At 41.1% G+C, this 60,948-nt stretch overlaps 2 protein-coding genes across 6 annotated transcripts; both read right to left on the bottom strand.

The window, feature by feature from the left end:
• Positions 1-289: 289 nt before the first annotated feature.
• Positions 290-35,129, bottom strand: SLC9A4 (solute carrier family 9 member A4). Its single transcript, XM_009666458.2, has 12 exons — positions 34,352-35,129; positions 31,523-31,986; positions 25,682-25,941; positions 22,515-22,732; positions 19,882-20,084; positions 18,645-18,731; positions 17,141-17,211; positions 15,312-15,473; positions 10,478-10,574; positions 7,745-7,876; positions 6,675-6,762; positions 290-2,548 (listed from the first exon to the last, which is right to left on the bottom strand). Exons 1-12 carry the CDS (start codon positions 34,611-34,613, stop codon positions 2,262-2,264), a joined length of 2,331 nt encoding a protein of 776 aa, XP_009664753.2. The 5' UTR covers positions 34,614-35,129; the 3' UTR covers positions 290-2,261.
• A 5,265-nt stretch (positions 35,130-40,394) lies between these two features.
• Positions 40,395-59,321, bottom strand: IL18RAP (interleukin 18 receptor accessory protein). Of its 5 annotated transcripts, none has more exons than XM_009666459.2 (11): positions 59,225-59,321; positions 54,770-54,901; positions 53,373-53,643; positions 53,068-53,242; positions 51,596-51,770; positions 49,064-49,132; positions 48,698-48,818; positions 46,757-46,911; positions 45,770-45,907; positions 41,711-41,881; positions 40,395-41,102 (listed from the first exon to the last, which is right to left on the bottom strand). In XM_009666459.2, the coding sequence occupies exons 2-11, from the start codon at positions 54,891-54,893 to the stop codon at positions 40,729-40,731; spliced, it is 1,773 nt and encodes a 590-aa protein (XP_009664754.2). In that variant the 5' UTR covers positions 54,894-54,901; positions 59,225-59,321; the 3' UTR covers positions 40,395-40,728. The 5 variants fall into 5 exon arrangements, with proteins under 5 accessions (XP_009664754.2, XP_068781047.1, XP_068781031.1 ...); XM_068924946.1 differs by having other exon boundaries at positions 59,147-59,237; XM_068924930.1 differs by lacking the exon at positions 59,225-59,321 and adding an exon at positions 55,914-56,012.
• Positions 59,322-60,948: the final 1,627 nt, after the last annotated feature.

Genomic DNA, 60,948 nt, shown 5'->3' with positions numbered 1-60,948 from the left:
TGTCTTGTGTAATCATACTTTTTCTTTCTTAGAATTATGTTTTCATTGAGATTTGATGATATTTTGATATAATTTACTATAAGATTTAGACCTGCAACAAGGATTTTGTTTAAAAGCTATTTGGGGAGGTTCCTTTTGTTTTGGGGGTTTTTTTTGGTTGTTGTTGTTTTTCATTTCATATAATATGTGTAATCTGGGTTTACTTGTTGATTTTCAGGTACAGAACTGTATTTCACTGTTTATTCGCAGTCAGTACAAAAGAGAAAACCTGCATTCTTTATGCTTTCTTTATTAATAGGGTGCCACTGCTTTCATGAAAGGAAAAGGGAAGACCTTCTGTTGGGACAAAATGAGAAAAAGTAAGCAGGACTTAAGTTCAGAATGCTTTGTATAATTTCAGTACAGGTGATTCACCATGACCTACTGAACGTTACAAACTATGAACACAAGAAAAAGGGGAAAAAGGACTTTATTTTTTTTTTCTCTAGTAGTGCCTCCCAAATTTATTGGTTTGGATGCTACCTGTACGGAGTCTGAAATCCATTGTAAGAAATGTGATACAGTCATAACGTACACATAAACGCTTTTCTGGACCAGAACTTACAAGAGCTTAACAGTAAGAATCAAAAAAGAAAGCATGGAGGCAGCATTGCTGTCTGTAATTCTCCCTGATTTTCAGAGCGAAACCTTGAGTGGGGCAGCTAAGCAAGCTCTGAGTTTAGAAGAAAAGGAAATGTGAAGAAAGCAGGACTGAACTTGCTTTCTTTCTCAGCTGCAGATCTGAGTTTAGTGCAGCTCTAAGCCTGGATTTCTGGGTTTCTAGACCCAAATCATCCCTTTGGGTACAATTAACTCACCTGTGTTTTTAAAACATGGCTGACAGTGGCAACGCTGCTTCCATTTAGCAGAACAGAGCTCAGTCAGAGAAACTAGGTGACTGGCATTTTAGACTTTATCCAGAATGACTCAAGTCCATAGCTTCTTGCTTCCTAAGGGAAGTGTCCTTACCACTACGCACAACCACCATGGAGGCTGGAGCACAGACTCACTCCACTAGTTGGAAGGGAGCTCGGTGGGAGGGCTGGGAGGTCTTGAGCTCCAGTCCAGGTACTCCCCTCACCCCCAGCTATTTCTGCCTTTTTATAAAATGTAACATGTAGGCAAACCCCCTAAAAAAAGCTGGGATTAAAACACAGGGCCTCTCTTTAAAATTAACCTATATGCTAGAGTTAAGCTCCCTTTTCCTTTAGTCCCAGTCTCTTGCTTCCCAACTTCTGGGTTGGTCCAGCTTCAGTGTGAAGAGTAGCCTTGGGATTTGGGCATCCCTGAGCAAGGTGGGAGAGGAGGTGGAGGTTAGACTCTTCTCTACAGTGGAAGCACCCTGCTTGCTGGACTAGTGCTGTTAACCACAGGATTACTGTGCACGTTCTTGCGGGCCCACGTTCACAAATAAAAGCGTTGAGCTTCGTGTTAGAGTTCTTACAGCATCCCTGCCTGAAGAAGCCTCTCTAGAGTTGCAAGTACCAGGGTGCCTGCTTTATTCAACCGAAACAGCTGCAGGTGCATGATAAGTGTCTACATGCTGAAACTGGTTGAAGCAGCAGGAATTGTGGACCACCATAGCAACCAACTGTAGGCACTTTGTGGAACCAAAACCTGAGATGCCAATGGATTGCCATTGCAAATGTGCACACTAAACAATTCTTTTGACTTAAGTACCCTTTTAGGCACCTTCAATGGCATTTAGGTGCCCTAAAAATGCCTTTCTTTTTAAACTTTCCCAGAATACCTTGACTATTTTGAGGTCAATAGCTCTTGGTAAGTTGAAGTCAGTAGTCCCAAACTACCACTCATATGCCCAAACTTAAGCATGTCCTTAAGTGTTTCTTTCTTCTAGATTAAGGCCATAGTACAGAATGCAGAGGAAAGAAATACCAGCTTTCACCAACAGCATTACACGTAACTAACTTTTGTCATTTAAATCCACGTCCAAACCTCTACAAAGATCATGTTGCCCTGTTCTCATGTGATTTTTGAAAAGCAAGTTTAATACAAACATATAAGAATTTGTCTTCTCAGAGCCACAGTGTACCTTGATACAGTGCTTGAAAGTGATATGAGAACGAGTGCACTGGTCCCAAAAGGAAAATTATGGTTTCATTCGAATTATGAAACAACTCACATTCGTAAGAGCTTTGTTACTTTCTCTGGAGCAGTGCACAGAGGGCCCAAGAGATGCAAACATTTCTCTTTGCTGCTTTTCATCTGGCTAATGGCCTGGCTGGTGCCATCCTTTCTGTCTCTCCTTCTGACTCACACCCTTCTACTTCTCCCACGGTGAATCGAGGCTTTGGCATTAGAGCTAGAGTGTCTACCCTGGTGATTGAATTTCCTCTTCGACCTGACATGGTGGATGGGCCAGCACTTCTATCTAAGCGTGCCATTGGAATTAGCTCTTCGTGGCGGTGCTTTGCTTCAAGTGGCCGTAGTCGGGGCTTGGGTCTGAATGTTACTGGGAACATAGATTCAGAGTCAGTGCTATAATTATCTGAAGGAAAAAAGACAAAGGATTCATATTAGGAACAAGAGAAAGAGAAACACTGTGTGTGGTATTAGCAATGACAAATTAAAGGGTATTCAGTATAATACAGCTGGAACTGAAACATTTTAAATAATTACTATAGAATAAGATATCACTCAAGGAAAACTAAAAAAAAAAAACCCTAAATTTTTATTTTATTCCCAAAGATGATGTATAAATGACTTTATTAATCTTGCCTTTACCCTGAAATACCAGTGAGAGAGCACAATCAGCTATTTGTTAGCACCTTGCAGAGCTGCTGTTGCCTTCATGGGGCAGTCTCCCTTATGTAGCTTTCAGTTTTCTACAAGTTTCACAAGCGTACCTAACAGATAGCTCAAAGGGATTGTAAAACCTACAGCAGAAGGCAAAAAGTGACCAAGGGGCGATTCTAGCACCACTGAAAATCAGGTTTACCAGTCACACATAATTAACAAGGCGAAGCAAAAAAAAAAAAAAAAAAGAAAGAAAAAAAACCAGTTCCACCTGAAACCAGAAGTTCACACTGGGGTGCTTTGATTAAATTGGGTGTGTTAGACCTGCTCCTGCTGGTTTCCTGAGCTCCATGTACACCATAGCTGGCTCTTTTATTCCATTTTAGCTTATAGAATATACTTTTTTTACTTTTCTTAATTACAGCCCACTTGCCGTCTGATTATGCATTAATAAATTAGTTATATAATATAAGAAACAACTCACAATAAGCTGGAAAGTTTCAGGAGTTAAAATCGAAGGTCCATGAACAATAAAACTAGTTAAAACATACATGTATTGGGTACAGACACACAGACAAGGCCTATTACAGCTTAATCTCAATTAAGTTATTTTAAGCTAATGTTTACTTAGTTGGCACAGAGTAAGAACATGTGCACCACCACTTACCTCAGCTGAACGGGCACTGATTTCATTAACAGTTGAGCCCTGCTCCTGCTCCTATTAGACCATACGAGCAAACCACAGTTGCCCCAGGAGGAACAAAATAGGATAGGAGTTCTCAGATTTGAAAGGGAAATGGTTATGATAAGGATTGTCCTCTGCTTAGCTCTTTGGAGACATCACTGCTTCAGAGCATGATACCTACCGGTAGTGAACTCATTCATTTTTATGAACGGCAAGAAAAGCTGATGGGCAGTTTAACGAACTATTCACAGCCGCTTCTGACTTCTTAGTTACTAAACTTTTTGCATATACATATTTTTGCACAGCCAAATCAAGCTTACCCAGAGGGTGCTTGCTTTAGAAGGGCTTCCAGGCATAGGCAGAAGAAGTGGCATTTAGCTCTCCAGATGTGTATAAACGAGGCTGTCATTCTAATCTCCTACCTATGGAGTATTTCTCTTCTCAATTCCCCAGTGCAAGTCATCTCATCCAAACACAGATTATGAAAGGGATTTCAGGTGACTTCCTCTGACTGTAGACATACAAAGTGATGTGAATGCTACCCAGGGGACCTAACTTGATGCCAGAAACAGAGCCAGGAAGTCTAATTATTTCTATAGAGCACAACACAAGGCTTAAATCCAGAGCCAGCTACTAGTGTAAGTGTACCCACATTCACTGCTTCAGGATTTACTCTTCTCCCCACTGAAATAATGGACCTATTTCTGAGAACAGGATTTGGTCCCTGAAAGTGTCTGAAATGTTTTTAAGTCTAAGGCTGCTGCGCAGAACAATTTGAATCTTTTAGAAAGACACATACACCACCATGACAGCCTGATGAACAGAACAGAATAGAGTCACCTCGTCAGAAAAAAAAATAAAAACTCCCCTTGAATAACTTTGACTTTCGTTTCTGAATAGAGCCCATAGATTTCTGTTCTGCCTCCTTCACATGTGCGTGTGCCAAGCCCTAGGGGACGGCTTTCCTACGCAGATTGCTTTTGCTTTCATCTCTTTCAGCAATGAAACAGAAAAGGAAGAAAGAAAATAATTTTGCACCCACAGGAAACAAACTTAGATGTCGAAATTTTGATACAAAGATAGTGATTAAAAATACAGTTTCACTTCACTGAAAACTTGCTAATTTTGCAAGAAATTAAAAGTAATTTTCAAAGCAACCCAAAAGCATTTCAGGATCACATAAATAAAGTCAGAAAAGAGTAGGGGAGTCTACAGATGGAAACAATGACTGACACTCAAGAGCCTTAAGTTCCACGTTTTCTCTGATACTGTCCTGTATTTACCTTAGGCAATTCAGTGTTACTCCACTTTTTGCTTCTGTCCCTAAACTCCCTCTCCTTATTTAGACTGTAAGTGAGGAAAGGACCGTATTTGATTGCATACCTATGATAACTTGTACAGTGTTGACACTGGCTGATAAGTTGTTCCAGTAAGACTGATACTATTACAGAAATGCTCACTGACAGCAAGCTGGAAAAAGGAGAGAAAGGATCAGCTATTTAGGGACAGACAGTGCCATGCTTTCATCTTAAATTATTTGATTAAAGGCTCATGTACATAAACACAAAGGAGCCCAGAGGCCCAAGGGCAGGTGGAGGACCCCCAGTACTCTGATCAGAGAAAGGAGATTCCTGTCTCGGCCCTCCTGGGTCCACAGGGGACCAAACAGTCCCACAGGCCAGAGTGAGACCCATCACGATGCTTCGGGGTGAGAGGATCTCCCCCATCACCTTGCAGACCAAGGTTGCTGCTTATGTGCTGTGGGGCTCATTTTGGGATGCAGGGGAAGAGTTTCAAGGAGGAACCAAAGGTGGTGAAAAGGAAGGATCAGGGCACTTTGGGAAGGAACAAGTGAGGGAAAACAAGGGGATAAAGGGCACCAGTCCCATACGCTGGTCAGTATGCTTATCTGGTCATGTCCTGTGCCTGACCAGCACAGTGTGTCCTATCTTTGTACTAAACTCCATTTCTGACTGTTTTCCCGAATGAGGGGGCTCTAGTCTGTGTGCAGGCAGGTGTGAAAGTCTGAGCGCTGGCCTCTGGGGTGGGAGCATGGGTCAGAGGGGCTGCATGCCCAAGGTGGCAGCACTAGGAGAGACCAGAGTGCATGTGCTATGTGTAGGTGCAGGTGTCAGTGTGCGATCCCTAGCAAATATCTAGCTGGACCAACCAGCACTCAAGATAAGAGGCTTGGGAGCTGGGTGTTGGGATGGCCATGAGAATAGTAGAGATTTGCAATTTGCAAGTTGCCTACTGCAGGGACCAGGAGGTCCAGGCCAGCAACTGGGGACACCATGGGGTCTAGGGGTCGGCTCCTGGCAAGGTCAAAGGACCAGCTACCAGAAACACTCAGATGCATGTGTGTGAAGCAACTGCGAGACCAGGGTTTTCAGGGGCCAGCTACTGGGAAGCCTGGGTGTCTGAGGACAGCTACTGGGGGATCTGCAATGTATGTGTTCATGTGTGTGTGTGTGGCGAGTGTGAGCGTATACCAGCAACTCAAGAGGGGCTCGCATGTGCAGGTGCAAGCAGCTAGGGAGACCAGGGATCCAGAGGCAGCTACTGAGAGAACTGAGCGTCCAAGGCCAGTTATTGGAGGGTTCCACATTGTATACATCTGTATGTATTTTCCAGTAATGGACTTTTGTCTTGATCAGCCAGAGAAGGGAACAGGATGAAGCCACTGGTGCTGTTTGTGTTTATGTGACTTCTGTGCTTTCTGCTGTTGATCTGTGTTGCTGACCATGTATATGTGTATATATGTATATGTGCATTGTGTGTGCATGTGAGCCTGTTAGGAATACCTTACTCTGCCTTGCTACTGGGGACATGGAGCAGCGGCAGTCTTGGATTTGGCAATTGCTAACACTTTTACATGCTGTTGTGTCTGTGGGGCTGCAGGAAACAAGCAATTTACTTTCTTGGGCTTACAGGGTGCCCTCATGGGCAGGCCAAATCGCAGTGATCACAGGAATATTTGTGCAAGAGTTAAAAAGAGAAAAGAGGGTGGTGCTGGAACAAGTTAGAAACTGCAGCAGCCACGTTCACATAAACAGAAAACATCAGTGTAACTCATTTAAACAGATCATGGACTTCCACAGGAGTATTCACTCATTACTTTAAAATCCACTGAACAACTGACCCGGTTTCTCTCGCTACCAGGGTAGGATACAGAGGAAAGCATTTACATTACCTGTAAAAGTCACGTGCCTGGCTTTTCGTCTAGAAGGCTGATGGTAGCCATGTGGCAAGGAGAGGTAGCGTACGCCCACGGTGCTAGCCTGTGTACAAAGACAGAAATGCGTTCAGTGCCTGTGATTTCTTCTCACACCTGAAACAGGACCTGTTCTCATGGCAGCAAAGTGCAGCTTTCCACTGCCACTGGTGAGCAAGCGGTCCTCCCACTGCTGGCACTGTGCTTATTCAGCAGAACGTAAGTAAAAGAATAAGTATATAACGATGCACCATGCCAGAGTAATTTACACATTCATGGCAAAAAGGAGAGGTGTTAGGATAATTTCCGTTTGATAGGATAGTGTAATTAACGGGTAAAGAGGAACGGTTATATCCTTTTTCTACTGTGCCTGCAACCTTAGAGCCAAATTTAGAGAGCTGTGAGTAAGATCAACACCTAGCTTAGCGGGGTTGGACCCAGCCTCATCCCCGGTGAAAATGCCCACGCCTAATACAATTGCCCTAGGTTTTCTTTCCGGTCGGTGGAGAGAAATATGTTCTTCTAAAATCCACCTTTCCTACTTTAGATGACAACCTTAAATAAAATGAATTGTACCCAGCAAGAGCTTATTTCTCTTCCTTAGCTATGATTAGCTCAGCTATAAATGTCTATGCTATCCAATGCCTACATTTGGTCAGGTATATCTTACTGTTTCTCTCTGATCCAGAGCCCAAACAGTCAGTGCAAGGGGTCAAGGGCACTGGATCAGGCCATTTGTCAATCCACAGATTCACAAAGGTGTGATTATACTTTGTTTTAAACATGCCAGATCAATGCAAGCTACCTTATTACTTACAGCTATAGTAGCTGTTTTCCGACCAACGTGTCCAGAGGCAGGACATAACAAATGTTGCTGCCCTCATGCTAAGTAAAACTCTTCCTTCCTAGGTGCTGCATGAGGACATTGCGAAAAATACCCATTTTAACTATTGCAAAAAGCAAATAAAAATGGGTGTTTTTATTTACAGACATATGGAGGCATTTTTATATGTCTTGATTGAATGGATAATAGTTTGCGTAACAGGTACCGGTCTACTCCAAGGTAAGCTGTTTCCTTTCCTGCAACTCTGCCTCAAGCTATGCTGCCGACGGATGAGGATTTCTTGGGCTTGTTTCTTATTTGTATCCGTAGACAGGTTGTGTCGGCTGTATGAGGGTGCCTGAAACAGAAAATGCACTCAGTTGATTCTCTTCGCATTGGAAATATTAATAAATTGAAGCTGCACAGCCTATTCCATCACATAGCCAAACGCACACCTTTCCTGGCTAAGCCACCAATGCGCCACGACTCTGTTTGGTATCTTGTAGGGAAATGCAGTTTCACACTGACCTTGTCCCTGGACAGCAAGACATGAGGAAGTGTGGACACAGCTGTAAGCCTCAGGCAACACATTCCCACCTCAGCTGACTGTCCTACCTAGGACCTGTAGTTTGGTGCCATTTTGATAGACTTGGAGCCTGCTCAAAATGCACCATAAAAATATGCTAATCTGCACAAGTCTCTTAACATCTCTTAGCTTTTCCTCCCTTTCTCAGCCCTCTTCTAATCATGCAACTGGCAGTTACAGATGTGAGGGAAGTCCCAGGTGATAGATAGCTAGTTAAGCCACCTCTGAGTCTTTGATACAAATATTACTCAGCCAGAAGTGACTTGCAGACATGCTCAGGAGCAAAAGACTATATCGAGTAGAATACATCTCCACAATGACATACATATCTCTCTTATCCTCCTTACCCTTTTTAGCTGCCTGCTGGAAGTTCCCAGCCACATACAAGGTGCTCTTCACACATGTTGCCCTGGGGATATTTGGCTGTGGATATTTGGATATTTGGCAGCCGGAAGTGACTTGCAGACATGCTCAGGAGCAAAAGACTATGTCGAGTAGAATACATCTCTACAATGACATACATATCTAAGCTTCCTTTCCGTACCTGGACAAACCACACCTTAATATTACCTTAAAATTGAGCATTTTTAGGGCAAGCTTATTTATTTGTTATTTATTTGTTGATTTATTGTGTACCTCTTCCAAAATGAGGGAAGTAATAGTTATCCACCTCAAAGAGAAAAGTTCATTTAAGTTTATAAAACTCTCCTAAAATGCAGAATCTGATCTTAACCTCACTTGTCTTTATGAAGTTAGTCTGCTGAATCAGAGCATCAGCAGGCCTTCAAAGTTTAACGTGAGGTATTAGAAGCAGTACTATTTGACTTCCTATCTTTTGTTTCCAAAAGCACACAGTTCTCAACACCACACAGGAAGCGACTGCACAAATGGACATTACTGTAATCGATTTTGAAGAGAGAGAGTTCATTTCAGTAATCTAGGAGGCAACTGTATATGCAAACTGTTGCTAGCAAGATAAGAAATTAATATCTTAGGGATAATTGGCCATGTCAAATCAAATATTAGGAAAGAATATCATATTAATAATGACATATTTAAATGAGCAAGGCCTAGCATTTTCTAGCAAATGTGCATTACATGAGTTATCTCAGTTTATCTGCATAATGTCAAGGTTACTACAGTATATCCTCTACCACACATTGCTGTATGAGAGCACTCAGCTATATACTCTGGGCACAGGATGGTATTAAATAGATATTACACCTTCAAGTGCATCAAAATGAGTACAAATTTGTGCAAAACACATCCTTGCTAAGACATTATCATCCCCATTTTATGGAAAAAAAGCCTTTAAAATGAAGCTCTAGAGGAGGGGGATTTTTTTTTTTCCTTTCACCTCCTGTGGTGAGGATAAACTGTAACTCCCACACAGAATGAGAATTCACCAGCCTGACTCTGACTTTCGGCTATGCAGTGTTTACCACCGCCAGGCCTCCCACTTCCACAGAAAAGTTTCACTGCTAGTGGCAATCTGCCAGGCTACTGTCTCCAACGACAATCTGCCCATCCCTGGATGCTCAGTAGCATGCTCAGTAGTCTGCCAAGTGTCCGTCCGTCTCAACGAAATCAGAGCCCGTATGCACCGTGAATGTTACGCATATGTGACCCATGCAGCTTCCTACACTTTTCAGGTCATGTCCCTCAGACTCTGGGTCCCCAAGAGGCCAGGTCACACTGGCCCATTGCCATGCCAGCAGGTCTCACTGTCCAAAGCCAGCCTTGCCTCCCAGCCACCCTGCTTCCAGCCAGCCCTTTCACTGAGATTACAGAGTTTACAGTCTTAAACGTCCTCTACGGATGGTTTACTTTAGAAATGTGCTTGTGCTTGTTCCAGTAAATGCTGGTATTAACCGCCATATCAGCTGGATCACCTGAGTTGCCATAGGAATACCCTACAAATCAGCTCCCTCAGAAACAGGTCACAGACTGTGTGTGCCTAGAGGGAGAGGACATCGAAAGTCAAACTAAGCCAGGGGTGTTTGGCAGCCTCGAAAGGGCCGTTTCTGAGTCACAGGTAGCTATACAGCGAGGGAAGCCTGACCTCTAGAGCTCAGTCCCGGATTTTCCTGTCTTTTCCTGCTGCTATCAGAGTGAAAAGCTGAAGGAAAACCCTATTTGCCTGTTTTTTATCAAGGAGTGAACCCAAAGCCACAGGTTCTCCCCTGAGTGTCTCCTGGGTTGGAGACTCTGTAGGCGCAGAGCCCGCGTTTCCCACCAGCGTGACTCCAGGTCTCAGGTGAGAGTCGGATCTGCCCTGCTGCTACCACCACCTGTTGCTATGATGTGAAGGAGGGCAAACAGGAGCTTTCAGTCTACAAATATGGAGCGATAGCGTGAAAGTCGCTTACACACCCTTTGTCGCACTTGATATAGATTATGTGCCAGGACATCTCTCATGGACTCCACCTCTGCAGGGGAGAGCCTATGTACTCGCCGATTTCTGCAGCTCCTGTAAATAAAAGAGAAGATTTAATATGATATTAACAAGTTGCTTAAACGCTATTGCTACAAAACGATGTATGGTCTGCTTTTGATTCTAGGGCAGAAGGATCCAAAGAGACTTTCAGTGACCAGTAACATAATGAAATCATCCAAAGCCGAATGAGAATTGTCTGACTCTTTTTTTGCCCTTTCCCAGGTTTTATCAATCTGCTGGCTAGTCAGAAAGGGCTCTAAGCTGTCATAAAGCTGACAGCAGAAACCATCCTTTTTTTTTAAAGAGCTCCAGGAGGAGCTCTAGGTGACCCTGCCTGAACAGGGAGGTTGGACTAGACGATCTCCAGAGGTCCCTTCCAACCTAAACGATTCTGTGATTCTGTGAAATTCATTTTTAAGAATTAGACTGGGCAAGAAGCATCTGTACATTCAGGAGAGCATTGCAAGTTTCCTCCCTTGCTGGGATATGTTCTTCGGCATGGTCCAACACCCTGGACCTTGCTGTCTTACTGTTTTTAACTCCTTTGTAAAAGAGAAAACGATCCTTAATAATTAAACCGCATCCTCATTAACAATGACAGAAACATTATTGTCTAGGAGATCTGCTCTGTGCTGAGGCAAATATATAGAGAGTTTCCTTGGAACTGAGTCTGTTTCTTCGTTTGAAATGAAAGAAGTGCCTAAAAGATAGTAATCTTAGAATTTTTTTCAAACTGGGACAAGAAGCCCACAGTCATTCGTAACTGCCTGGCCTTTTCACTAACAAAACAATGGATGAGGGCTGCTGTGAAATGTTAACTGGATTTGCTATATCACTGAACTTGTGTGAGAGTTAGCGTTCAGCCGAATTCCCAAGAAGAGAAAGGGGAAATAGATAGTGATCATCCAAGACAAATCACAGTTGAAGTTCATCTTGTTATTTCTGCTTTTTTCCTTTCCCCGTTTTGCTTTCTTTTCTCCTTTTTCAAAATGCTATTGTCAATCTTTCTTCTCAGCTAAGTGATATCCTTAAAGTAATGTCTGTAAATGTGATTAAAGAATATATTATTATCACTGTACAGTATTGCCAAAGATTTGTGTACATTTGTTTTTTATTCCTCTTAAACTTAAAAAAAAATTAATAGCAAAGGAAGGTAGATTCAGACAAAGCTAAGATTATGCTGTAAACATAGAAAAAAGTTTGGAATTTTGCAATTACAGGTTTTTTAACAAGATTACCACTATTTTATGCTATAATCTAACAAGATCATCTTGAAAACTTGTAAGACCATCATGTACAGCCTGAATTCTACATTCTACGAGCTCCTACGGTTAACCAGACAGTGAATACTGGTAGCCTGGCCCTGTCCAAGATCTCTGGAATTTAAGAATTCACATTCCTGAAATATTTCAAGGTTTCTAAATGTATTTTTATTCCGCATCAAAGCAAAACTGAGAACTGCCAAATTTCACATAAAGTAAGAAGAAAGAGAGAGAGAAAATGACAATAGGTTAAGGGATATTAGCGATAGGATTAGTACAGGGCTGGGGATATCCCTGGGATGTGAGAAACATGTAAGCAGACTGCAATGAGATGAGGTGGCATTCAGCAGACTGAAGAGACAGTTTCCCCCATCTGAACAGAAGGGTCGAGCAGAATATCTCCAAGACATCAAATCATCTTTTTACTTTTCCAGCTATGGAACTCACCATTTCACATGCCAATAGAGGAAAAGTGGCCAGTCCTAAGTCATTTAAGTGCTTATTGCTTAGCTCTTAAAGTGACTTAAATAAAATTTCCAGAGTTTCAGCTGAGCCGAAGTAGCAACAGAACAAACAGCATGAAGATAATCTGCATTGTTCTGAAGCACAAATAAAAAGTGTATGTTCTTTTCATGGGGTTAGATATTAACCTACCCAACTGATGCACAGGTATGGTAATAAAAAATATACAATACATTAAAAAAAAGCTTTTCAAAAAAAAAAAAGTTTGGTATGTTCCCATACCCATTAAACAATCCTTACCGAAACTATTCCTTTGTTCTTATTGAAACTTCCTGAATGTTGCGCATGAAACACAGCATAAGAGATATATTTGCAAAGAAAATATTGAGCTGATAATGTGCTGTGATAACTCACTATCTCTCTGTGGTGACTACCATGACAGTATCTCTTTCTTCTTAAGACGCAGGTATAGTTGATACATAAAGGAAATACAATTCCATATGAAAACCTTGTAAGGTTATTTTTTATAATAAAATGTCTCATATTTTGAACTTCACCAGCTCTTCACTAATCTTCACTAGTCCTGTGAGGGAAGTAACATTCATCAGGCATAGCCCATGCACAGCTACATCGCCACAAATGATAACACTGCGTTTGATTCTTATCTTTTTGGTATTGATATATTCTAAGATTTATTCTTACCAAAGTCAGTACCGCAGCATTGTGAAGTCACCATTAAGCAAGTTCACAGTCAAATCAGCTTCTGTCTCTAATGGACATTTCTAAGGTATATTTCCCAAAATATAAACACAGTTCTTACAATATCTGCTTGATTGTGCTTTTGCCCTTGAAATCATTATTTCTAAGGCTTGTATTCTCCAAATCATTATAACTAAATGCTCTATTTTCATTCAAATGTAGATCCTCTGTTGCACAGTACATGGACAGATTTCTCCAGTCTACACTGGAAATGTATTCAACACTCACTCCACCTGCAGGAAGCATACCAACATGAATCACATTTCAAATTATAGAGCGAATCCAGAGCCATTGAGATCTGCCTTGATTGGCATAGAATATTTCTCTCCTGGACCCTAAAGGCTGCAGAACTGATTAGAAGCACTGATGAGAGAGGTGTCTCAGTAAGGTGGCACTGCAAATATAGTTTACATAAAATATATCGGAATTTGATCTCAAATCTCAACTTTCAAGGATTGCTTGTTCATGGCCAGATTTTTGTATCCTCATTCAGGAAAGGGACTTTAGGTACAAACTATCTCAATGAAAGCTATAAAACTTTACAAATCCTCCCATTTTGAAACCTTTCACTCTTAAGCAGGCTCACTTGGTTGCTCAGGGGAATGGAGATATAAGAACCACTGCATTGGCTCAGACCAAAGATCCAACAAGCTCACTATCCTGCCTCAGACAGTGTTCAACTGTGGACACCTGTTGAAGAACAGAACTAGGAAAACATGTATTTTCCTAGGACACTCTCACAGTCTCCAAAGATCAAGACATTTCTGAGTCATAGTCAATACTTCATTTTTTAAAGATGTCCTTATATCTTTTTGAAAGGTTCTCTCAGTAGGAGAAGCTGTGCATCAGAAATTGATGCACAGTAAAATTCAATTGCAGCTTGAGTATAGCTAGTAAAACTCAGTCCATCATATCACTATTTATTTAGAATATTTTTCAACCTAAATTCTCAGCTCAGGCAAGAATTTCTGAAGTACATTAAAGCAATTTGTCTTTTTTTCTCCATATCTCTTTCAAGAAAAGAAGAGGAATGTGGTTTGCTTGTCATAGATTTTCTACTAACCTTGTACATGTGATCTTCACTCAGAACAGTTAGGGGAATATAGCAGAAGGGAATCTGACAAACACACAACCATTTTTAATATAATCCATTCTGCTAAGAATGATTTAGAAAGAAAAGGGCTAGGTCTTACACTGCATGCTGGTATCAGTCTCAGTCAAGCCACTGAGTCTTGACATGATGAAGACAAACAGCTTCAAGAAAGATTTAAATTTGAAGTCCCATCATTATTTCTTTTTGAGATGTGATCCTTCAAACTTTCTGGTGTGGGGAGAGAGGAACGTCAAAGAGAGAAAACATGCTGAGCCCTGCCAGAGGCTGCTGCAAAGCTCCATCTCTCCGTAAGAATCGAACAAGTAGCACTCCTGCTGGGGGGCAGCATCTAGAGGGGAGCATTCCCAGGAGAGAGGGGGCAGCTGGAGGAGACCCGTTGTGTGTCAGACACCTCCATCGGAGGCTACCCGGCTACCAGATGACATTCGTAGTCGTACGCTTTGGGAGAACTAGCATTCATTTTGCACTGCTCAGAAAACTAGGCAACCATGCTGATGTAAATTCCTCCTTATTTCCAAAACTGAACATCCAGGGTTAGTTTCAGAAAGTGCTCTCAAATAACTCCTTCTGTCTTTTTTTTTCCGTTTTCTTGTTTTCTCTGAGTTCTAGCCAAAGCTGGGTGTGGAAGTACCAAAACACAAGAAGACAGCTTGAGGGACTGCAAAATGAAGTAGCAAAATATGCCTATTCTGCAAGGAAATCTGTCCACAGAGAACATCAACCCAGATTTTAAGAACCCAAATTTCTGACTGGGATAATGGGGTCAGGACCAAAGACCTTTACTCTAACCTTTTGTGCAGTTCTTTAAGCACCTAGCAGTGATGAGCAAAATCCACTGAGCAGCTAAGTGAGGAGGATGGCAGCCTTGAATCACTGCTGTGACACAAAGCGTGCAGAGCAGATTCTGGGCTGGCCTCATGAATCCACTTCAGCACTGCCCATCATTGAAGAGAAACATAACAAAAATGTCACATTTTTTAATTATCATTTGGTGAATAAAGAATGAAAGTAAACATGCAATAAGTACCAAAGTGCCAGCACAAAATAACAGCTCCTCATAACTGTCTTCATTTGTTATGCCTCTATTAAAGTTATAAAAACCCCCAGATGTTTCTTCATTTTTGTCCTCTTACTTCCCTTACTCTACTCTGCTCTGCAGAGGCCAATACTCACTGTAAAGAAGCTGTGGATGCTGTTGAACTTTTCATGCCACTCTCAGCCATCTCGATGGCCAGTTTTATCTCTAACTTTTTGTACAATGACACAATGCTGGATTTGGGCTGGTGTTCCCGAATTAAGATTTTCTTCAGATACTTATTGTCAAACTTTTTAAATCTGCAAAAGAGACATTAAAACCAAAGCATAAAAAAGGAAATGTGCTTTTATCCCTATGGGACAAGCTCATCTTCATTCAAATGAACACAGACATAATTCGGTGGTGGAAACTGAATCCAAATTGGAGGCACCTGGGGACTCCTGAAGGCCTAGTAAACAGAAACCTTCAGGGAGCCATTTGGCATGGTCTACTGGTCCACACAGATTGTAAAGCCCACTAGACAAAAGACAGAAACAAGCTGCAATCAGAGCAAAATAGAGGGCTGGGTGTGTGTTTTCATATAACACTGCCTCGTTTGTAAGAAAAGAATATGGCCAGGCTCCATGCTTTTGTACAAATGCTGTATTCTAATAGGGCATAACAGCAGCAGCTGCACTTACAGTAATCCTGTCCTATTGAGCCAGTCACCAATAATGCTCTAAACGGCCCAGTAGTTACAGTAGTTTGGGCCCATTATGTTGCTGATCATTTTGAATCATGACAATTAGAGTGGAGAAAACATATTTCTTTGTATTTCGAATAACAGAAAATTTGAATAGAACACAAAGTACTACGTGCATGCACACTAAAACATCACTAAAGTGTGACATAATTTGAAAGCAAATGTATGTATGTGTGTTGAAACAAGTATGTGCTTTCAAGCAGACATTCAGCAGAACAACAACAGATCGTCTTAGAAGTTTCTTTCAAAGGAGCAGTTTACCACAGTGAGGTAATGTGGTCCACAATGCTAGGAAAAGCACTACAGAGTTTATACATTTCGTTCTTAACAAAGGCTTGTTTTTATACTTACTTTAATAGCACAGAGAGATACACAAATATGTTTCCATTGGGATTAGAGCTCTTCATGGTTTTCTAGGCAACAGGAAGCTACCTTGAGTATCATTTCACTCAGGTAATTTATTGCAAAATGCATATGCCAAACATCTTTAAAATAATATAGAAAAATAGGGAGTGCCTTTTAATACAACCTTTCCTACATTCAATATTTTCATATACAGTGTGATCTTCCAGTATGCACCTGAACTGAATCTGCACCTGCCAAGACTGTTCTGGAGGATACACAAAGCTTCACAAAATCATTTCATCATGATTATAGAAGACATAACGCTGGTCCTGTACAGTTCCTGAGCGAAGACCGTATTAAAAGTAGTATCTGCTTATGCTAATGGGTGTTTAAATTCAGCCATTCACTTCAGTATTATTTTAACTATGACTGAATACTAAGACTTATAGTCATTAGACAAATGACTAATTACTATTTAATCTATACTTACCAACAGGGGTTCCTTTTTGCTGTGGCAATTTACAACGAAGGCAAATGAAGCACTCTTACCTCCCATAGCTTCCATTTTAAATCTAAAACTAAAGGAGCATTGCCAATCTAAGATTTATGTCGAAGCTTTACATGCATGTAGCATGCATTTATGTGTTACATTTTTCTTTCAGAAGGCCTATTTTCTCCTTGTTTGTGCAGAAGCAATGTAGCAAACAATATATGGGCACGGCACTCCCAAGAGATAATTGTTACTCTGGAGTTCACTTTTTAAAAAGAGATAAGACACGTCTCCAACCTTTCATGCTATTTTAGCCTTAAGGGCCCTGTTGTATTTTACATCATAGATAGGTTATTTTATTGTAGTAGGCTGTAATAAGAGATGCTTACTTATCTCTCAGCTGATAGTGACTCCAATGTCCACATATGTCTTCAATACCAGCCTTCAAGTGATCCATCAACTAGAGAAACAAACATGGAAAGATTTTAAGTGGCCATTACGAGAAAATAATGTCACTACAAATATGCAACTCTGAAATGATTTAGAGATTTTAAAAGGGGCAGGGGTAGGAAGCTAATTCTGAAAACATCCACTGTCCTCCAAAAATTTAAGCAAACATTCCACTGCGGCATCTCCTGAGCTTGGCTGCAGCAGCGATATTTTGATCAAGGCTGCAAGTCTATCATTTTGCTACGTTAGCCAAAAACAGGCCCAAGAAAAGGACTTTGCCCAATGGATGATGATACAGATGATACAACTTGCCTGGTCCTCTTTGTCTGCAGAGACCAAAAATTAAATTATTGGTTCTGTCAGCCAAATTTCCTCTTCCCACCTCAAGTGTCACCTCCCTGAGAGGGGCACATGGCCAGTTACCTCACTCCTTAATCCTCACCTTGACCTCCAAGTGCCCTGAGGATTTTGAGTATTGTCATGAGACTGGTCAGTTTTTCACTGGTAACTACAGAATTTTCAGTCTTCTCTTAGATGTTTCCAGAGTTATTGAAATAGCCTGAAATGGCCAATTATTGCATACATATTGCTATATATGATGTTTTTAAACATAAATTCCTTTCAAACCTAAGTGTAAAGGTTGAAATAGCAAGAATTAACTTCACATCAAATTCAAATCAGTTGACATGTACTGATTTTGCTAATGTCTCTGCGTTTGCTTAATTTTAAGGCACACTGATTCTGTTCATTTCAAATATTTTTCCTATAATGACAATGAAACCACATGTGTATATTTTGCAGAGTATTGTTAGATCAGTTTGAGTAGATTTCTGTTATTTTACATATTGGTAATTTGAAATGCAAATATTTGAGAAAGATCATTTCTCAGAAGAACTTGAAATTAAATTTGCAGACCAATGATGCAGCTCAGTTTGGTTATAAAGCCTGATTTCAGACTTTTCAGGTTTCAGTGTGACTAGAACCCGTTAAAGGATGGCAACAAAGGAAGCTGGCAAATCTAACTAGGAAGGACGATGAATGTATTTCAGAAACTCTACTTTTACGTTTCTGTGCTGCCATGGTCACAAGCATCCAGCTATAAGGGCTAGAATCAGGTACCTTATTGTGTGTTGTTGCATCACACAAGTCTTTGGAAAAAGGTCTATTCTATAGCTTTGAAAATAGATGCCTCTCCCTCACAAGCTCTGCTATGCTATGAAAGTTATGGTATACTATCATAATATGACAATTTCTGTGAATACAAATGATAATATTTTAGAATATTATGCCTAGGATTTCCTCCAAATAGTCTTAAAAACCTTCATTCTCCAAATCTACCAAATGCCAGTGCTACTGAATGTCTCACTCTCTCCAGCTATGTTGGAACTGACACCCTTTCTTCTCTTTTTTTTAGGATATTAGTTACTGATACCAAAAACTTACTCGCACATGAATTTCTTCGTTGATGGACTCCTTTTTGTTGGTCTTTTTAACATCTAGATATTTTACCAATGGACCAATTGTGATTCCCTGCATTTGGAACAATGAGTTGAAATGTTAATTATCCTTTAGATAAAGCAGAAAGAAAGCAAAAGGATTTCATTTTAGTCAGTCAGGAGAGCTGTGTCTTAGAAGAATGATCTGCTACCTATAAGGAGAGTTACAGAAGAAGATTAAAAACTAAAAACTTTTAAAAGTATATATCAGGTTTTTTAACCAAAATTATATTTATCAAAATGTTTTATCCATGTAAAGTAACTAACCCACTGCCAACTTTCACCAAAACTTTAAGACTTGAAAGAAAACTTGATCTTTGAAGGGTTCTTACGATCTGAAGGCTCTTACTTCAACATTTTCAGAATGAAATACTTTATTTTTTCATTTTGAAATCATTTTTAGCTGCTCTCAATTCTCTGTTGCATTACTAGAGAATCTAGCATTTAGAAGGGGGAAAAAGAAACAAATTGTTTGTCTGAAACATTTTGTGTAGAATCTGATTGTTTAATCACAGTTGCATAGTGTCCCATTGACACCCTAGAGTATCTGAGATATTTGTACAGAAAAACAGAGAAAATGTGATGCAAGATGTCCAGAAAATTCGATTCCTCCTCCTATAGCAGTGTAAGCCAAGTGAAATAACCCAGGGCACCTGAAGTCACACTAGACATCTGTTCTTACAAATCTGACTTGTTCCTTATATTTTTATTTAATATTCTTTTACAAAGGGTTTGAAAATGTTCCAGTCTGGTCCTAAGATGACAGAAGATAAATGTCAAAAGTTCAAAATGCTGTATAAGACAGAATTACTGTCTTCTGCTCAGTTGTAGATGCAACACTAATAAGAACTAACTCTACTTGTGCTGAAGCATAAAGTTAAAATGCTTCCTATTTTGGAAGCATTAGGAAGTTAACATGCAGTGAAAAGAAAAGATTTTGGACACAACAGACCCTTTTCCCTTAATGCTTTAGAAAACTTGGGTTTTAAATAGTTCTTCTGAAAAAGTTATTCAATAATACCTAAAAAAACATTCAAAAGGTAATTATACAGTGCAGTGCTAAATCTGGCCATAAAATACAGTAGTTTGTCCTAGTTTAAGAGTAAATTTTAAATGCAATCTTAACTGTAAAGCTTTCAGTCACTTCTATTATATACAAATAATTCATTGAGAAATCCACTCACCTGGATGAACACTGTAAAGTATATAACTACAAGTGTAGCAGTAATGAACAAATTTTTTCTAGGGAAGAGATTCACTGGAAGCAAGAATGCGAGAGAGAAGCTACTGGCTCCTCGAAGACCACTGTAGGAAATAATGAGCTGGTCTTTGAAGGTGAAGGGGTACGTTCGGAACTTGTTACTGATGTAGAAGAGAGCCAAGACACCTAGGCAGGAAATAAAGCTGTTATTATGCAAGTGGAAAAGGGAAATCTTTAAAGTAAAGCAACATCTTGACTTAGGAAGTTGCTGACAGAACTTTCAATTTTGGGTATTTGACCAACTAATAGAACTGGTTTATGTGAGCAAATTTTCTAGAAAAGAGCACGTTGTCTAACTGCTTCATGTATCAGATTCACTTGAGTGGTTTAGAAGTGAGATTAGAAGAAAAGATTTACTTTCTATATTTATGTTACACACTTCTTCTCTGAAGTGTTCTCGAGACAAGAAAAACCACTAGATGAGAGTTTTTTCTGTGCCCTCCCTTGCAACGTTTCCTGCTTTCTGCACAGCATCTACCCAAAGTGTTTGAATAGTGCTTCACCAACAAGTCTTGTGGATAGGTTCACTGACAGGCAAAGAGTAATAGTATTTTAATTTTTAATCATCTGTTTTATTCTCCCTCTAGTTCTCCATTTATTTCTCTGTTTTAATTTTTCTTTTAATAAAAGTTAAAATTAATGAAACAGCCTGTGGATGTGCAAGGATTGCAACTTCCCTATATAGACACATTTAGCGTGTTGCTTGATTTTCTCTTAAACCGCCTTCGCCTTCCATGAAACATATGTATCCTGTTTTGTATGGAAATTGTTACACTACTGATGTTAATGCTGACAAATGTTGTTAATTACTGGCATTATTCTACGCATTAGTCATTGATAAACTCCATGGCTTATTATAGGATAAGGCCAGTAGCCATATCCTATTATTTAGGTTGTTGGATGCTGCCTTATAAAGGACCATCTTTTTGTTACTTATGTTAGATAGCAACTACTCAGGCTGAAACACTATAAATGAGGTGTCACCCTCAAGTCAATTCTCTTTACCTGTTCAAGCTTCAAACAAAATAATGCACTAATTTTTCATGACGAGTTTAAAGGAAAATATTTTGGTGTTCTTCTGGACAGCTCTAGCTCTCCCCTTTGTGTTGGAGAGAGAGATAGACATGTGGCAGCGGAGCGATTCTTGTATCAAGAAAGCACCTTTTCTGTCCTTATTAGAAGGATATCTCAATATGGCCTCCAAAATTAAACCTTTAAAAACTTAAAGGTCATACTTGGCCCAGCTAAAACAAGTAAAATACGTGACCATTTCCTTCTTGCTGCGAACCCACCAGAAGCATATGACTTCCACTGCTGAGTACTTGTGTCATCTCCGCATAATAGAGCTGTTCAGATGCATGTTACAGGCCTCACAGAATCACAGAACAGTTGAGCTTAGAAGGGACCTCTGGAAATCACCTAGTCCCATCCGCTTCCTCCAGCAGGGTCACCTAGAGCATGTTGCCCTGGACGCTGTCCAGATAGCTTTGGAATATCCCCGAGGATGGAGACTGCACAGCCTCTCTGGGCAACCTGTTCCTCCCCTTTCCTCTTGTTTCTATAGCTAAATGCCTTCCTCCAGGACTCCTAGGCTTGAAACTCAAAGGTCTTGAAATTTCTCTTTGGGCTTTGAGGATCAAGCCAACATCTTCCTCCTGCTCTGTTATTCTGTTTGGCAGAGGGATGAGCCACCTGAGAAGAGATTTAAGAAGTAGCACCTTACTCTCAGCCTTTGGATGCCAGCACTTAGCTGGTCCTAAATGTTAGACTCTAAGTACTTAAGGTTGAAAGGGACCTTTGGAGGTCATCTAGTCCAGACCCCTGTTCAAAACAGGTCTAATCAGATCAGTTTGCTCAGGGTTGCCCAAGCTGGAGTAGTCCTAGTCTGACAGATTAGGGAGTAGGAGAATTTTGCAGAAATTGGGAGAGATAGTGTGTATAAACAGAGTAACTCCAAACAGCCAATATTTTCTAGTAGTTTACAGAGACTGTGCAAATTGACATTTGAGAAGCAGTAGCATAGCATAGCTGGCCTGGGCTATGGTGTAAGGAAGGAAATAGAGTCCCAGTTCAGTCATCTATCAGTGTGTATATCCACCTTCCCTCTTTTTCAATGCCTCAAGCACTCCTGAGCTCTCCCACCTTTAGTGTTATGGTACCAGAAGTGTGCTGATGTACATTATCTAATTAGTAAATTAATTACAGTGTGTGATAAGATTATTATGAAGCCCACATACCCAAAGGGATAGTAAACTAAGACGTTAGCACCTATATAGGCATAATCATAGAAATATTTTAATTATTTTGCTTAAAATATTCCATTCTCACCTAATCATAAAGTCTGTGCTTGCAGAATGGCATTAATATTTGTTTGGGGCTTTTTCCTCCCTTTTCCTGCAAGCGTAGGTTTGTGAAATGAAGTTGTCAGCAACACACGCCTACTAAACCCATTATTAAACTGGTTATACAAGTCTGCACAGACTTTTCTAATATACTTTTGCACTGAAACGTTTCTGTCAGAGATGCAGAGCAGCCTGCCCGCAAAAGCTGACTTACTCAGTGCCCGCCAAATGAGGCAGAAAAGCAGAGTGAAGCAAATGAAGGCCCAGTTCCACTCGTGGTTCTTCCCAACTGTCGACACTCCCATGAACACGAAAATCAGTGTCTCGCTGATGCTACTTAGCATCTTCATGAAATATTTTATTGTCGTATAGGAATTCTGGGAAACATTTTCCTCCACGTATTTTTTCATAGTCACTGCACATGCTGTCATCCTGTACCAGGCAAAACATCAGAGATCAGCAACTACCATCTGTTTGTCTTTTGATGCAAGAACAGCTTCAGCCCTCACCACCTGCACACTTCCCACTCTCCATTACCAGCTTTTAGTGCCCTTCTTAATGTCAAGTAGCATTTTACTTCTTAGGTAATGTCAGCCATTTCAGTCATATCACCCTGGATAAAAGAGGTACCTTAATTCAGCTTTTATGAATCTGTTTTGCATACAGAAAAAAGGAAGCAAATTAGTCAGCCTTCTTGAAGAGGAAGTGAGAGTATCACATTCCAGTTCAAAGTCCATTTCATTCTGAATGTATCATGCACAAAGTACCAAATATTTGAGTCTCAAACAAAGGGCAGTCAATTCTGTACCAGCCTACGGACAGACAGATCAGTTAAAGGGACATAATCTGCCTCTCAACAATCTTTTCCTTTGACGTGGTGGTGGAAGAAGATGGTGCTAGTCCAGTGCTGGGTCCAAAGCTCCCTGCTGTGCCCTGCCAGCTAGCTGGCATATCAGTAGGCGGAGGTTAAGCCTCAGTAATTCTCCACCCACTGCAGCTCTTTCTGCATGACAGGGGAAATGCAGTCATCCTAGAGTCTGTCTTTCCTTCCTCTCAGTTATCCAGGGCATGGGCAATGTGCCTAAGAAACCAAAGGACTATTTTCCGCCACTTTACTCTTCAGTCAAGGCTAAAATCCGTTCAAAGGTATTAGCAACAACCCAGCACAGCTACTGGTAACGTGCACATTTAGCAATACCCTGCTCCTCAAGCAATCCCACCAAAGGCAGTAAAACATATCCTGTGGAGTAAGTCACTTCCCCTCATCAGTGTCAGGATTTGGCCTCCGTTTTTTGTGTTTCCAATGAAATCAGCCTTTGAGCACACTCCTAAGAATTCCTCTTCTCTCGTTCATTTTTCACAGTTGTAGATAGATTCAGTTCTATGCTAGGAACATATTCCATCATCTAGCTAGCCAGCTTCTGTTGATGTTACTTTAGTCTTTGGGGGCTTCTGTGTGATGATATTTTTCCAAACTTGTGAATTCAGAGAATGCTGCCTGCTCATTAAGAATCCTTCATCTAGTTTCTACTCATTTAATTTCCACTGAAGAAATCTCATGGGTATGCCCATGCAACTGAGACATTTAGCAGGTCCAAGGACATTCTAAGACAAGGCCATTAGACATTAATGTTTAATACTGTTGACTTTCAGAGACATATCCGTAATAGAGTATCATGATCCAAGTGAAAAATGAATGAATCCCTCAATAATTCAGGAGGGTGACAAAAAGTTCCCATCCCTGAAACAAGCAATAATTTCCTTAATGAAGCAGCAAGAATAATAAATCCCAATTATATTAACTTTCTCTTTACTAATAATTTCACTACTCTAGTGAAAATACAGAATAAAGGAAATAAAGATAAGAAATATTCTAGTGCAATGAATAAACACGGAAGCAGTGTGCTGGGCAATGCAGATTCCTATTATCCTTACATTTTCTACTGTCTATATAGTATTAGTCCTCACTATACAGTAGGTCTAACCCTGCTCAACTAAGGTCACTAGTCACCGCAGTCAAAGCAAATGTATCGGACTTGTAAAACATAGTCCAAAATTTGAGTCCTTTGTCTAATCATTAGCTCATAGAAGCATATTTCACACCTAATTGCTTAACTGGGTTAAACAGTAAAATCCCTCTTCGCAGGTAATCCTGCAAAGGTTGTCTGCACAAAGCCGGTTTTACTCTGAAGCTAAACAAATTGGGGTTTGATGAGCAAACATATCTGTCTGGACAAGCAATAGCTCCACACATTTATTTGTTAGGTTGAAACCTGTTCATCCTCCCTTCTGGAGATACTTCTTGGTCCTTTAGGAGGACCAGGGCCCACAAAGCCCTGATGCTCACCAGTGTGAAAGCTCAGAGGAAAGGCTACTGCCACCCACCAGCTGTGCACTGGATGCAGCCGCAGCCGGCAGCACTAGCTACAGCATTTGAGATCTTACCAGGTTCCCATCTCTTTACATTTTACTGTGCTGAGGGGCTGTTTGGCAGTGTCTTTCAAATTCACCTATCAGTCATTTTCTTGTAACTTCACTCACTTTTACCCCATTTCTTTCTCCTTCAACTTCTTTCCTACGTCTGTCCTCTTTCCTTTCCACAATGCTCCCTTACTCACCCTCACTGTATTTAGTGCAGCCAGCCACCCTGACAACTTTCCCTCTGCAGTGGTCACACATATGGTTACAGTACATTAACAACACAGTCCTTAGCATTACAACAATAAGTTACCTCTGTTATCTCAAATACGTGATCTTTGGTATCCATATATGTGAATATATGCACGCATACAGGTACATGCACTATATGTACCTATATGCTTGGCGTTTCTGCTTTGTCTTTTTTTGCTCGGTTTCAATCCCAGTAATGCTGTTCAAATCTAATGTAATTGCAGCAAATCGTGTTAAAGCTGATGTTTACAGCTGTATACAAATGCAAGAACTCAGACATGCTTTCTTTACTTTTTCCATAATAAAATTTTTTCATCCCTCTTGTAACTTGATGATGATGCTACATAGAAATAAATACAGATACATCGGTCTATTATCAAATCATTCTGTCACTAAGCAGATATTATCAGAGGAAGCAGATTGCACGCTTAGGCCCAAAGAATAGAAAATAACCAGATGGTGGCAGCACTAGTCATTGTACCTACAGCTTGCAATATTTTTTGCAACCAGCAGATACCTCAATATTTTTCAGAGCAGATATCTACTTCTCTGCAGTACAATTAGAGGCACATTCTGAACAGGAGCTCGCTTTTCCTAGTTACCACTGCTTTTTACAGACCCCTTAGTTCACTGCAAGCCAACTTCAGGAAGAAACACCTCCTTGAAAGAACGCCCCTTCCCTTGAGAGGGCATCTGAAAAGCCATACTTACGCTAAAATGCCCGAGATGTAAAGTATTTCAGCAGACAAGTATGATAGGTAGCTGAACATGAAGACCAGCAGGGGTTCAATAGCAGAAATGTTGTGGGTGAATCGAGTCATGAATGCTGAAACAAATCCAAAGACGATGCCAAACAGCACACCACCCAGCCCAACCACAAAGAAGCGAGCGAAGCCAGCAAGAATATCGATGGATTCGATCTCTTCATATCTGTGCATCTGGGTGAAGGCGATGAAGATGTTATATAACACCTGCGTATGAAAATGATGAGATGATAGCAGTCAGATGTCTTCCAAAACCTGGCAGACGTGTATGCTTTTTATACATATGCCAGAGGTTGCTTTAGATAGCTCAGTAAAGTAACAGTTGAAACCTCATCTAGCTCTTAACAAGTCCCAGAATTAGGGATTTGTCAAGTGCCCTGCAAGTAGCAAAAAAGTGGGGTAGATGACTATGTAAAAAAAGTAAAATGCTGAGGGATCACAAGCATTTGAAGGGAAGATGCCTAGATGGTTTCTTTAAAGTTACTGAAAAATATTCATGCTCTTTTTTTTTTTTTTTTTTGAAGACAAACTTCATTATTGGCCTTTGCAGCAGATGTTGATGTTGAAGCAGCTCTATACCCTAACAACCCTAGGCTCTCCCTCATGTTACTTTTCTGTCTCTGGATGAGGCAGGGCAGGGCAGTGAGTAAGAATCACAATTTTGTCCTAAATCCCATTTACGTAGTCTAACATGATCTGTAAACTGGACACACTTCATTGAATGGACTTTGAAATGTCAAATGTTTTTCATGCATACAAACCATGAAATATATCACAGTGGTAATGGAAAAGAAGGAGAGCAGAGCAGAGGAGAGCATAGGAGATAGGAGAGGGCAATCCCAGTATCATATTACCCCTAGATAAATACAGTTTTGCAGTTCTCTTATTGATGTTAGACACAGTAGAACTCATGTTTAATCAAAGTTTTAAATGAGATGCCTTATTAATACAGTAATTCTTGCGTATGCTGATTGACATTGAAAAAAAAAAAAAGAAAACAGCAAATGCCTGTCACAACTGTGTTCCGAGCTAGAAATATCCAAAGGAAACTTTCCCAGTCTGGCTGAAAAAGGCTCTGGTCTGGCTCTAAACCTCTTCATTCTTAACATTCTCTTTTTGGAGCTGCCACGGGGACCCGAATAAGCCGACAGTTCCCCCGCCCATCCCGCTCCCTACCAATTTCATACTAGTGTAGCAACAGTGCGGGAGGAGGAAGTTTGCAGCCTCCTTATCCTCATGTGGTTTGTGGTGGGTGCCACTAAAGCTGCTTCACAGTAGCTCTGTGTCAGTGTTGTCAGTCTCACAGCAAGCACTAAAAGCTCTTCTTGGTTTGCACTCTGAAGGGCTTTAAGACCCTTCACATATATATCTTGACTTGAAAGCTCAAAATGCCAAAAAAAACCCCACGGTGGTCAGATAATATGAGAGATTGAATTTATTGTATTATATAGCTTGACCTGTAAAGATAATTTCATTAAGTTTAGATCAGATAGGTTTATCATACTTATATTACTAATAATTTCTCTTCTGCAGAAATTAATGATGAAAAATCTTCAGTATTTTCCACTTTCATCCATCTTTCAAAACCTATTAGAAGGCTACCACAGGGATGAATGGGGTAATAATAAAAAGGTCTTAGAGGTTGCTGACAGTTGGTTAACATTAAATCCTGTCATATTTGTTTACAGGGAATGTTTACCACAGGAAGGTTTTCCAGAGAATGCAGGAAACATCTAACAATATCAATTCTCCGTAGCTATTACACCAAAGCATCAGTCCCAAAAGCCATCTGGTGCAAAACAGACCAAAACTATTTGTCTTATCTAAGTTTCTTTGGTCTTTATTTTTCATATAGTTAATTCAAGAAGGCTATTAAGAAGATTAAAGCAGATATTTGCAGGTAGAAGAGTCAAGCTCATTAGGATAATAATCATTCCTCAGCTATTATCTAATCTCAAATTGCTGCTGGGAACATGTGACCTTGAGCTGTCACAAAGTCTGTTCTCCAGAAGACTCGCTGCTAGTATTTCTGGGGGTTAGCAAAGCACAACAAAATGTTCCAGGTGAGATCATCCTAAAAAAAATAAGCAGCACTGCTTTTCTGATGACTGTGTATAAAATGAAGCCTTTTGGTGACAGAAAAGAAAAAGAGGGTTCATGTCTCAACAGTAAGTAAACCTCATTGTATTTACCAAAGTGTTAATTACAAGGCCTTTTCTCTCTCTTTTCTCCTTTTCTGGCTAACTACAAATTCTTGCTAAGACTTAGGTGTCTTTCTAACTGGTACCAAGGTGTTGAACAGTGCTGAGTTTTGAGTAAGGCAAATTATCATCAGTAAATGATTTAGTAAGTTTGTTCTCTTTTTCTGGCTCCTAAATGGCTCTGGTTCCTTATTTGTGACAAGCTTTGTGGGAACAAACTGTTTTGTACAACATCCTGGACTGGTCACCATGCAAGTAAGGTTGTCTGTAAATGCTGCTTGGCTAACTTACATTGCAGTGTTTCTGCCAGTAAATGGGTTGCTGTAATTCTTTAAATGGTAGGAAAGCCTGAATCAGCTTAGCATGCCTTGGTTCACTCAAGAAGAACGGATGGATTGCTAACAGGACTCATTTAACATCTCTGTGAACATCGCACTTTTGAGTTTTTCTGAGGAGACATTATTGTGTAGCAGTATACCACTGGGGTGGCCTATACAGCCAGCGAGAGGAACAGCGAGCGTGACTCTGCTGCCCACAGGAGACCTCCCCGGGGACCAGGATCCCTGCTCCAGCTGTTGCTTCTGCAGTTTACATGACGCAAATGTTCTGACATTGCACCAGAACAGAAACCAGAAGCATTGGAAACAAAGATTTTCAAGCTAATGCCTTAATCACCAATGTAGACAGCCTTAATAACTCTTTCTTTCTTCTTTCTCACTGCAAGAATTTTGTTTTATTCTATACAGACCAGTTTCCACAGCAGAGGTGGAGAATGGCCCCATCCTCTTCCCTGACACCCATACTTCTTGGTGGCCAAAGCCATCCACAGAGGCATCAGAGGTAAATGACACCATGACAGAAAGTGGTCATTGCCACTTTATTTTGAGTACAGCACGATATATTAGATGTTCTCAGAGAGCATTTCTAAATGGAGCCTCAAAGGTGAAGTAGTCAGGAGAAATATTTAGTTTCTTAATGCATGCAGGTGCCCAGCTCCTATCAAGATAGAGGTGATTTGGGTATGCGCAGAAGCAGAACATCAGATGCCTGAAATGCTTTACAGTAAAAATAGGGTCCTCCACAGAGCTTTAGTGTCTTCACATTTGAATGGCATCTGCACTGAATTTACCAAGGTCACTGCAGGGAGGTTGGACTAGATGATCTCCAGAGGTCCCTTCCAACCTAAACCATTCTGTGATTCGAGACAAGGCCTGGAAACGACACGTATGTATAACTCATGCTAGGCCTACTCCTGTTTTTGTCTGCACTCTGATACTAATACTCAGCTCAGAAATTGCAACTGGAAAAAGAAGTAATTAACAGGACCTAGAGCCTTCTTGTTCCACCCGCCAGCTCAGCTCTTCAAAAGATAATGGGAAAAGGGTTAAATATCAAATTTGTGCCAGTAACTTAAGCCACAGAAATATTCCTAAATCACCACTTTCATTCTACATTCTATTAGTTTGGGGAATTTTTGTACTACGATGTTGAAATAAATATGGGAGAGGGGGACCTATTGCTGCCTCAGATATAAAGTAAAAGTTCAGCAAAATTTGTAACAGTTTTTTCTGATGGAGAAAAAATATTTAATATTGCTAAGAAGCAAGTTGGAGAGAACTGGGGCAATATTTGTATTCAAACAATAGCAAAATAAGTATGCTTAACTATATCTTGGTAATATTACCTTTTTAAATACATAGAGCTAACTCAAAGGAAGCTGTTAACGGAGAAACTGGGAGGAAATGATAAGATAAGACATCTGAGGTAAACAGTTGTAAGAACTTTAAAATAGCAACAAGTGGGGTTATCAGAGAGGAAAAAGCCACCTTATTATCTCCATCCAAGTGAGAAACAGTTCAATCTTCTCCAACAGAAAGCCTAGTTGAGAATTTGGAAACTTGAAAGCCCAGAAAATGGATGAGCACTGAGGGACACAGAGGTGTGGCAGCAGAAGCTGACAAACTGATGGTAATGTAGCTGCTGTGAGCAGAGCCAGAGAGGAGGCAAGCAGGGCAAAGGCATCTCCCAAGGGTGTAGGAAACTCTCCCTACGTACAGCCCTTTCATTTATTTTGCTAACACACCTTGTACCTCTGAGGAATGCCTAAATACCACTACTTTTAAAGACTTTCTATCCCTACAAATTCATGCGGTAGCTTGGATCCTGAATGAAAGCTCATGTAAATGTCATAATTAGTTGAACCCACATCACATACACAGCTAGGAACAAAGACAAGATAGGCTAGACAGCCAGTCAAAAAATGGATGGACTGAATCAACCCTCTCAGACTGAGGAATGGGTATTACTTTCTGAAATCTAAACTTTAAAGAGCCAAAAAGACAAGTGGCAGTGATAGGTGCATAATTTTTGTTACAACTATAGCACATGAGCAGTATGCATGCAAACTTAACTAATATTTGACCATTAATTCTACATCAGCTCTGTATCTCTGATCCCACAAGATCAAGAATTTATAATCAGCACGCTGTAGCCACAAGAAAATTTTTTTCTTTCCTTTTCCTTTTCACATTACTCATAAACTGCACTACTCCCATGAAGCCTTTCAGCCAGCAATGAACTCTGTACAGATTTTGCAATAAGTCCGGGTTGTGCTTGTCCTTCATATTTAACAGTATCTGAATAGTTTTTTAATGTGTTTCAGATTCCTGTGCTTTAAATTCTGTGAAGATCTTATCTATCAAAACTCCTTAACCTGCAGTTAACTTGCAGCACAGGAGCGGTTCTGTTGCTTTTCATGCAATGAATTTCCTGCTTGAAATTTCTTACTTGGAAAAAGATATGTGTTCTAGATGTTTTGGTCAATTGTGGTCTAAAGCTGGAATTTCAGGTTACTTCAAATTTTAGCAGAGCTAGTGGTAAAAAGGGGAAAGTATCAGCAAAAGGAGCTTTCTAAAAAAATCTCTTTTCCTATTTCAGAAAATATGTGTCTCTTGCTGCAAAAACATTGTTTCTGGACACTTGAGATAAGACACCTGAGAAAGGTGAACATTTGTCAACTCTCAGTTTGTGCATATAGAAACAGAGTTATACAAAGTCATTAATGGCTTTTGGAATTTCGTCTAAGTTCTTTGAGGAAGTGTGAATTTCTTAGGAGAAGGGGCTGGAGGAGGGAGTGGTGTGGGCGTGGCCACACCTATCATTTTGGCAGAGTGGCACATGACAAGGAAGGGCTTCCTATATTGCTACCCACTTGCAATCAGTCTTTAAAGAGTACAATAATCTTCTATCTATTTGCTTGCACAATGTCAAAAATGTTGTTAGGTCTTATACTGATCCTAGCAGCAAAATCAGCTTTAGTTTATCCATTCTCTTCAGTGGATGCAAGAGTAGAGCGTACTGTCTAATGTGTTTGTTTCCCTCTTCCAGGAGTACTGTGGCCTTTTGTTTCTGAAAGAGTCACTACAGAATGCAGTTTTTAAACATGTAAAAATCATGTGTGGGTTGCCAATGGTGTATCCATACAGTAAGGTGCCTGGGATCACGGAGCTACTCTTGCTCTGTGCCAAACACCCTTCCAAGATACAGGAGCCCAAGGAGAGGAAGATGAGGAATGGAAACAAACTCACCACAGTTATGCCATCGTTGAGCAATGACTCTCCAAAAATCATCATATAAAGCTGTTCATTAACTGAGGCTTCTTCAAAAACTTCCAGAGCTGCCACAGGATCAACAGCTGAAATCATGCTGCCAAAGAGTAAGTTCTGCAGCAGGTTCAGGTCAGTCAGACCAAAGGCTTCAATCTGGCAGACTGCATAGAGGGAGAGGCCAATCCCAAACGAGTTCAGGAGAGATCCCAGCACAGACCACCACAAGATGGATGCAAAATTTTCAAAAAATGGGCGAGTTGGCATGAAATAACCCTCCTCCAGGACAATTGGTGGAAGGAGATACAAGAAGTAAATACTTGTGTTCATCACTGGTGGGGATTTGTGATCAGTACCAAAAATGATCGCTCCAACTAGGACTCCAATGACAATCAGGACACAACTTTCAGGCATGAGTCTTGGTAATCGGTGGTAGAGATGGAAACCTTGAATAAAACATTGGGATATTATTCAAGTTTAACTTAACCTGATGTCAGAGAGATGTTTTGCCTGTCTTCGAATATTTTGTCTTCAGAAGGCCAGGTTCTGCTCTTAGAATTACTAGCATAAATATAAAAGCAGTACTATTCAGTTAGACATGAAACATGTCTGGATTTGCACTTATACAACAGGGGAAGAATTTGGCCATGAATCTCTTATCTTCCCCCTTGCAGCTCTTGATTTTTGAGCAAGTGTGCCTGAGTCCGGGCTCCATTTCTAGAAATGGAGAAACACCTACACATGGACATTTTGAAAATGTTCTCCACAGTTTGGAAAATGAATACTGAATAGCTGCTACTGCCAAGAAGAAGAATTGTACTCATATAGGTATTGTGGATGTTGAATCTCCACCTTCCTACTTTGACGTATTACTACTGCAAATGCATTCGTATAATTCTTCTTCTTTGACACTGATGCTGTGGGAATGTCTAACAATTGCAGATTGCTCATCTAGTCACTCTACTTGGTACTGTATAAGCATACTGTGAATGAGAGCTGCCTCATTTAGAAATACAGGGAGTTGCTCTAAATTTACAAGAATGAGAATGAGACAAACTAAGAAACCTGTGAATCCAGTGGCTGTTTCTCCATACCTGAAGCTAGGTGAACCTTCATCCCATAAATTTAGCCATTAATGACATGACTATATTTCTGCAACTTTCAAACTAGCAATGTTCAAATTAAAGAAAAAGGAATTTTTTTAAAAAATGTAATTTAAAATGATTTCTTTGGGACATTAACTGCTTTTAACAAAAAAGTATTTTATGGTTACAGCTTTATTAACTTCCCTTTTCCATTAAAAAAAACACATTCAACTCTTCTGTCAATTTTACAGAATGATGGGATTATTTTTCAATCTCATAAAGGCTTTCAAGATCTCAGAAATGTTTCACACCCCAAGATCTTGAAATCCAAGAGGAAGATCATATATGAATGCCACACTGAAAAATTTTAACAATTTGGTGATCTCCTTCCCTAGGTAACCAAATCAGGACATTTATTCAGACTAACTCATTCTTCAGAGTAGCTTTGAATTCAACACTACCACACTTTCCAACAATAATTTTGTTGGAAAACTCCCAGCGAAGGAACTGGTCTTTATACTCTTCAGGATCACAAAGCTCTTCTGAAGTATCTATTTCTTGCTCAAAAACAGACTATAGAGGAGACGTGCCATATGGCAAGTCTTGTGCTTTTATAGATGATGCATAAAGAAATTGGTCAATATGCTCACTGCTAACACATTCTGTCGATGAGATAACAACAAAGTTGCATTCATGAAAATTTTGATAATTATTTTAGTAGCGAGGACATCTGTTCATAGGAGTTGGATTGAGACCATCAGCTGCTACGAAACTTGCAAATCACGGTCAGCAGTAATGATCTTTGACAGCTGTTTGACTACAACATGAAAAATTGACAATATCTTCAGGCCACCTCCAGAAAATAATCAATCCCACAAAGCAGTCTATTCTATAGCAATGTTTGAAAATCACATGGCTTGGAAATCACTTGTATGCAGTTCCTCAAATTATTGTCATTTACTTCATCATTTATTTAATTTTGCTATACTAGTTCTGAATGGTGAAACCTGTTTGAGCCCAGCCATGCAGATATACAATAGGCGATGAACCATTTTTTTCTGTGTTAAATGCAGTCCCTACTTCTCTGTGAGTCTGTCTTTCTTCATTCAGTTATGTATATGGAACTACAATAGAAACTAGATGCGTTGGTATGTATTCAGATAGCACTTGCCCTATTTCTCTCATGACCTACACCCTCTTAGTCACTCAGATTCACTCCTCTGGGATTACTTTCTGAGTAACTTCAGACAACAAGTATTTAAAACAAAGACTCAGGGAACTGTTTCCTATTATTCACACAACGGAAGAATGCTTCCCATCTTCCTCCCTTTCCCCATGCCCTGAACTAAATACACTTAAAGTCTCAGTCATCTGTTATCGATTTCTACAGCTAGGGCAGGTTGAAAGCTTTGATACCTTGTGATGTTTAGAGGCCAGAAAAAGGGAGGGAAAGCATTGGTGGGAGGGATATATTGCTACTCACAAGCATGGATGACCCAAGAGATCTGAGTGTTATAGGTGATATATTTACTTAAGTAAGTTAGAAGCTTTCAGAGTTGGAATTATGTCACTGTCAAAGTCAAAGAATATACCTGTTCTTTCCAGTATGAGACCTGTAAAAACAATCCCAGCCACAAAAATACATGTAAAATACTTTACTACATGGTACATTTTTGATTTCTTACCCAGATAGAAGATCTGACCCAAGATCCCATTTTCTACTTACCAATTTTTGCAAGAGAGGCAAGGAGTATCCAAAGAGTAACTTCACAAGGAATTTGCACATGGAAATAATCAACTGTGAAAACATGCAGTCTTGCATCTTGTGAAGAGTCAACAGCACCACCATGGTCAGGTTCATAGTGAGGCAAGAAACTACTGCTCTGATTGGGTTCATCTGAATAAACAGCAGCAGAAGGGCATACCAGAGTCAACAGCAGCAGCAACCAGCTCGAAAGCTTTGCATATGTGAGCCCAAGAAAGCCCATGTCCGGGGCTTCGACTCGCCTCTATTACAGACGTAGCATATGCAGGGTGCATGAAGGTATGCAACATTCACACCTGTCGACTCTCACTGCTCATATTCCCGGCCGCTTCTTTATCAGGGCTACTTCATTTGTCTATTAGAGTTCATTTTTAAAGTCCTAAATTGCCTGTGCTGTTCCTTGTGTTACAGATGGACCTGGAGTTCAAACGAAGGCACCGGTTCTGAAGGCTCCTCAGACCCAGATCAACTCTCATCACAGCACCATCCTGCTAAGAAATAAAGCCCTTTATAACTGTACTCTTTTTCTACTTACTCTGATTTTTCCTGCTGTCAAAGACAACTAGGCAGCAACATGCACCGCTCAGGCAGCAAGTGCAGCATGAGTAAATAGCATCGGACGAGAGAGGTGACAGCACCCTGAACAGGCAGAAGAGCCTACTCCATACCTTCCTTTCCTGCCGCCTCTCTTCTCTCTCTGCCTGCCTCCCTAGTGCAGCTGGCAACTCAGGTACCACAGTTGGCACTGCTCACTGAACCTTTCTCACTTGGTAAAAAACTACTTGGTGTGTAAATAAATGTACTCTGCAGTGCTCACTGTAGGGACATCTGGTGGAGGACAACACAAATTACATCCTCATTTAGCCCTAAAACATGTTATTTCTCTTAAATGCATGTATTTAATTTAGGCACAATTTTTAGCAAAAAAAAAAATCATAAAAAAGGGAATATCTGTGTCAGATTACACGCACAAAACTGGACGTCAAGTACCTCTTGTATTTGACATTTGTTTTACTCATGCCACCGAGACATTTACTAGACAACCACGTTACCCTCCTCCAACAAAACATTCACCATGTTACGAAACACTTTTTTGGACAATCACTTCCCCTCCTCCAGAAAGAACTATCAAGTTTAGTGTGAGGATAAAAAAGTGTGCAAATGTAGTGGTGTAGATTAGAAGCTGTTAAAGCCCATATTGCCCATGTTAAATGTGAGTACATTTAATTTACTGACAATTACTCTTTTTACACTCACTGAGCTGGTTGTGCAAGAAAACAATGCTGAATCTCTTAGACTGTCAGGTTACATCTACATTAGCAAGTACTGCAGCCTACCGAAAATAGAGCTGTACAGCAAAACAGCTAGTGCAGAGCTAGTGCCCCACATCCACAACACATGTTTGGAAGGGAATCCCTTCAGGCTAGCCCTTGGCTGGTCCCACAGATGGAATTTCCACTCAGGGGTTGAGAGTACCTTCCACATGATTGTCTGCGGAGAGGGATCCAGTCCGCACACTCTGTGACGCTCTGAGATGCAAAGTAGAAGGCAACAAGCGATGACTACTGGGAGATTTACACAGAATCACAGAATTGTTTAGGTTGGAAGGGACCTCTGGAGATCATCTAGTCCAACCTCCCTGTTCAAGCAGGGTCCTCTAGAGCATATTGCCCAGGATCACATCCAGACGGGTTTTGAACATCTCCAGCGAAGGAGACTCCACTACCTCTCTGGGCAACCTGTGCCAGTACTCAGGCAACCTCACAGTGAAGAATTTTTTTCTCAGGTTTAGGTGGAACTTCCTGTGGTTCAGTTTGTGCCCGTTGCCTCTTGTCCAGTCGCTGGGCACCACGGAGAAGAGTCTGGCCTCATCCTCTTGACACCCCCACTTCAGATACTTGCACACATTGATCAGATCACCTCTCAGTCTTCTCTTCTCCAGGCTGAACAGGCCCAGCTCCCTCAGCCTTTCCTCATAGGAGTGATGCTCCAGTCCCTTCATCATCTCAGCAGACCTCCACTGGACTCGGTTCAGTAGTGCCATGTCTCTCTTCTCCTGGGGAGCCCAGAACTGGACACAGTACTCCAGGTGAGGCCTCCCCAGGGCTGAGGAGAGGGGCAGCATCACCTCCCTCCACCTGCTGGCAACACTCTGCCTCATGCACCCCAGGATCCCATTGGCCTTCTTGGCCACAAGGGCACACTGCTGGCTCGTGCTTAACTTGTTGTCCACCAGCACTCCCAGGTCCTTCTCCGCAGAGCTGCTTTCCAGCACGTCAACCCCCAGCCTGTCCTGGTGCAGGGGCCTATTCCTCCCGAGGTGCAGGACCCTGCACTTCCCTTTCTTGAACTTTGTCAGGTTCCTCTCTGCCCAGCTCTCCAGCCTGTCCAGGTCCCTCTGAAGGGCAGCACGGTCTTCTGGTGTGTCAGTCACTCCCCCCAGTTTAGTCTCATCAGCAAACTTGCTGAGGGAGCACTCTCTTCCTTCCTCCAGGTCACTGGTGAAGGAGTTGAACGAGACTGGACCCAGGACTGACCCCTGGGGCACACCACTAGCTACAGGCCTCCAACTAGACTCTGCACCACTGACCACAACCCTCTGAGCTCGGCCATCCAGCCAGTTCTCAAGCCACCTCACCGTCCACTCATCCAACCCACACTTCCTGAGTTTACCTACAAGGATGTGATGGGAGACAGTGTCCAAAGCCTTGCTGAAGTCCAGGGAGACAACGTCCACTGCTCTCCTCTCATCTCCCCAGCCAGTCGTTCCATCATAGAAGGCTATCCGGTTGGTCAAGCACGATTCCCCTTTGGTGAATCCGTGCTGACTTCTCCTGATCACCTTCTTGTCCGCCACATGTTTAGTGAGGACCTCCAGGAGGAGCTGTTCCATCACCTTTCCAGGGGTGGAGGTGAGGCTGACAGGCCTGTAGTTTCCTGGCTCCTCCTCCTTGCCCTTTTGGAAGACTGGGGTGACATTGGCTTTCTTCCAGTCCTCAGGCACCTCTCCTGCTCTCCAGGACCTTTCCAAGATGATGGAGAGTGGCCTAGCAATAACACCCGCCAGCTCCCTCAACACTCGTGGATGCATCCCGTCAGGGCCCACGGATTTGTGGATGTCAAGTTTGGACAAAAGATCTCTAGCCCGATCCTCCTCCACCAAGGGAGAGTCTTCCTTTCTCCAGACTTCCTCTCTTGTCCCTAGGGTCTGGAATTCCTGAGGACTGGCCTTAGCAGGGAAGGCTGAAGCAAAGGGGGCATTCAATAACTCTGCCTTCTCTATATCCTTTGTTACCAGGGCACCCGCCCCATTCAGCAGCGGGCCCACATTTTCCCTAGTCTTCCTTTTGCTACTGATGTATTTGAAGAAGCCCTTCTTGTCGTCCTTGACATCCCTTGCCAGATTTAATTCCAAATGGGCCTTAGCCTTCCTTGTCGCATCCCTGCACACTCTGACAACGTCCCTGTATTCCTCCCAAGTGGCCTGTCCCCTTTGCCGCATTCTGTGTACTTCCTTCTTCTGTTGGAGTGTTGCCAGGAGTTCCTTGCTCACCCATGCAGGTCTCCTGTCCACTTTGCTCGACTTCTTACTCAGAGGGATGCACCGATCTTGAGCCTGGAGGAGGTGACGCTTGAATATTAACCAGCTTTCTTGGACCCCTCTTCCTTCTAGGGCCCTACCCCAGGAGATTCCCCTAAGTAGGTCCCTCAAGAGGCCAAAGTCAGCTCTCCTGAAGTCCAGCGTTGCAATCCTACTCATTGCCCTGCTCCCTCCTCGGAGGATCCTGAACTCCACCATCTCATGGTCACTGCAGCCAAGGCTGCCCCCAACCTTCACATCTCCAACTAGACCCTCTCTGTTCGTTAGTTCAAGGTCTAGTAATGCACCTCTCCTCGTTGGCGTCTCCACCACCTGGGTCAAGAAATTATCATCAGTCCTCTGCAGGAACCTCTTGGACTGTTTGTGTCCAGCTGTGCTGTCTATCCAACAGATGTCAGGGTGGTTGAAGTCTCCCATGAGAGCCAGGGCCTGTGATCGTGAGGCTACTTCCAGCTGTCGGTAGAAGGCCTCATCGACAACTTCCTCCTGATCAGGTGGCCTGTAGTAAAGCCCCACAACAGTGTCACCCATGTTAGCCTGCCCTTTAGTCCTTACCCATAGGCTCTCCACTTGCTCTTCATCCACCCCGAGGCAGAGCTCCATACATTCTCGTTGCTCCCTCACATAAAGAGCAACTCCACCACCTCGCCTTCCTGGCCTGTCTTTCCTAAAAAGCACATAGCCATCCATGACAGCATCCCAGTCACGTGAGCTATCCCACCATGTCTCTGTAACTGCAATGAGATCACGGCCCTGCGACCGCACGCAGATCTCTAACTCTTCCTGCTTATTTCCCATGCTGCGTGCATTGGTGTACAGGCATTTCAGAGAGCCAGTCAAGCACACAGGCTTCCCAGGAGAGGTGCAAGAGGATCCTCCATAGCCATGTTCCAGTGTTCCAGGCTGCCTCCCCTGGCTGTATGCACCCGCTGGAGGCATCCTGACTTGAGCGGTGTTTTACTGACTCCCCTGCCACTATACCACTCCCCTTCCCCCATCTTGCCTAGTTTAAAGCCCTCCTTACCAGGCTGGCCAATCTGTTGGCAAAGACGTGGGGCACGTGCCCCGCTTAGTGAGGTGGAGCCCATGCCTCCCCATCAGCTGCTGATCTTCAAACAGGGTCCCATGGTCATAGAAACCAAAGCCCTGTTGCCAACAGCAGCGGCGCAGCCAGTTGTTCACTTGGAAAACTCGTCTACTCCTCCTCCCATCCTTTCCCCTCACAGGCAAGATTGAGGAGAAAACCACCTGGGCTCCCAGACCCTTCACCACCATTCCCAGAGCTCTGAAGTCCCGTTTGATGGTTTCCAGTTTGCCTTTTGTGTCGTTAGCGCCCACATGGAAGAGCAGCAGAGGGTAGTAGTCTGATGCATGGACAAGCCTTGGCAGTCTTTCCATGACATCTCTTATTCGAGCCCCTGGCAGGCAGCAAACCTCTCTGGACAAGAGGTCAGGTAGGCAGATAGATTTTGTTTTAAAGCATAGCATGATCTGAAATAAAACCCTAATGCAGATGCAACTGCAGGGTCAAAAATTTCTCTGGTACAGCCAGCAACGTAGTTTGATGTTCTGTGTCTGCAGGAGGTGCTTTTTTCTGCTTGTCCCGCACACTACCACTAACAGTTTGAATCCAGCACAAAATAAGGTAGGCAAGGCTCAGCCTGCTTACGAAGGAGTTGTTCTTTTCTATCAGTATACATTATACGGTCCTGTTAACAGCAGTGTTTCTTAAAGTCCTTTTCCGATGCGGAATCTGACTGACCAGCTATTCAGTTAGCATTACAACAGGGCTGAGGGGCTGAGGGCCAAAGGAAGCCTGCAGAACCCCAGATCTGTGGCTCTCCTAGTCATACTCTCTTCTTAACACTTACTATTGCATTTCACTGAGTTGCAGCCATACACACACAGACTACAGGCTGGGTTGAAGGTAAGCAAAATGCATGATTTGAACCCTGGAGAGTTAGCACCCAGAGGACTGAAAGGGAAAGAGCAAGCGCTTCAGAGTCTCTAGAAGAAAGATAAAGTCAGTCTACTAGCTATGGTAACCAGGACTTCTATTTACATGCATGATGCACCAAATGCACCAACAGAGTCAGTGGAACCTGTGAGTAACCAGCACCACATAGAATCAACAGGGTGGAAATGTCTCTGAGAGTGAAATATTTCACAAGGCTGCTTCTTCTGCAGGAATGGTGGAGGTGCTGGGATCAGCCCCAACAGTACTCCTTCTTGTCTCCTGCTCTCAATTGCTTTGGCATACCTACTTGTGGCAGCTTTCTAGAGCTTTCCTCCTTGGTTCTTCCACAGGAGGAAGTAACTCATTTTTAGAGTTTAAATTTGTACAGGAAAATGAAACTGGAAGTTTCCTCTGGAGTTCCCTTTATTAATCTTTTTCTAGAAAAAAAATAAAAATAGATTTTCCAGTAGAAATACAGTGCAAAGAGCAAGACATTCACATATATGTATCAACATCACAGCAAAATAAGATAATAAATATAATAATAATAGTGATAAAATAATAATTTAGGAATTACAATTCGTATTTACAGTTGTTGTGCAATGCCACTTAGTTTTACTGTGGGCTGTAGCACTGTCGTGCTGCAGTTCATCTCTTTTTTTTGGAGAGAGCTATTGCTGATCGAAGTGACAGTCCATACTGGTCACCTAATTCAAGAAAGGTCTTTTACTATCATGTCACCATTCCTGAGCCTGCTCTCATCCCTCTGTGAGTTTTCTGCTATCGATAAACCCAGCTGAGTAACCTCTGGAAAAATCCTTTTAGGCTGCAATTTCCCATCATCTTAGTAGTTTTCACTGGCATGTGATATTGCATATATTTCCAGAACTTTTTGTTTGGAGCAGCAGAAATAGAAGACTTCCAGGTAATGGCTGGTAAAATCCGTAGAGCCTTCTTCACTACTGGAGGTAAAGTCTCTGGCTCTTGGAAAGCCTGGAATTTTACTAAAAGTAGTTTGATTTTCTTGTCTTCTAATGCACAGTTCACCGCTGCCTGCAGTTCAAAAATGCTTGGTCCGCTGACATAGGCAGGGCTCAAAATAATTATTGCTCGTCTACTTTGTCGAATAGCTGTTACGACTTCATCTGTGTATGCTGGAAAAGAAGGAGTCATCGTTACTTGGACATTGGACTTTTTATCAAACAGCCAAAAATCTGAAATATGGGTGGAGAGCAATCATATAATCCCTACTGCATTTGCAGTCAGAAATGCTACAGCCACTCTTACGCAGGCTGGAGAACACAACTTACTGCAAAAGAGGCAGAGGAAACAGCTCAAACCACAACAACACATGTAGGAAGTCACTACTCAAACAGGGTCCCAAGGGAAACTTGGACGAGCCTTCGTCTGCCCCAGTGAAAGGTGCCAAGGGCTTTTTAATTACTGCAGGGAGCACTGACTGAAGTCAGTCAGAAAGTAACTGCTGAAATATTTAGAAGTCTTTTTTTCAGGGAATGGAGTCTGTCGGCAAATAATTTTTTGGTCGAGAAGCTTTGTCTCGCCCTCATATCTCCTCAGGGAACATACTGAAATGTACATGTGCCTCAAGTGCAGGGGCCAGATATAAAAATCAAAACATGATGAGAATTGAGAATTTGGCCAAAACATACCACTTGCAGATCTACTGCATATGTTTTTGTGGAAAGTGGAAAACATTTTTAAAGAGCTTTGAAGATTTTTTACTGTCCAATGGGGACCTTACCTCCTCCTGGAAGAACATCTCTTTCAAGAAGGCATAACTTGTATCCATATTTGTTTTCCAGTATGTCTGGAAGGAGCTCCAGGGCAAATTTTTCCTCACTAATTAAAGCAGACTCACTTCCAGAAGAGTCTAGTTTTGCATAGGACACAAATGCATCAAATTCTTTGCCATCTAAAATAAATAAGTAAATAAGTAACACTGTATGCCTTAACAAATACATTTGAAGCTTTCAGCTTCCTTATTAATGATTAATTTCCATTTATATCTTGTACATTTGTGTTCTACTTAACTGAGTACAACAGATTAATTGAAAATTATCACCTGTTCACGAAGTACAGCCATTCAGTTTACCCAAGGCTCCCTCTTACTCCCCACTGTCTTGAAAATTTTGAAGACATATACTACCAAAGTGAACGGAAGTGCTGCAGATGACTATACATAGCACAAGGAGGTTTTAGCTGGGCATTTTTCTGCATTTTCACAAATATGTGCCCATTTTCACTAGTGGAAGATCTGGCTCCTTCCATCTAAATTTCATGCTGTAGTTAATGATTCCTAGTCTCTTCTCTCATTCACACAAACACTGATTCCAAAAATACTCCTCAGTGCACACTCTACTTGGAAATACAGTGAATTTTATTACAACAGGGGGAAGGATCAATGATCTTGCAAATCACCTGCTTGGAAAAGATGTATGGTATTTTAATATGCTGTTATGTCTCCAATCAGAGAGACTCGTGTAAGTATCAAAGCTAGATCTGATCCAAATATCAGCTCAGAAACTGAGTGCTGAGCAGTTCCTGAATTTTGATTCAGTCCCATTACAAGAAGATGTCTAGGTGCAGATGCCAAATACATATACGGCTTTTCTTAGCTTTGAAACATCCTGGTTCTACTGTCCTGGGTTAGGCCCATTCTCAACTGCAAGTCAAAAGAAAACTTTATTTATTTACTAAATAAAATTTAAACCACATTTGAGGGAGGAGGAAGGAAAACAAAAGGAATTGCTGGAGAAAGTCGCAAAAAGACTTGCTGGACTCAATCCACTTACCCGTATGTAGGTGTGTAGTGCATTTGAGATGCCCTAAGATTGATGGGGCTGCCAAACGTGACGCAGGAACTATCAGAGACCCTATATGGGAATGGCAGGACACCCTCAGGCAACCCAGATGACATCAAACACCTATGGCTGGTCAGCAGAATTGTTTCATAAGCCAGGATAGTCAGTAGAAACCAGAGAGCAATTCCGCTGGTCAGCACAGGGTTCTACTGCAAGGTCCTACTGCAGGGTGAGCTGAAAATCTCTCCAAATTTCACTGTATTGAGTAGACCTCCACAAAATGGGAACTGAGACACCTGCCTAACATGTAGCCACCTCCAGCAGACACCTAAGTAATGTGAGTTGAATATCAGCTCGTGTCTCAGTGTTAATTTTGTGATTTCTGTGCCAAGATGCGAGTCTAGGATCACAGACCTGAGCTAGAGCCATCAGGTTTCCACAGGATCTAGAAGAGCTGGTATGGATTCCAGGGACTGCAGCGAATACAAAGGAAAAAATAACTGCATACACGACCTGGGGTTGAACAACTACAGCCAGAATTTTCATGTAGCAGAAAGTGTGTTATCAGACTAAAATCTAGGTGTCTAAACTCAGACATGTGATTAGATAATACAAGTCAACTCTCTGCTCCTCCCCTGCACTTCTGGTCACACACTTCCACTACTTGCTTGCACTGGCTTTGGCCCTCTTGCGGTAACAGAGGAAGCCGATCCACCTTGCTAGCTACTCAGTTTCTTTGTTGGATACTTCTTCTACCAAGTTGAGCCAGTGCAGGCCCACGAGAGTGAACCACCAACAACAAGCATCGTGGACTGCTGTGGGAGTTAGAGATGGGCCAGAGAGTCATTAGATTGGTTTACCTGCACCCTGAATTGAAACTCCTTTGAAAATAATTTTTAAATGCCAGTAAATCCTTTGCATTAAAAGTCAGATGTTCCTCATTTTACCCACAGAGGTCACTGCAGCCTTATTAGATAATCACCACTACTAAAGATATCACTACTTTCCTTTATAATGTTATTGTTACAATAGCATGTTAAAAACATATATAGAGTAAGCATTTTGTTTCCAGAATTGTCCAGGAGGACAGTTCAACCCTGAGGAACTTTTGACACAAACAGATAAGATATAGAAAGGATTGGCAAGGAAGATTATCTGGATCAAGCAAGGCGAATGCATCAGACACATATAAATGTTACAGGCACAGATTTTGCGTTGTTTCTTTCACTTTGTGGGAGAAAGTAAGATTGTTAGCAGGCATATTTGAACTGGCTAAGGGAGAGAGAGGCATCAGATAAAGCTTAACCTTACTGCTGTCTTTAAATACCTAATGGAAGGGTACAGAGAAGATTGAGATGGACTCTTCTCAGAGGCGTACAGCGATAGGACAAGAGGCAACAGACACAAGTTGCAATGAGAGACATTCTCATTAGATATTAGTGAAAAGTGTTCTTTGTGAGGGTGATCAAACACCAGAACAGGTTATCCAGAGAGGTTGTGAATTCTTTGTCATTAGAGATATGCAGAACTTGACTGAAAAAGTTCATGAGCAACCTGGTCTAGGTTGGCTCTGCTTTGAGGAAGTTGTTGGATCAGAGGATTCCCAGGGGTCCCTTTCAACCTACATGACTCTGTAATTTTCTGATTCCATGCTAAGAGGGATGGGAGAGAAGAAAAGATGGAAAGGAAGAAACAGTAAATAACAAGTTAAAACTGCTGCTTAACTTGAGTGCTTAACAGCGATCAAGCTGCTCAGATCTCTCATGTATCATGGGATTTGATATGCATCCACATGAGGTGAGAGGGACATAGTCCTGCAGTGGAAAATGCATCTTTTAGTGGATAACCTTCACATAGACAACTGGCTAGATAGAAACATGCATGAGATGCAGTTAGCTGCAAGGGACCAAGTAGTGTCTTAAACTTCAAAGCACAAATCTAGGCAGGTCTGTTTCTGTCCTACTGACATAGAGGGGCAAGGGGACTTTCCAGAGGTTCTTAAATCAATTTGCTACCAAACAGAGGGGAAATTTTGAGTGATTTCCCAAATCACTTTTGCCAGCTGCCATGAGGCTGATAAAAATACTTTCCGAAAGGGTAGTTAATTGTCTCATTCCATATATATATATAGATATATCGATACAGTTATTTCACACTTGCACATAAATGAAGTACACATATGGAAACACAAATGCAGATGCAGAGATACTATAAATCTCATGCTGCATCCAGACTCAAGAATTTTTAGAAACATTTCCTAAGGCATATAATATCAGATTTCTTTACACCCTTGTAAGAAAATTAGATAATAAGTTCTTTGAAGTAGCCACTGTCATTTCTGATATATTTTTACATTGCTTATTGGAGGCCCGTTTTAGATGATGTGACAGGCTACACTACCACAGAGATACGAAATACCACAACAGAAGCTGATCACTCTGCTGTAAATGTCAGATGGTCAATATAATTTTTAGAAAGGAAATATGAATATTGCCTAAAAGTACACTTCTCAGTTGGTGCCCTATGCCTTCTTATGTCTCATCTTTGCTTATTCTTCTGATAAATTATTTGGCTTAAACTGAAAAGTATATTAGATTTTGTACTTCACTTGGTTCTACAAGGACATTTGGTTCTAGTTTGCAGGTTTTGTTTTTGTGAGAATGCAGTTAAAATGCTGGCAATTCTCTATTGTTCTTTATAAAAGGCACAGCCATGATTCACTGCCCTGTTCTGATCTTCTGTGAGTAAATTAGGGATCTAGTAAAAGCCTAACTGTGACTTTTCAGTTGGTGTTTAGATATTTCCTCCACATTATCCGGTGTTTTTGCAATCTGAATCCACTGAATATCTTGCTAGCTTTAACAGCCTTTGCATCAGCTCAAAGAGAGCAGGGGTTACGGAGAGCATTAAATTAAGCGGTTAATACACACTGGATTAACGCATAAGGCAAAAGGCAATATGAAAACTGGAGAACAGTAATATTATACCATGTTTCTTACCTTCTGCAGTTTCATTCTGGACCAGGTAACTTCGGTATATCAGCACTATTTCAATCCAGTGCTGGTAAATAAAGGCAATGCACACAAGAAATGCAAATACAGTCGAAATAGCACTGCACAGTACATATAAGAGAAACACTGTGGGAAGAAAAGGGTTTGTCATAACTCAGGGCTGCCAAAAAAATGTTAACACTTAGATGAAATGCTCAGTCTGGAAATGAGGACAAGCCAGTTGACTATCTTCATTCTTCCTCCACTGGCAAACTTTAGGGAAGTCTGGAATTCATTTAGTTGCAAATCTCAACACAATGTCTCAGTCTACCACCAAGAATCATGTCTGAATGACGTCGGCTTGACGGAATGAAAAGCCCGTCTGTGGTCAAAGGCACAGAGAAAATAGTCTATGGCACACTCAGCAGCTCTGAAAGTAGCCATCGCTTGAGATGAAAAAGACACATCAATTTACTACCACACATAGTACCAAGTTGGAAACTTCCTTTTCTGCCCCACTGATGAATCTCCACTACAAACTGTGGTTAGAAGATAGAGAGCAATTTAGTTTCCACACTATCTAAGTTTGCTTTGCCTTTGCTTGAAAGGCTGCTATACGCATATTAGCTATGGTAACTTCTTAGAAACATGCACGCGAAGGACTGGAGAAATAAACAGAAGTATCCTATTAGAATCAAGGACTATATTACTTTCAGCAGCCACTCTGCTTCGGTTTAGTAGATCCACCTCTCTCCTATTCCCGATTATGCTCTAGCTTATATTTGGGCCACTTGCCCAGCCTCCCAGATACTCAGTCCGTCTGAGTAGTCACCAGAATGATGTGACATCTGACAAATCAAACTTTCCCCATCCAGTTTCAGGAAACTTCTGCAGCTGACTGAAAAGCCAATGACAGTGTCAATGAGGAATGAATCTGTAACAGTGAGTAAAACAAAATGTGTCTTTAAAGTCAAACAACCCTCCAGCTAGTTTTACCTCTTTGTTTCCTTTTCAGCTTGATCACAGCTGTAGAGTTCCCCACAGAATTCTGAGCACAACATGTGAAGTTGCTTCTGAGGTCCCTTTCAGTAACTTCTTTCAGTTTAGCAACAACAACAAGTATGCGGCCCTTTAAACCACCTGAATAAACACTAAAGAGAAAAAAATGTATATTTGCAACATAACTTTGCTGTTCAGTCACACAATCCCCTGATGTCTTAGATACAAAGAAAGAGGAGCTAGTAACTTTTTAATGTTCAACTTGATGTTTTAACATATTCCAATCTGGAACTTCCATTGGTTATTACACCATAAGAGAATATTAACATCAAAGGTCAACAGACTAAAAGGTTGATTCTTAATTCATCAGCTCAGCAAAATACTTAAGTACTTGCCTAGCTTTAACTATATAGGCCCCTTTGTCTTCTGTAAGACTATTTGTTTTTCTAAGATTTAAAAAATTCACCCAGAGGAAATGCATGGGAATGAAACTTTGAAAAGGAGCCCTAAGAGAGGACTAGCTGGACAAGACAACTGTGAAAGCATAGTCTCTTTCACAGGGATAAAAAGCCTGAGGACAGGATAGGCAAACAGAATAAGAGAAATAAGTGATTTGAAGTTTAGAAGATGGAGATGGAACAGAGGAGTCACTCTAGGGTTGGGAGCAGATAGTGGGCAACAGATCTGTGCCTGCAATCACTAGAAAACAGCCAGGATATCTGAATCTCAGCATTCGTCTTTGGCATGTCACACTACTGTGGGCCAGTACGGCACAATGACAGCCCTTTGTTACTCTGTTAGCACAAGAGGTGCAGGCACGGGCACAGGCAGTAAATTTAAGGATTCAGTCCGTGCTGAAGACCTGTTGGAGGTGTTAGGTTCATGTAGGTGCTGGAAAAATAAACAAACAGAAAATGTACACAGCCACAAAACTAAAAACTTGATAAAAAGAACATTACAAATCTAAGCATTCAAAAGTTAAGAAAATCCAGAAGTTCCTTCTGAATTCTAAAACTGAATCCTGCATGTGTGTGTGCTTGCGTGTGAAAGAGATCATCTCCTCCCCACCACAGCTTTTGTTAAAAACTTCATTTTAGCAGTAACAGGAGAGCTTTTGCTTTCCCCAACATACAGAAGGAGTTTTCCATAAAGATGGCTCAGAGCTGTGTAGTGTAGACCCACTTGTCTGTGTTGCCTCCAACACATTTCCTGCCCAAGTTGGACGCTGTATGAACGAATGAGACAGGGAACTATAGAAACGGAAAGGAGACGTGGTAACAATTTGGGTTGTCCCAAAGTCACAGGAAACCTTTCACCCACATGTCACTTCTCTGAGCGGGCTGGTTAATTCCTGGCAGGGAAGACTTCTTGCAGAGTCTGTAAAATTCAGTTCTGTAAGTCCTAAGACTGACTCAATAGCCTGAATAAACACACATAGCTCAGTAAACACACCTCAACTTCCGAGACACCAAACTTGTTTCCATGTCCCAGAGAACTTGTCCACAGTACTGTTTTATGGGATCTGCTTTATTTTGCACTCACAGACCGATTTCTAAGACAGCTGGTGTGGAGTGGTCATAAGGAGGGACAAACAGAGCACACGGGAAACAGCTGATCCAGGCACAAGGCGCCAAACACCACCCATACTGACACAGCCTGTGAGTTACAGCTTAGGAGGAAGAGTTCAGATTTCATAGTAAATTCAGGTTCTTGACTTTATGGCCATATTGTACTTTTAATACGCTCTTCTGTACGTAAAGAGCATGCACCTGTCACATGCCCAGGGACATACACATTAACATGTTGAATGTTAACAAAGTGCGTGTGGTTAGAGCCTTCTGAGTTTCTTTCAGTGAAATGTTATATTAAGCAAAGCTGTTGTGGAAGGATTTTTAGAATTACTGACAGTGTAATCAGACTACTAGGCTTTTTTTTAACCTTGTTTCCTGTTTCAATTTCTCATTTGTGTTTTCTTCGTTGTCTCTTTTCCATGTTACCCTCTGCAGAGGAGCTCTTTCAAATCCAAACTGTACATGGCATTCCAGTTCAAGTGGCTTTCCTGGAACAAATTAACACAAGAAAACGATGTACAGAGGTCACTAGAATATTTTTTCCTTTAGTAACCTGGGATCTGTATAGTATATGATACTTCCTTTAATATGCATTAAAATATAAACCAAGAAAGTTTTACATTTTATATAAAATTCTCAGCAAAGCTGGTTTGTTTTATCAAGATCTATCATGATCTATCAATATACCTTGCAAACATTTCCTTTCACTTTCAGATAAGGAACCAAAACTTACCAAGCTCTGCTTCAAGGATCATCACACCACTGGGATACAAGAAGTTTGGTGGATGGATAGTGTTTTTTGCTGCAATTAACAGTAATAATATTAATAACAATATGCTATCATCAACACAGAATGTTAGAGAAAATATCTTACAGAATTTTGTTTTTCAAAGGTTAGGTGGAATTCAGACACTTAAGTCCAAGAGGATGATTTACAGTTGTTACGGAGGTGTCTGAGAGTTCACAGATGTGGAATTTTTTACTACAAAACTTAGTAGCTGAGTAACTCAGCCAGAGCAGGCTGAGTAGTTTGAAGACCTGCTATTGCAGTTACTCCAAGGCTCTGCCATCTTAGCTAAGCTGAGCAGCTTAGCATCTATCCTACCCTTAAAGTTATTTAGGAATCACAAATAAGGTATCCCCATGCAAAACCCTCTGAAGGACCCAGTCTGCATACCAATTCCCTGCCCAGCCCAGCTGCATACCCAGTAAACATATATGCAGCATACCAACCCTCATGCACATTTTAAATACACAGCACAGGCACTTGCTTTAAAATAACCATGCTTTTTCAAAACAACAGCTATCAAAGGCACAGGTAACGGCACCCACAGTTTATATAATACGGTTTTACAGTCTGGTTTGTGATCTAAGCAGTTATCTGGGCTGTGGGGAAATCAGCCTGAAGGGGCTAAAACCCACAGCTCTGATACTCTAGGAAAGTCCCATACTGCAGGAAATGGTGTTACACTGTTTCCTTTTTAAAGCCAAGCCACAACACAGTAAGTATGCAAAATTCAGAGAGTATATAGGCACATGGCACTGTTCAGGTGTTTTTTCAACTGTGCCGTGAACTGAAGGACAAGAACTGAGAGGCACGGTGTATTAGCTCGGGTTTGGTCAGATCAGAATAAAAGCAGAGCGACTTCATGCCCACTTGGAAAATACTGCAAAAATAAAGCTAGAGACAAGAGTGAGCTAGCACCTGACATTGTAATCGAGCTCATGGAGCTCTGAAAAGAGCAGTGGAATGTGGTTTCCAGGTCCTGTCCTGATGTACTCTTCCCATGACTTTTTAGCACAAAATGCATTAAGTGCTTCAAAGCAGGGACCAGCTATTTCAGAGAAGTGTTCTCACCATTAGATCATTGATTCAGTTTGCAACACCTAATGCCTTTCTTTCACTCCATAAATCTTCTCCTTTTCACAGAGCATTCCACTTTCTAGTAGGCTGGGAATAGGTCCTGTGCTACTGTTAAATAGGAACAGCTGTACTAGCTCAGATCAAAAGTCCTTCTACCTCAGGACATAGAATAGTTGTAGCTGTGCCTCTCTCTGGATGCCTGTGATTGATTGGAGTGACCAGAGTCTCTGACAAGAGTATCTTACAGCAATTAACCACAGATGTCGGGAGAGAAACATACCCACAGCTCTCCTCTAGCAAACTAAACACAGGCTCCTTCATTCATGGTACTTAATGGCTAGCATGCTCCCTTCCACCATTTTGATGCATGTCAAGTAACACTCTGCCAAGCAAAGTCCCGGCTTGACCTGAAGAGGAGCAGAGGTCAGTAAAAGGTCACCATGTTTTGGCAGATAATATAGGGCCATGCCATATCATGGGGCTGCCAGGCTGTGCCCAGTTTTATTTACTAATGCAGACAAGACCTAAAATAATAGGTCACGTACATGGTAACACGTCCCCCAAAACAGCATGCAAGAAGAAGAGGCTTGCTTGTTAGTTATGTTGCTCTCAGGCCTCCTGCAAGTTCTCTGTCACAAAAATGAAGATGGGCCCATCAACATCACCTTTCTCATCATTGTCAAATGAAAAAATGAAGGTCTCCTCCATGCCACAAGAAACAATTTGGCATCTAACTGCAGAAGGAAATTTTGTAACTCCCATTTTCACATAAGTCTCTACTTTAGGGACACAGGTAGGATTGAGATGGACTGCTCTTTTCTACTTTTCCCATGCAGGTTCGGTGTTATCCCCTCCTAATATGTGCGTATTCTTCTAAAGCATCAAAACTCCACATAAAACAGATGGAGAACACAGGTACCAACTGGGGTTTCAGGAATTCTACTCCCAGATCTAGAGATTTAAATCCTTTTGCAGATGTGATCTCCAATGTTAGGAATGACACTAAATCCGAGGTAAAATCAGATCTTGAAAATTACAGCACTGTATGCTATATATTATTATTGAACATTTAAGGTTCTAGTCCATGCCCAGAGATGTCCTCCGAATCTTTGGATCAGGATATTAATGAAAGTTTAGCTCATTCCATTTATGGGCCAGCTGAAGATTTCTAATTTATTTTGCTATAAGTCATGTCTCAGACTATGAGACTAAATGTTAGCCAAAGTGTAAAGAGAATGTGAAGACATGAATAGCCCTAATGGTAAGAAAAGAACCCAAAGAGGAAAGCATGACATTTTTGCAGAAGAAGAGCCTGAACAAAAGAGAGAAATAGTGAAAGAAAGAACATGGAAAACATCTTTTCACTTGAGATACTTTATTCTGATCTGTTATATTACTCACCAATGACTTCTACTGTAACTACAGTTCGCATTGTCCACTTGGCATTGTTGTCAAATAGAGTGTAATCACACACGTACGTTCCAGCATCTTTGTCATAGGTTGGATTCAAGTGGATTTCATTATGCTTAAGCTTTAGGCTTTTTCTGTCTTTCTGAGTTTTTACTTGACGTCCATCCTAACAAGAAGAAAAGAATATCAGGGATTAGGTGTTACTTTTCTTTGTTGAGGTTAATTAAATTATCTTTTAAGATATTTCAGAGGGACTGCCATGATGGCAAGGCCGAGCCAAACTCCAAAAAAGCTTTATTAGGAGTCTGAGGACATTTGTCAGTTACTAAGTTCTATAGTATGAGTATCTCAATGTATTTTAAAACATTTTTTAACATTCACATCTGCAGAGATAAATGTGAAACCATGAACCTTATGTAAAGTTCCAGAATCAAAGAGGAAAGAGAAGGATCACTTCTTTGTTAATGAGGGATTGGGTATTTTTATTTTTCAAATAAATGATTCTGAAGCCAGTTTCACATTCTTTTCTGAGAACTAAACTATGTTTTCCGATTGACTGAGGTTTGATAATACGGTAACTGCTTTCAAAAGGATTAAGGCTGACTGTTTTTTGAAAAGCCCATCTCTAGGGCTATGGACAGTTTTCTTTAAATCAAATTCCTGAAAAAAAATCCACTAATGTAACATGGAAAGACTATCTTTAAATTCAGTGGTCCTCAGAGTAAGACCTAGGTTGAGATATGCCTCACTTAAATTTTGAAAGTAACTGAAGAGCAGCTTTGACTAGACAATGATTCCACTTGATAAAGTAATTAATGTTGTAATACCATGTAGGAAAATGCACAACTGAGCAACTTTCAGTCATTTTCATTTGCTACAATAATACAAGTTTATATGGTATCATGCAATCCTTATAAACAGAGTAAAGGATAAATTTTAGCTCGCAAGTATTTTAAGGGTCATTTGAAAAAGAATAAGAAAATATATTTCACTGATACAGTTTATCATTAAAAATGGGAATCTTGGAAAAAACATTTTGAAATTTTAATTTTAAAATAATTTAGTTTCTAACACAGCCACTTGTTTGGTACATTTGATATTTTCAGCATTTAAAATGCCAAAAGAAAATTTCAATTATGTGTCAATTTTATAAAGAATCTATTTCAAGTAGTTGAAGAGAAAGCATTTCTAGCCTTCTATTTAATGGAATGATATTGATTGTTTTTTTTAAGAATGAGAATAAATCCAAAATCATATCAACTTCTGTAAAACAAAAAACTTCCACTTTCTTCAAAACTCTTACTTACAGACTTGATATATAGCAATACAAGATTCTAATTTTCGGTTGTAAATGTCAACTGCATTGTCTGTTAGAGAAGTTCAGGGACCTATGGCACCTAAACATGAACTAGGCATAAAGCCTGCACTGACCTTTCTTGAGTGCTTAAGACAGTGACTCTTACCTTGTACCATTTTACATCTGACTTTTTTATAGCACTGTAACATTTTGTCCCCGGGCAAGCTATTGAATTCCCGTTGTTAGCAAGAAGATGCAGTGTATTTGTGCCATAACCTGAACAGTTTGCCTCGCTCTTTGTCTGAACCTCCAGAATCATTTTGAGGCATGGGATTTTTTCCCTGCATGATGCAGAAAAACAGATTAAGCGTTTAAGATACAAAATAAAACCCTCAAAGTAGTATTATTTATTATTTATTGTTTATTAATAAATCTTGAATAGGAATGTAAGCATTTTGCCCCACTACATACCTTATCGTACAGGTGTAGATTCCAGAAGCACTAACCCCTATTGGTTTAAACCAGAGTGCATCCCCTTTGCGAACAGGGTTAGAGCTTTCCTCAACAATAGCCTTCAGTGGCTCTTTATCTTTCTGCTGCCAGAACCATTTCACCTCTTGTTGCTTTAGAACTGACTTGTTAAAAATGTGGGTATCATCTTTATCCGTTAAAGCACATTGTAAAACAAACTCCTCATTGCTCATTGCGCGATACCGTATTTGAGGTTTTATATGGGAACATCCTGAAAAGAAGGACAACAAAATATGAGAATCACCTAAGAACAACACAAGGCATTCCTGTTTTTAGAAAGATTAGGAATATTGAAGGAATACAATTTTACCTTTCTTCATGCCAAATATCTTGTTACATGATGTTAGGTTGGCCTAATACAAACTTGATTTCCTTAAATATGGAAAAGGTCAAAGTTCTGAAGGGTTTATTCAAAGGTTTTCAAAGGTTTTCAAAGGCCTTTTTCAAAAGCCTAATGTGAAAATGGCTTAAGATTTTCAACAAATCTAAGATTTTCAAATAGGTGCTAACCTGTTAAACCTCATCTCTGAAGAAGAGCAGATGTAGCTCTCCCAGTTGTCTTTAAATACGAATAATCTGAAGAAGCAGAGCCTGCCTGTCCCACTCCCTATCTAGGCTAAGAGTGACAAGCATTTCGTCATCCTCTCATTGCTTTCAAATCTTTCCCCTCTTATGTTATAGTTATTGCCACAAAAATTAAACAAAGTTTTGGATTCTGAAAGCTCTGATCACCCATCCTAACCACAGTTTCTCCAAAGGCTGACTGACTGACCTTGCAGCCTAGCCCCTCTGGCTAGTCAGGATGTGGTAAAGTGGGTTCGAAGTCTGAAAGTGAGAGGATGGCAGGATTTCACTTCAGCAGAAGAGAGGGCATGAATTCTTCGGTTCGTCACCTGCCCACCCGGCGGACTCTTGGCAGTTTCAGTTTCTCTCTGCAAACTGAACTTGATCAAGCTCCTCCAGAGAGATTATGTGGGCAGAAGACTGATATCAGCCTCAGCCTGCCTTTCTCTTCCTCCTCCCACACACATAGACCAGCTGCTGGAGACTTCAAGGAGTCACAGCAGCAATTCATTTTCTCCATTTGATTCTCAGAAATTCTCCTTCACTTTTGCCCTTTCCTTTCCATTGGGGAACAGCATTTTGCATCATATTTAGGGTCAACTATATTGCCAATACTTAAAAGGCCTGAAGAAAGGCTACATACAGCTGTCTGCCTGATATCCCCACAAATAGGTGCAGAAAAAACTCATGAAGGCATGGCAAACTGTAGATCCACTTTTCTCAGTGGTTAACAAGGATCACAAACACAAAAACCCACCAAAGCAGCCTCTTACCTGGCAAATTAATCTCTCTAACTTCTGCCCCACTGGCAAACAACACTAAGATCCAGCAAAAAGTAAGCATAATTTTCTTTATCAATTTTAGTTGATATCCGGAGATATTTTCTTTAAGAATCATCTTGCTTGCTGTAAAAGAGGAAAACAGCCATTTGTTGCAATAATAATCCACGTTATACAGGACAGGTAGGTAATTGCACATTTCATTATATGTTTTACAAATGAGGTTTGCAATGCTTTCCTATTCATAGGATTTCACACAGACGCAGGATAGATGATATCCAAGAACATGCAACAATCTCTTTAAACACATCCTGCATGGAGTTGCTTATAGGTGGATTTCTAAATGATATCTACAGCAATGCAGAGCTCCAGATCTGTAGTGGAAAGGCAGGTTTTTCAGCAGCTCTTGTTGAAGGAAGTAACAGAAACCTTTCCCCTAAGCTAGGTGGTAAAATAACTGCTGATAGGATCAGCCTTTAGCTAGAGATAACCATTAGCAGCAGGTTAAGGAAGGCATAACTGGCAACAAGATCCCTGAAGCTCTTCCTTCAGGCTTTGTTGTATCTTAAAGTCCAGTAGGCTCAGTGTGTGTGAACAGGATTCCTTTGGGATTAAACTAAATCAGAGCTACAGCTGCAAATGGCATTCAGTCCATGGGACAGGACTAGAACTAGTCAGAAGTAAAACCCTCTGAAATATGTAGTGTGGACATCAAATCTCTGATGCTAACTCTTTCACCCAACGGATATGCTCCCCTTGGGTTGTATTTCTGGCTGACACAGACAGCCCTTAAGATCTCTCCTAGGTTCAGCAGACCAACCTAGACAACCCTCCTCTTCCACAACTTACCTGCATGTGTAGCACCAGACCTCACCTCTGCACCCCAGTGCAGTGCTGCACTACCCAAATGACCCTAGCAGAGACATGCTGGAAAGGGCAGCCCCCACATCCACGCTGTTCACCGAGTATCAGCTCTGTGGTGTGTGGTCTGTGAGCCGAGCCTGGGAAGCCCCAGATCTCTCAGGGACAAATAGAGCCATCCATCCTGCACACAGACCCCTAAGCCACAGCCCTCGTCCAAAGGCTAACTGCACTGCCCCGGGTGAAATCCCAAACCCTGCCAAATAAGGTATTTTACCTCCACCGCTATGAAGTTTTGAGCCGAGTGTCCGACACGCCTTCTCAGCTACAGGGCTAAAGTGAAGGCAGGCTGTCCAGCATGCATCCAGGACAGAAGTCGCTTGATTTGGGGTATTTAGTAAGAACATATCCAGTGAATGCAACTGACATTTGTGGATTGCCCCATTCGGTGAGTAAAAGCAGCATGCTTTACTGATGTTTGTACTGCACCACCAAGACCTCCAGGAGCTTTTTTCTTTGCTCACTGGGCCACAGAATGACTCTGCATTTGCACAGCTGCCAGCAAGGCACTGAGTCAACTCAAGGGAAAAAAAGAAAAGGTCAGGCAAGGGTGAGTCCCTAATAGGTTGGCACCTCATGCAAATCAAGCACAACTCATATGAGCAGGCAGCAATAAAACATCCAGTGTATACTGAGCTAGCAACAGAGGTGAAGAGAACACCCACTCAGCACATTTTCAGGCACCTGTTTTACAGAGAAAGGAGCACTTTAGTCACCATTCAGTTCAGCTTGTCTCTATTCCTTGCAAGTGAATGGAATTATCTATTTTTATACTCAGAGGATACATAGATTAGGTCATTTGTTTGTCTTACCCTGCAAAATTAGCTGCTGCCCATTGTCATCTCCCTACACAAATTTTAAAGTCCTCCCAAAGCTCCAAGCCAATGAGTAAGTCTGAATAAAGGGAAGGAGTTTCCTACCAGCACTGAACAAATACCTCCTAAACTTTAGGAACACTGCCTTACCCACTGCAAAATGATTAGTGGATCCTGCTTCTTTTGAATTTGGATTTAAGAGAAACATAAAGACATTTATTAGTGCTACGTCTCTCGTGCTATTCATTCTGCCTAAAATAAAGGATAGTATTTTAATTTATGTCACCCAAAAGCCAGTGCAGCAAAGGCACACAGATGCTACTAGTAAGCAGAGCCCAAGGGCCCTGTGTTTGATTTAATGCTGCAGTCCCTTGAGCCAGTGAACTATCTAATGGATTACTGTTGTCAAAAGGGGAAGGTCTCATCTGCTTCTCCGTCCTTCCAGCTCCCCTGTCCCTAGATCCCATGCAAACGGTCCAGCCCCTCACCTGTGACAGCTCTGGTGCTCTTTGGCGACCTAATTCGATTCAATTTGCTAAGCCACCAGAAAACTACCTGGGTGCCTGGCCTGACACAAGATAAGTAGCAGGAGCATTTATAGCTGGGAGTGAAAGAGGAGAGATGAGTTAAGGCAGCAGGACTTATGCAGTCAGGTAGCAGTGAGGTCTGTAGGTCAGCTCTCCTAACCACAACTTAGCATCATACCGGGCTGTCTTTGTCTCCACAAGGAGCCAGCTACATGTTTGGTGTAATCAGAGAACAGAGGGTGTGGACGTGGTCTTCATTTCAAGTTTAGAGGGACATTTTAATTCACAGGTCTGGAGCCATTTTGCAGTGCTTTCACTGCCTCGCCACCAGGTTTCAAATGCCATACAGATGTCCTCTACCTGCACGATATCTAGAGATCTTCAAATGCCATACAGATGTCCTCTACCTGCACAACATCTAGAGATCAAAACAAACTCCTCCTTTCCTGCTAGCAAGTGTTCCAGATATTTCCTCCTTCCTTCCAAAGCTTCCATCTGCCATGGGCCAGGATGGTTTCTACCCGTCATCTAAAATCCAGTGCTCAGCGGGGGCAGAGGAATCAACATGCCTGTAAAACTTTGAGTTCTACCAAAATCAGATATAATGTGTGGAGTGCAAAGCCAATATCCTGCAAAGTATCCCCCAGTAGGAAAGCAAACTGATCTTCCACCCTCACCTCTTTATTTAATAGAGTTGGCCCTGAGAGAAGGGGATATTTCTTTAAAGTACACTCCAAACACAACTGAACAATTTTACTTTAGACCTGTGAAGGCTACGAAAAGATCTGGATTCATGCTTCTGTATCATGGGGCAATGCATCCCTGTTCCCTTACTTCCCAGCTGCTTGTTAATCTGCAATCAGGGACGTGCAGGCTACAGGTAAGGAAATCATATTAAGAAATCATTCACAAAGTATCTGATAATGCCACCGATGTATTACCAGGGCAGCTCTCTGCTCTCCAGGTTATTGCCATGTTAACAACCTGCTCTTCAAGTTCAAAGGGTCAGCATGGATGGGGAGGAGGAGGAAAACAGAGGGGTAACAAATGAACTTAATAGCTTTGGTTAGCAACCCAAAGCTAACCAATCCAAATCCAAAGCAATCCAATGTTTTTGTTACATTGTGCTAACCAATTTTTTGGTTACATGGTAACACTTTCAGTAGATGTCCTTAGAAACTTCTCATTTTTAGAGTGATTAAGACTATGCTAACATGTGAAAAATAGTGTTTGAGAAGTGCCCTCTTTTAAGTGTGCTTGACAGGAAGAGAGACACTCTCAGCAGAAGCGGATAGTAATTTCCAGAGGAGAGGGGAACTTGAAGCAGGATAGCCTTAAGCTACTGATTTGCACTGCAGGTGTACTCAAGGTAAGAAAAACTGAGTGATTGACTTTATCTTAGTCAGTATCTGCTAGAAAAAGAAAGCACTCAACTCTGGGCAACGTACTACCAAGACGAATGTTAGATTTGTCTCCCCGCCTTCTTCTGCCATGTATATACCCATATTATTAATCTATAATCCAGAGATTTAGGATGCCATTTCACTGGAAAGTAATTTAAATACAAAGGAAATTAGTGTGGTCTTATCATAATTTCCTGTGGAAAATAAAGTAAGAGAGAAGAATAAAGACCATATTACTTTGCCTGTGTTTCAGCTCCTAAAGGATTCTCACGGGATAACAACAAATCTTTGCTTCACAGCATGTTTCAAGTATTTACATAACATCTGAGCAAAAGAAATCAGAATCAATTTCTTGGGAGTGACACCACATTTCATGATAGCCTTGAAGTCTAGTAAAGAGTGACATGCCACGGTCGTACAGCCTATTTTACTGATGCTGCTGAGACTTACTTTGGTCTCAGAGCTATCAGTTTCTATGAGCTGTAGTGGTTTCATATCAGTTGAAAGGCAAACATAACCCGAATATAAGAGTAAGAAGATTATTAAGAGTCACATAGGAGAAAAAATAGAAAAGCTCTATCATACTTATAAAGCAAAAAAAAAAGGGGGGGGGGGGTTTCTAATGAAGCTGTTTACTAAAACGCCTAAACAATTAAAACTGTTACACCTTAAAACACATTTTCAAAGAAAATAAAATGAACTCACCTGTCAAGCAGATAGGGGGAGGGCTAAAAATTGAAATTAAAAGCTTTAATTAAAAAAAAAATTATCTGAAAATCTTACCTGCACGTCCTACACTACACGATAAGAATTGTGGTTAGTTCTAGCTGAGCACTGTGTTGAGTCTGTTTCCTTTACAGGAATTTCCTCTACCTCATCATCCCTTCCTTTCTCAGTTTAGTTGCATTAGGTTCAAAGTTTCTGGGTAGTTTTCTTATAAAAAGAACAGAGGGAAAAAGTTTGTCCCTAGTAAAAGATTAAAGCATTTTGTGTTTTACAATCTTTTACTCACATTCTATCCAAAAATGCATTGGACTTTTTAGTTTGCTTCATTTAAGAACAGGAAGGGTAAAAGATTATTTCTTCTTTGCCCAAAAGCAGCTACTGAATGGTTCAAAAAAAGTACTTAATATTGAAACCTACAAAACGGCCACGTATCTGCCTAACACAGAATAACATTCCCTGCAGTAGGCAGTTCTCTTCATCCTTAGTCTCCTCAGTTACACTCGACACCTACTGCAAACTGGCAGCACAAGGGGGCTGTGTTGCACTGTTGCTTTTCCACATCCTCACAGTCAAGCCTTGTCACTGAAGCTTTGGCAGAAAGGGAAAAGTGAAGCCCTGAAAATTAAATATCTGTATCTTGCCTGTCAGACCTGTCAGTCGTGCAGTATGCCTTTCAGCATATAAAGTTACACGTGGTCCAGCCACTCTTCCAGGCTTGCTGTAGGGGTGGGAAACCCTTAAAAGACAGGACGTGCATTCATTCGAACCATATAAAAATATCAGAGAGCACCTTGCCCTCAGTTCAGATCCCAGTTCACCCCATTTCAGTAGAGATGCTATGAAAATACACGTCCACAGATTTGCATTAGGCTTATCTGAAAAACAGTTGGACTTTTCATATCTGAGGTTTACTCTATTTACTGCTGACTGGGTCAATTACTCTGTTTCATTCAGTCTCCATGACAAAAAAGCTAAAAAAGGCTTTTTGCTGCCTAACAGGTGATCTCAGAGTTGCCTCAGTTTAAAAGCATACACATTCTTTTAGGCAATGACCAGTATTACTGCTTGTTTATGTTTGAACCTGAGTTTTGGGGGCTATTGGATGTATTCACAGGTGTGTATCTCAGCTTCCACTGTGTGTTTAGCTCCCAGCTTTTTCCAGAACAGGGTGAACTGACAAACTAGTTTGGTGAATGTCTTGTCTCCTAAAATAACTTTAGTATTTTACCACAAAAAAATATACTTTTGGTTTTTGGGTTATAATGTATCTTCTTAGGTTTCAGTACTAAGAATTAAACATCCTGAAGGTGTCTTTTCTGACTGGAAAAAAAAAAAAAAAACCACTTTACTTTCCTCTTCCCCGAAGGAATTATGGAGTCTAACACAGTCAAGCCCATGCCACCTTCAAGCCACAGCTCAGACTATCAGAAACAGAAGAAAATGATTCTTTCCTAAAGATATATCTTACATATACAAAACATACTTCATGCATTTTCAATAATAAATATAGTACTCTCCACATAATACATTTATTAAATAAATAATTTTAAGTATGGCAGTCCAGCTCTACCAGTGTAAGCTCTAGAGGAGATCTTAGCCTAGAAGTGCAACAGAAGCACCAGCCACATGAAGTTTTGAAAGTCAAGATGTCAGAAGTCTAACTGGAATGTCATATTGATTACCATACTGGATGAAAATCTTGTCAAATAGTTCCAGGTATTTGCCTGAGCCTCTGCCCCAATTCAGCCCTTTTTCTTCTGCAAAAGTAATACATATACTAA

Source organism: Struthio camelus, chromosome 1 (genome assembly GCF_040807025.1).
Source record: "Struthio camelus isolate bStrCam1 chromosome 1, bStrCam1.hap1, whole genome shotgun sequence".
NCBI lineage: Eukaryota > Metazoa > Chordata > Aves > Struthioniformes > Struthionidae > Struthio > Struthio camelus.
This window is presented reverse-complemented; position numbering and strand designations above follow the sequence as displayed.

Bases quoted from the DNA above. Each gene is read 5' to 3' on its own strand.
- IL18RAP (XM_009666459.2), bottom strand. From the start codon at position 54,893: ATGATTCTTAAAGAAAATATCTCCGGATATCAACTAAAATTGATAAAG. The intron at 53,644-54,769 runs GTAAGAGGCTGC...CCTTCTTTTCAG, and splicing joins TAGAGAGATTAATTTGCCAG to GATGTTCCCATATAAAACCT. The intron at 45,908-46,756 runs GTAAAACTAGCT...TTCTTCCCACAG, and splicing joins GCTGAAAAGGAAACAAAGAG to TGTTTCTCTTATATGTACTG.
- SLC9A4 (XM_009666458.2), bottom strand. From the start codon at position 34,613: ATGGGCTTTCTTGGGCTCACATATGCAAAGCTTTCGAGCTGGTTGCTG. The intron at 31,987-34,351 runs GTAAGTAGAAAA...GTTTTATTCAAG, and splicing joins TGCCTCTCTTGCAAAAATTG to GTTTCCATCTCTACCACCGA. The intron at 10,575-15,311 runs GTGAGTATTGGC...TTTTATTTACAG, and splicing joins GCATCCACAGCTTCTTTACA to GAGCTGCAGAAATCGGCGAG.